Source organism: Hibiscus syriacus, unplaced genomic scaffold (genome assembly GCF_006381635.1).
Source record: "Hibiscus syriacus cultivar Baekdansim isolate YM2019G1 unplaced genomic scaffold, ASM638163v2 tig00112217_pilon, whole genome shotgun sequence".
Lineage (NCBI taxonomy): Eukaryota > Viridiplantae > Streptophyta > Magnoliopsida > Malvales > Malvaceae > Hibiscus > Hibiscus syriacus.
This window is the reverse complement of record NW_024063270.1, coordinates 11,459-83,547: the sequence shown is the minus strand read 5'-3', so window position 1 is coordinate 83,547 and position 72,089 is coordinate 11,459. Positions and strand designations below refer to the sequence as shown.

Below are 72,089 nucleotides of genomic sequence, written 5' to 3'. Positions count from 1 at the left end.
CGTCCACAGTATATCCCGTAATCGCAACTCAGAACCTAAAACCTAAAATCACAACTCAGTCCCATCTCCATCTCTCACTCTCTCACCCATCTCCGACGAAATCCGTCCCCATCTCCGGCGAAATCCGTCTATCTCCATCTCTCAGAGCCACCCTCACAATCAGAAATGGAAAATCAACCAAATCAACCAACGAGGGTTAGTTTTTTTAATTATTTTCTTTTTGAAATTTTTGTATTATTATTAGGTTTTTCATATTGAAATTGATGATAAGTTTACTGGTAATTTCAATAATAGATTAACCATTTCACTTAGATTTCTTATTAAATCAACCGAGAATCGCAACGCGAAATGCAAATCGCAACGCGATTTTAGTTTCGCGTTGCGATTCTCTCGTTGCGATAGTCAAATTCGCGTTGCGATAGTCATTTTCGTGTTGCGATTTTCATTTTCAGAAACTATTCTTCTTCTGCAAATTGAAACTTGAATGAATTGCATTACTTCAACCAAAAAACAAAGACAAATACGAAATTCACAGTGTTGCAAATTTAAGTTTGAAGAATAAACTACTACTCTTTATGTTTATTATTGTTTTTGGTATATCTTCACAGTGTAGTTTTTGGTATATCTAACTTAGTATGTTTATTGTTTTTGTAGAACTTTTATTCGGCTCAATTGACCTTAAGAAATAAAGTCAGCCTGGCCAAAACAATTGCGTCGAAGCTTTCACCTGCACAAAGAAAAATGTTTGAGGATACATGCTTCGGGCCATGGCTGAAAGTACAACATCCCGGTGGAGATGCGATGTTGACACACCTGTTTCTTCAAACCATGACTAGCGATCTACCAGAGACTATACAACGTCGTGATGAAGAGATATGGTTTGATTTTCCACCGGCGTATACGTGTTTTGGGCGGGAGGAGTTTTGCTTAATCACCGGTCTACGCTTCGGACACGATGATGTAGGTCGGTACACTAGACACATTACCCGTCCATCATGGCTATCCCAGGTTTTTCTTGAGCTGGAGAGGCCGAATCTACACGTAGAAGACCTGACAAGATTGTTGAATAAGAAAGATGGTTTTACTCGGATGGATGACGTCGACGTTGTCCGAGTATGCCTTCTAATTCTTTTGCATGCCGGCTTTTTAGGCAGAGAGGCCAGACAACCTATTCCAAATGATCTAATCAAATTGGTAGAAGACCTAAATGCGTGGAACCTGTTTCCGTGGGGCTCGTATTTATGGAAAGCTACATGGAATAAGTTATCGTCTGCCTTGGATGATCGAAAAAGTTTGCATGGCGATGGTTCCAAATACACTTTGACAGGCTTTATTTGGGCCTTTAAGGTAAGAATTTTTATATAATGTTTCCAAAATTATAAGTAATTATTTAACAATTACTAATGTTTGTTATTATATTGTTTGTAGATTTGGATATTTGAGGCCTTTCCCGCCATGAAGACATATGCAATAAAAACTTCAAATGATATTCCCAGGGCTATTTCCTGGAAGAGGAAACGGACCTTGCAATGGGAAGATTTACTACGGTATACGACAATAAATAATGTAAGTTAACATAAATACTACCATATGTTTATAAATAAGTTATTACTAGTACACGTTTAACTTTGTTTGAGCTTTTATATTGTTAGGAGGCCAATACTCCTCTACAGAGGCTGACACCCACGGAAGCTGAGCTTGCCACTGATTGGTGGCAAGCTAGTAAGCGTTTTTTTTGATGGAACGGTTGATGAGCAGCCTCCACTTCGGGAGCCATCACCTCGCCCAGAGCTATCACCTCACCCAGAGCCATCATCTGATCGACCCGACTATACACCTCCACAACGACAGCCATCACCTATTCTGTCACATCATCGAGCCTCTTCTCCACCATCACCGCAAGATAGGCGACCGGCAAAGATGCCACGACGTTTATCTCCCTGTTCTCCACCTCCACCTCAACGGGATGAATTAGGGGAGTTACGTGATGAGGTCAATGCCTTACGTGAGGAGGTCGGTACTTTACGCAAAGACGATGGTGCATGGCGTGTTGAGGTGTCTACATTACGCGGTGAGTTAGCCGCTCTACGTGAGATGGTAGCATCGTTGCAGAATGAGGTTCATACTCTACGCAACGAGGTAAGTTTAAGATTTTTCATACTCGTAATTCATTCGGTTGCTGCCAATACTGCTAAACTGTTTTTGTTAGTATTTGTTTTTGGTTTTGTTTTTGTCTTTTGGTTGAAGTAATGCAATCCATTCAAGTTTCAATTTGCAGAAGAAGAATAGTTTACTTGAGCAACACGAAAATGACTATCGCAATGCGGAAATGGCTATCGCAATGCGAAATGAAAATCGCAACGACAAAATCGCAATGCGAAATGAAATCGCAACGACAAAATCGCAACGCGAAATGAAAATCGCAATGCGATTTGTGTTTCGCGTTGCGCTTTTGTCGTTGTGATTTCATTTCGCATTGCGATTTTGTCGTTGCAGTTTTCATTTCGCATTGCGATTTTGTCGTTGCGATTTTCATTTCGCATTGCGATAGCCATTTCCGCGTTGCGATAGTCATTTTCGCATTGCGATTTTAAGTTTCGTGCTGCGAAAGTAAACTATTCTTCTTCTGGAATGTTTATATATGTTGTCCTTTTAAATGTTTATATAAGTGCTTACTTCTGGAATGTTATCTGAGCATTTTGTGAACTATGATAGAATAATGACTTGGGTGAATACAATGCTAGTTTGAAACATATTTGTCTTTGTTTAATATCATGTCTGTTTATTTACTGATTTATGTATTAATTTTTTTTAGCGGCCCGATAAGGTGGATGCTTTACGTCGGGTTTTCCTTGCACGACGGAGTTCACGCATCAGACGACGTGGACGTGCTATTACGTCTCCGTTCACCCCAATGGTGCGAAGACTCCGCAAGAAGAAGCCCGACTCACCTGTCATCCCTCAAGAGTCCCCTCCAATCGTTCAAGAGGCCCCTATCCTCCCTCAAGAGTCCCCCCCCACCGTTCAAGAGGCCACTGTCATCGTTGAAGAGGTCCCTCTCACCATTCCAGAGCCCGATTCACATGGGGTAATATATCGAAGTATTGAGAAACCCCCACCGGTTCCGGACATGATGGATGAGAGTTGGCTCTCGTATGAGTTACCGGCTAGTACCCTTCCGGTATCTGAAGTGGAGAGGAGACAACTACCGGAAACAATTGTGGATAATACCCTTTGGGCTAAGACCGCAGTTGATTTTTATCTACATGAGCGGAGACAAGGGTGTTACACTGACATAAGCAAACTCAACGATGAAATGTTTTTGTTGCTTGATCGGTCTTGGTGGGGTGTGCTATTAGGGGTTGAAGACAGTGGCTATTTCGATGGGGAGGTAAGTATTATATTTGTCTTATATATGATTTTGATTAATTTTTTTAAAAATTAATGTAATTCACTAATATATGTATTTTTTTGTAAAACAGCATATCGATGCGTGGGTGTCACGTCTACTAATAATAAGGAAGCCTAGGAAAAATAAAAAAAATTCGCGATATACAATAATGCCGGCGGTTTTTCACGCAGTTCACTTGAAGAATCAACGAGATGAATCATTTTCGTTGGGCAATGGACAAGCTAAACTTTATCCTGCATGGTGGGAGGTCGATACGGTTAGTGTTTATTTTTTTAAATTTTTTAAAGGTGTTCATAAATAAGTGCGCAAATAAAAGAATTATTACTTATGATTGCAGGTGTTTATCCCTGTTTTGAAACGTCGCCATTGGCTTCTCGTCCAACTTCAGCTCCCATCCCTGAAGATAATAGTGTATACGAAATGTTTTGATACAAAGGAAGACTTGAAGATAGCTTTGTATACGAAATGTGTGGAAGATGGCTATCAACTAAAAGTTAACAAATCAAGCAAAGATCGTTTCGAAACAAGGTGTATGATTGACAAAAACTGTACGTGGCGTATGATTACAAAGAGGATAAAAGATTGCGAAATGTTTCAAGTTAGGACTTTTATTGATAAACATACATGTTCAAGAACCCAAGTTTTTCCTAACCATAGACAGGCAAACAAAAAGGTGTTGGGTGGTTTTCTGACTGAGTTAATGTTTTTGAATGGCAGGGAATATCGGGGACATGAAATTATAACTGACATGAATGCTCGGTTCAAGATTAGTATATCATATTCTCAAGCTTGGAGAGCCAAATGTTATGCCTTGGAATTGTTGAGGGGGTCGCCAGAAGCATCGTTTGCCTAACTGCCGGCTTATTGTCACAATTTAAAGCTGGAAAATCCTGGGTCGGTAACTCATATCAAAACAGATAGAGATGGACACTTTGAGTTACTGTTTATCGCCATTGGTGCTGCGGTTAGTAAATCAATATAATTCTGTTGACTCATTTCTGTTAGTTACATGCATTTCACATTTAAATGATTATATTTCTTGTGTATATTATTTTGTAGATTCGTTCATTTATTACTTGCATGCGCCCAGTTATTATAGTTGACAGAGCACATTTGAAAGGTCGATACCTTGGAGTAAACTTATTAGCAGTAGCCATGGATGCTAACAATGGGATATTGCCAATAGCTTACGGGGTTGACAAATCTGAAACCTCTGATTCATGGACATGGTTTATGGGGCATCTTAGGGATTGCATAGGTCTTATTAGCAATCTGACAATCATATCCAATAAGGCAAACTCAATTGACAACGATGTTAGAAGGTGTTTCCCAGATGCTTTTCATGGACTTTGTGGTGTTCATTTGTATAGAAATCTAAAATCAAGGTCTGCTGGTATAAAAAAACACAAATGGACATACTGGAAGGCTGTAAAAGCTTATCGGGAAGTGGATTTCAATAAGCATATAAATTGTTTAAGACGTGTTTTGCCTCAGTGTGCTCAAACACTAGAAGATGTCGGGTTTGAAAGATGGTCAAGAGTACATCAACTTGGAGCAAGATATGGTTTCATGACGTCTAATAGTGCAGAATCAATCAACGCTCTAAGTCGTCATTCCCGGAAATTACCCATTACTATGTTAATGGAGTTTTTTCGAGCCTCTATTCAACAGTGGTACTACAAGAAAAGAAACCATGCAGGTATTATTTCTTTGAATTCGTAACTTATCATATATTTTACTAAGTATTATTTATTTAAATTTACAGGAACATTGGAACATCGTGTTACACCATGGACTGAAAAAAAGATAACGAAACGTGTTGTGAAGTCAACGTCATGGAGAGTTGAACCATGTTCAAACACTTTGTTTGAAGTACTGGATAATAACTTAAATGGACTTGTCAATCTAAATGCAAGGACGTGTAGTTGTATGAAATGGCAAACATCTGGTTATCCGTGTGGCCATGTTATAAAAGTTGCTCTTCATCTAAACCAAGATGATTCAAGCACATACGCTATGGATTGCTACACTACAGAAGTATATCGACAGACTTATGCCGAGATTGTCTACTCTATTCCACATCCTTTTGAGTGGGACATACCAGATGACTTACAAACAGTTTTGCCACCAGCCATGGACAGAAGGCTACCTGGCCGACCAAAAAGTCACGATCGTATACCATCTAAGGGTGAAGAGAAGAAGAGATCGACATGTAGTCGGTGCAAGGAAAGTGGTCATACAAGGTTGACATGTGGATCACCAGTGCCATCACAATCATCTTTTCCTCTACCAAAATATGGATCATCATCAAAATCCAAAGCTCATATGGTGTCAAGAAAAAGGCAATCAAAATCTCAATCATCTTTAAAATCCCAATCACAACTGGCTTCACCTTTTGGGACTGTTAACTTAGGTGATTTTTAAATGCAAACGTTGTATTATGTAGATTTTATGTGCGAACTTTTAACATTTTCAGTTAGGCATGTATTAGTAACTTGAGTTTGAAAATTGCTATGATCTGTTCATTTGTTATCACTTAATAGGCAATCATCTTAATGTCTATCGTAACGCGGAAATTACTATCGCAATGCGAAATGAAAATCGCAACGAGAGAATCGCAATGCGAAATGAAAATCACAATGCGAAATGAAAATCGCAATGCGAAATGAAAATCGCAACGAGGGAATCGCAATGCGAAATGAAAATTGCAACGCGAATTTAATTTCGCGTTGCGATTCTCTCGTTGCGATTTTCATTTCGCATTGCGATAGTACTTTTTTGCCTTCAACATAATGCAGATTGAAATCAACAAAATCAACAATTACATTTCAATCAATTAAACAAGCACAAATAAGAATTATGTTAACATCAATTAAACAAATCAACTTTTACAAATCACCTTTTACAAATCAATTAAACAATCAAAAAATAAGCAATAATTATTAGAGAAAATAACACTTCTACTATTGAATCAACTTTTGCAGCCATACATCATTTTCACGCAGCTCACTTCTGAGATTAACCTGCATAAACCAAACATTTGCTCAAACAACACTTTCTACACATCTAAAACCTACAAACAGCAAATTATTGAATTCTATGTACTTAACCAAACATTTTCAAACCACAAGCCTATAAACATACCAATTGTTTATGGACATTTTTATAACGCGGATGCAGGTAGGCAGCGTCTCGTATATATCGATCTAGCCATATAATGTCGAAACCACAAGCCTACTGCAGCTCTATCTATATCGGTGGGAGGTAGATACTTTATACTTCCTGTGATCAAACGGTCCAACGCCAAGCATACGAGAGGACCACAATCCCCTCTGGGTCCTTTCGTTTGTTGTGGTGCGGTCTCGTCTCTGCTAACTGTAATATTGAGCTTCTTTGGCTTCTTGTTTCCAGAACGAGTCCAATAATTTATCGCATCCAAGAATTTAGCCAAATAAGAGCTCCATCCCTTAATAATATCTCTTAAATCAGTCAATGATATGTAATTTATCATGCTGTCATATACTATTGCCTTAAGGGATGGGATCTGAAGCTCGACGAGAAGCCAATGGTTACGTTCCAAAATAGGGATAAACACCTGCAATCATAAGTAATAATTCATTCATTTGTGCACTTATTTATGAATACCTTTAAACTCAATCTAAAATAAACACTAACCTTATCGACCTCCCACCATGCAGGATAAAGTTTAGCTTGTCCATTGCCCAACGCAAATGACTCATCTCGTTGATTCTTCAAGTGAACGGCGTTAAAAGACATCGGCATAATTGTATATCGTGTATTTATTTTATTTTCCTTAAGTTTCCTAATTATTAGAAGACGTGACACCCACGCATCGATATGTTGTTGTACAAAAAAAGACATATTAGTAACTTACATAAATTTACAAAAAAAATAATCAAATTAAAATATAAGAAAAATATAAGACTTACCCCTCCATCGAAATAGTCATTGTCTTCGACCCCTAATAATACGCCCCACCAAGACCGATCAAGCAACAAATAGATATCATCATTGAGCTTGCATATGTCAGTGAAACACCCCTGGCTTCGCTCATGTAGATAAAAATCAACTGCGGTCTTAGCCCAAAGGGAGTTATCCAGAATTGTGTCCGGTATGGTACTGGCCGGTAACTCATACGAGAGCCAACTTGAATTCATCATGTCTGGCACGTCAGAGGGTTTCTCAAGAATCCTACATATGACGCCATGTGAATCGGGCTCTTGAATGGTGAGAGGGACCTCTTCAACGATGACAGTGGCCTCTTAAACGGTGGGAGGGGACTCTCGAGGAATGATAGGGGCCTCTTCAACGATAGGAGTGGACTCTTGAGTGATGACAATAGCCTCTTGAACGGTGGGAGGGGACTCTCGAGGAATGATAGGGGCCTCTTCAACGATAAGAGTGGACTCTTGAGGGATGACAGGCGAGTCGGGCTTCTTCTTACGGTGTCTTCGCACTATTGGGGTATACGGAGACTTAATAGCACGTGCACGCCGTCTGATGCGTGAACTCTGTCGTGCAAGAAAAACCCGACGTAAAGCATCCACCTTATCGGTCCACTAAATAATTAAATACAAATATCAGTAAATAAACAGACATGATATTTAAACAGTGAAAACAAAGACAAATATATTTCAAACTTTCAACCAAAAGACAAAACAAAGACAAATACTAACTTCACAGTGTTAAAGAATACACAGTTTAGCAGAATTGGCAGCAACCGAATAAATTTACTTCAACCAAAAGACAAAACAAAAAGACAAATACTAACTTCACAGTGTTAATAAACAGTTTAGCAGTATTGGCAGCAACCGAATAAATTTACTAAGCAATCTAAGTGAAATGGTTAATTTAAGTGAAATTACGAGTAAATTTATCATCAAGTTAAATATGGAAAATCTTAAACTTACCTCGTTGCGTAGAGTATGAACCTCATTCTGTAACGATACTACCATCTCACGTAGAGCGGCAACCTCACCACGTAAAGTAGACACCTCCACACGCCATGCACCATCGTTATCGCGTAGAGTACCGATCTCCTCACGCAAGGCATTGACCTCATCACGTAACTCCCTTGACTCATCCCGTGGAGGTGGAGGTGGAGAACAGGGAGATAGAAGTCGTGGCATCTTTGTCGGTCGCCTATCATGAGGTGATGGTGGAGAAGAGGCTCGATGATATGACCGGATAGGTGATGGCTCTCGTTGTAGAGGTGTATAGTCGAGTCGATCAGGTGATGGCTCTGGGTGAGGTGATGGCTCTCGAAGTGGAGGAAGTGGAGGCTGCTCATCATTCGTGCCATCAAGAAAATGCTGACTAGCTTGCCACCAATAAGTGGCAAGCTCAGCCTCCGTGGGTGTCAGTCTCATTAATGGAGTGTTGGCCTCCTAAAAATATAAAAACTCAAACAAAGTTAAACGTCTACTATTAATAACTTGTTTATATATGATAGTATTTGTGTTAACTTACATTATTTATTGTCCCATATGGTATTAAGTCTTCCCAATCCAACAGACGTTTCCTCTTCCAGGAAATAGCCCTGGGAATATCATTTGAAGTTTTTATTGCATATGTCTTCATGGCGGGAAAGGCCTCGAATATCCAAATCTACAAACAATATAATAACAAACATTAGTAATTGTTAAATAATTAATTATAATTTTGAAAACATTATATAGAAATTCTTACCTTAAAGGCCCAAACAAAGCCTGACAAAGTGTATTTCGACCCATCGCCCCGCAAACTTTTGCGGTCATCAAAGGCAGACGACAACTTAGTCCAGGTAGCTTTCCATATATACGAACCCCACGGAAACATATTCTATGCATTTAGGTCCTCTACCAATAATATTAGCTCCTGAGGAATAGGTTATATGGCCTCTCTGCCTAAAAAGCCGGCATACAAAAGTAGTAGAAGGCATACTCGGACAACATCGACGTCATTCATCCGAGTAAAACCATCTTTCTTACTAAACAATTTCTTCATGTCGTTGACGTGTAAGTTCGGCTTCTCTATTGACTCATCAGGAAAAACCCTGGATAACCATGATGGGCGGGTGATATGACGAGTGTACCGGCCTACATCATCGTGTCCGAATCGTAGACCAGTGATTAAGCAGAACTCCTTCCGCCCAAAACAAGTATACGCCGGTGGAAAATGAAACCATATCTCTTCCTCACCACGTTGTATACTGTCAGGTAGATCTCTAGTCATGGTCTGAAGCCACAAATGGGTCAAATTAGCATCTCCACCCGGATGCTGTACTCTTAGCCATCGCCCGAAGCAGGTTTCCTCAAACAATTTTCTTTGTGCAGGTGAAAGCTTCGAAGCAATTGTAGTGGCTAGGCTAACTTTATTCCTTAATGTCAATGAATCCGAAAAAAATTTCTACAAAAACAATAAACATACCAAGTTAGATATACCAAAAACTACACTGTCAAGATATACCAAAAACAATAAACATAAATAATAGTTTATTCTTGAAACTAAAATTTGCAACATTGTTTTGTCTTTTGGTTGAAATGAAAATCGCAACGAGATAATGAGAATCGCAACGCGGAAATGACTATCGCAACGAGAGAATCGCAACGCGAAATGAAAATCGCAATGCGATTTTGGTTTCGCGTTGCGATTTTTATTTCGAGTTGCGATTCTCTCGTTGCGATTTTCATTCTCGAAACTATTCTTCTTCTGCATTACTTCAACCAAAAGACAAAACAAAGACAAATACTAACTTCACAGGCTAAACAGTTTAGCAGTATTGGCAGTAATCGAATGAATTTCATAAGAAATCTAAGTGAAATGGTTAATCTATTATTGAAATTACCAGTAAACTTATCATCAATCTCAATATGAAAAACCTAAAATAATGCAAAAATTTCAAAATAAAAATAAAACAAAACTAACCCTCGGAGGTTGATTTTCCATTTCTGAATGATTGTGAGGGATCTTTTACTGTGAATGGTTGTGAGGGATTTCGCCGGCGATGGGGACGGAAATCTTCGGAGATGGGGACGGATTTCGCCGTAGAGAGTGAGAGATGGAGATGGGACTGAGTGTTGTGATTTTGGGTTTGAGGTTATGAGTTGCGATTACTGTAGACGGTTCAGTTTCCGATTTATTAAGAAAAAATTCGTGTTTGGAATTTGAAAAAAAATACGCGTTAATACGAATGGCGCTATGTAAATCGCGTTGCGAAAGTCAGAATCGCGTTGCGAAAGTCAGTATCTCGTTGTGATTTTGTATTATCGCATTGCGATAGTAAGTATCGCATTGCGATAGTCAGTATCGCATTGCGATTTTCCCAATTCGCGTTGCGATTTACTTATTCGCATTGCGAATTGGGAAAATCGCAACGACACTGTAGACCATCGCAATGCGATTTCCAACTATCGCAACGCGAAATGCAACGCGAATTTGCGATAATGGAGATCGCGTTGCGAATTAGCGATCGCATTGCGATTTTGTTGGTCATTTTGGCAAATCCGGAAAAAGTTGGTTAAAATCGTATATTATAAGGCATTTTTGGTCACTGAGACGATTTTCTCTTAGTTTTATTATTGATCACTGATCTAATTATGACCAACAACAAAGACCACATCAATCACAAAAAACCCTTAGATCAGCTGACTTCATTATCAAGATAATTTATTATAGGTAAAGTATACAAATGGTCCCCATACTATAAGATATTATCTTACTGAGTCCCCTTACTATTAAAAGTTAAAAAATGATCTCTGACTATAAGATATTACTTTGTCGAGTCTAGTGACGGATGCAAAGTATATCCAGGATGGACACATACCTACCCTGGAATCCAATTTTTTTTTAATATTTGTGTCCACCCCATACGAAAATTTCAATAATTAATATGTGTGTGTAGCCCATGCTCAAAAATATTTTTGGATTTATCACTGGTTGAGTCTCTCTACTATTAAAAGTTACAAAATAGTTACCTGACTATTCTATGTTTCAACTCAATCTTTTAAGTTAAAAAATTGACGAGAGTCTAAGATAAACTTTAATATGCTAACTATAATATGATAAAATCTAATCCCATAATCTCAAACCACTATTATATCCCAGTCAGCGGGTTAACGCCAAACTCAGATGACCATCAATTTTTAACATAAAATGACGGTTTTGAAACATAATGAATAGTTGGGTTACCATTTTGTAACTTTTATTAGTCAATGGACTCATCTTATAGTCGAGATCTTTTTTTAACTTTTAATAGTTAGAGACTTAAAAAATAATATCCTATAATTGAGGAATCATTTGTATACTTTACCCTTTTATTATTGACGTTGTTGTTGTGATCAGATTATTGGAAAATTTCCAGGGAAGTTTGGAATACCATAATGGGATTGGCAGGTCACAAAATTCTAAGCCAATTAATGTTACAACAAAATACATGGAAGTCATAAGTCCAACTGGGATCTGTTAGAACATTGGGTCCCACAAGCCTGTATGTCTGCCACGTGTAAAAGGCTATCCCCATTAAGCCATGCAATACTTACAGTTCCACACAGCAGATTCTTTAGCCTTTTGTCCACAAACCCTAACTGAGCCACCAAGGTACAGCTCTCTACATTAAATTCAAACACCCCCAAGAATCATCATTTCCAAGTCTTTTACCTTATAGGGCTTAGGTCTCAACAATTCTTCATTTTATGTAATATTCTGAGAGAAAAAGTGAGATGGGACACCATTCTTGTTGCAGCAAGAAGAAGGTGAAGAGAGGACTATGGTCACCGGAAGAAGATAAGAAACTCATTAAATACATTACAACCTATGGCGGCCATGGCTGCTGGAGCTCACTTCCTAAACTTGCAGGTCTTTTTAATTCATATAACCATCTTTTTTTCCCTTCAATGATCTTGGTTGAACTAGTGTTTTTTAATGGATTTGTGTTGATGATGAAGACATGCAAAGATGTGGAAAGAGTTGCAGATTAAGATGGATAAATTACCTCAGAGCTGGTTTAAAACTTGGGAATTTCTCTCTACAAGAGGCAGCTCTCATATTTGAGCTCCATAGTATTCTAGGCAACAGGTTTACTTCAACTATTATATGCTCCATTTAAACTTATAATTTTGACTCTTCCACTATTATGGAAACCGGGTAATTATTACTGTTTCTTTTGGTTTCTTATGATCATATTCGTTTGAACATGAAAACAGATGGGCACAGATAGCGAAGCAGTTACCAGGGAGAACAGATAATGAGGTGAAGAACTTTTGGAATTCAAGTTTCAAGAAGAAGCTTTTCTCTCGTGATGTTCCATCTTTGGGATCTACAACACCAGATGAAGCTTCTTTCATCTCTGTAAAGGGAAACCCTAATTTCATCCTTGCTGCTCAACAAGACCCGCTTTATCTTTCCTCTCATCATGCGGATTTCAAGCCACACCCGAACAATTACGACTTGAGTTTGGTTCAACATCATTTTCCATTAACCTCAATGCCCTTTGTACCTCAGCTTGGTGTTGCTCATCACCATCAAATTTGCAGCAATATTGAAGTGGTTCCAAGTTTTGTTATTGGCGAGCTTGACAACTTAACCCCTGCTCTAACGAATTATGACCATGATCTGATCATGGCTTCACCAGCAGAGCCCAAACTCTGTGAAATCCTTGAAGGAAAAATGGTCAACAGCGTGCCACAAGCATCTGTTTCAATATAAAGCATCGACTCACGAGTCTCAAGGACCTCATCGTGTTTCCCGGTATCTGCTGGTTCTGTTGGGAAATAAACAAGTAATTTCCCTATAACCAGATTAGTGAGAATGCGAAATAAAAAGGGAAATATAATACCCGAAATTGATAACAGAGTTCAGCCAATTATGCCTACGTCTCCGGACTGCTGCAGATCTTTTACTAAAGGGAGAAAATTTACAGGTGTTTACAAAAACACTTGAGAGAGAGATAGAATGATTTGGGGGATGATTTTGAAGCTAAATGTGCTAGGGTATTTATAGTTGAAGCTTAAGGACTAATCTTTGAAAATACCCTAAAGTGCAGGGACTAATTGCAATTCTCCCATGCACAAAATTAAACTAAAATGGCTAACTAATTTTAAACAATTTAGCAGCCCATGTTTTCCACATTTAGCCACCCCATTTGCAATTTCAACAATGCCAGTCAATGTTGAATATTCAACAATGCCGGCCATTGTTGAATATTCAACAATCTCCCACTTAAAGACTGATTTTAATATGTCTTCACACCTCGATCAATGTAACAACATTTCTGGTCTTATTACTCTAGCAAGCCAACTAAAGTTGAACATAACTTCAGTTTTTCCGTAGTCACCGTCTTTGTTAACAGCTCCCACTGCTTGAGCAATATCTGGTCTAGTACAAACCATGTCATACTCAAAATTATGTCAGCCCTTCTTATTACATGAAGTCTGACACTCCTCGCATTGAACCTTTATCATTGGAGTTCTTTGTGCCACCATGCATCGGTACTTTCTCACGGCAAAGTCCGATGCCCCTTCTTGCCTCATTCCTTCTAACACGAAGGTTGGAGCTCACTTCCCATCTTGCAAATGGGTAGTTTCTCCATGGTTGCCTTGTCCCTTAACGTCTTGGCCCCCTTCGACTCTTGTTTACTAGTATTTGAAGGATTGTTCCTCACTTGAACATCCTCTGCAAGCCCTTGCTTTGACCCTTCTCTTATGATGGTCTCTGAAGCCATGTTCTCTACACGAACATGCTCGGCAAACTCTTTGGACATGGCTAAGTCCTCCTGCACTTGGCTTCTACTTGCCTTGGCAAAAATTAACCGTATTGAGCCAACTCTCAACGCCCCCTCGATCCTGGGTTCGTCCTCTTCTCTAGACAACTCGATCCTGGGCTCATCCATCACCTTGGATGACTCGGCTCCCCTCAGGTAATCTTGCAACACTTCTGGCATCTTAAGTCTATACCCTCTCGTTTACTCGACTCTTACCCTCGGCTTAGCATCTTTGACACTTGAACTTGTGTCAAGACTGCACACATATTCTCCAGATCCACCATATGGTTCATCATTGAGTGGACTTTCTCTGTCACTCGAGGAACAACATTCCTCATCCTCTGACTTGCCTTCTTTAAGGAATCTCTTGTCGCTACCCTCGACTTTCTTCTTTGCATTGGAAGTCTTGTTCTTCTTGACTCCAAATTCTTTGATGGACTCGGCGGTTGTCAAGGCTTTAGACAGCTCGTTGACTTCCCTTCGTTCCAACACTTTATTCGCCCATGGCTTCAATCCGAACATGAAGGTGAAGAACCCATCTTCTTCAGTCAAACTTGATACTTTGAGCATGAGTCTTCTGAATAGGCTCACATACTCCTTAAGTGTCCCTTTATGCCTGAGACGTCTCAACTTGGACCACACCTCCATCCTGGCATATTGTGAACGAAGTTGTTCACTTTGTACCCTCGGCTTGACGGTTTTGTCTCTCACTATCGCATCGGGTCCCTTCTTGTGCTCGACTGCTTTGATACCCGCAGTCTCGTCACGTCTCAATCTTGGATTGACTACTTGAGAACTTGTAGTCGCACCATGTCTTGTTCCTTGCTTGACCACATTGATCCCCTCAATCAGACCAAGTCTTTTCCCTGGCTTGGCAGCTTTAACACTTGCAACAGCGCCAATTCCCGCTAATTCTCCTTCTCTCATCCTCTTCATGATGGTTGTAAGGCGACGCTTCTCGGGACATCATCTAATCAAATGAGGATCATCACAGAAGTAGCACTTTAATTTTTCTTTGCTCCCCTTCTTCTTCACACTGCACTTAGCCTTTCCATTCTTTCCCGATGGCTTTCATTGGCTACGAATAGTCGATGGCTCACATTGGCCATTCGAAGAGCTTCCTCTATCATCTCCCCGTTACACCTTTTCCCGATCTCCCCCATTATTGCCACTATCTCTTGGCATGGGCCTAGACGACACATCACTACTTGGCTTGACACTTGCAAGCTCAGTCAGCTTTTCGGCTACAACTATGGCTTCCGAAAGTCTCTGGACATTACCTTGCTCTCCCCGAGCATTGCCCCTGGTCTAAGTCCTTCCAAGAAGGTCTTGAGCGCACCATTCAACTTCTCAATTTTCACATTCCCTTCGTCTGCAGCCATCGCTCCCGTTTGGATCATTTCTGACAATTTCTGCGAACCACCGTGTATTAGAACACATTCTTCGACAAGCTCGTATCGCCGACCAAATTTCACTATTCACAAAATTCACTATTCATGTGAATAGTAACCTCGCAGAAAAATTGACAAAATTCACAACCAAAAGCTCATGATACTAGTCGTTGGAAAATAAACGAGTAATTTCCCTATAACCATATTAGTGAGAATGCGAAATAAAAATAGAAAAATAATACCCGAAATTGATAACAGAGTTCAGCCAATTATGTCTACGTCTCCGGACTGCTGCAGATCTTTTACTAAAGGGAGAAAATTTACAGGTGTTTACAAAAACACTTGAGAGAGAGATAAAATGATTTGGGATGATTTTGAAGCTAAATGGACTAGGGTATTTATAGTTGAAGCTTAATGACTAATCTTTGAAAATACACGAAAGTGCAGGGACTAATTGCAATTCTCCCATGCACAAAATTCAACTAAAATGACTGCCTAATTTTGAACAATTTAGAAGCTCATGTTTTTCACATTTAGCCACCCCATTTGCAATTTCAAAAATGCTGGCCATTGTTGAATATTCAACAGGCTCATCCTATGCACATGACATGAAGGTGAAGGAGTACATTGATACCATCATAGAAACAATGCCATGATCATCTCACCCGCTGGATAGTGCTGATTTGTGAGAATCGATGGAGTCATCTTCATCATCATCCTCCATAGGTATTTGTGTACGGGTTTACCTCTTATGCTTGAAAGCAAATATGTTCTTGAATATTATATACATGTATAGGTTGATATATTAAGTGCAGGGTCATTATGAGAGAAAATCAAAACGTAATTGTTATTTATGTCTTATATATTCATCAAGGATAATGATGTCTTATGATGTTAATAAAGGTCGTTGGTCTTACATTCAGGAATTGGAAATTTAAAATTTATTATATATTTTAGTTTTTTTTTATGTATTTTCTATTGAAAATTTGTTTTCGTCTTTAAAATTTTAGAAGTCTGTCTCCCTAGCATAAACTTCTATGTCAATCCCTACCTACATTTTTATGTGGTGATGAAAAGAGGTTTGACGAACGTCATGGTCTTAAGATTTATTAAATTCAAAGTTTCGAAGCTAGATATTTTTCAGTATTTGATCTAAGTGAAGATCAATGATAAACCGTGTAAAATAATGAGGAGAAAAAGCAAGAACGAGTAGTAAACTGGAAATTAGGCAACTGATGAAGGCGAGAAGATTGTATTAAAAAGCAATTGCAGTTGCGAATGTAATATCACGCTTGTGGATGTTACAAACGTTACAATGTTATTTGTTTCTTAACTTACGTTTTTATATCGCGGATGTAATATGCGATGTCACGATAATCTTAAAAAATATTATAATACGACCCTTACACTATGTTGCGGCCGCAATTTAATTGTATGAGATATGGCCTTTGAGGCTTTCCTTGTTTGCTTCCCCAAATCGCAATGGATCCAAATGACTCCATTGTACATGTTTGCAATCACTTATGTAAACTCGCCCCAGTCAGATTCCACAGATCTGGAAGTGAAAACCGACTCCCTTCATCTGCTCCAAGTTTGCTCCTTTTCCATCCCTCTTCTTCTTATCTTTGTTGGCTTTTCATTTGGGTGTGTGTTTTATTGATTTCAAATTGAATCTATGTTTAGATGGATTTGGTGTTTATTGGATTTATTATAATGTATGAGATCTGGATTTGATCTGCTTCTTGTTTATGCTTTTTGTGTTTTTGGGTTTTGAGATTTATCAATTCACGTCCTTAATTACTGATTTTTTCCCTTTGTTTAAAGCTTTTTTTAGTTTAAGATTTGAGTGATTAATCAGTTTGAAGCTTAGTTAAACTAGGTCTGTTTTCGAATCTAAACTTCTAAAACCGAGCCTCCGTTCCCTTTTTTCTTACGTTGTCAACGATAGATTCTCTGTCACTATCTCTGTATCGACTTTTTCACAAAGAGGTGGTAAATCTGAGCTCTGGTAAAATCAATTCAACTTCTTCTGTTTATAATTTTGGATTTATTTCATTATCGTTTCCGTTGCTGGGTTTTTTTAAAAGTTAATTTTGGTTTATAATTGAATTGCTCTACGGGTTTTGTTTCTAATCTCAGTGTAAAAGATTTCTTTTCTTGCATGTGTTGGGTTTTATTTATTTATAATCTGTGGAAAAATTCAATCGTTTTTTTTATTTTATATAAATTTGGGTTGTTTTTATATCATCTCTGGATCCGCCAGGGTTTCAAGTTTTCTGATTCTTCTGTTTTTAGACTTTGAATAATAGAATAATAAGAAAGTAAAAAAAATGAAGATTGGGATTTGAGTTAGCTGGTGGGTTCTTTGCAAAATAACTAAAGTTTCAACATTGGATTGAAAACTGCAATTCGATCGTTGAAAAAATTTGGGGGTTTTCTTGACTTTTACATATTTAAGTAAGATAGTGTAAATTTGTTTTAAAATCCTATTAAGTAACTAACTAGGCTTCTTAGTACCCCCTCAATTCTCTAGCATTTTCATAGTTCCTCATAGCTTCGGCTATAGATGATCACGTGAGGTCATGTCCTTCTTTTAGATCCCATAGGGCGTATAGGGGGAGGGCTCGACAGAGTGGTGCCAAGGAGACTAGACTTAGAGTTTGTTCGTTGAATGTAGGCACATTAAATGCTAGGCTGTTGGAGCTGACCGACGTACTTAGTAATAGGAAAATTGATTTTGCATGTATTCAGGAGACTAGGTGGAAAGGGGCTCGCGCCAGAGAGTGTAATGGGTACAAGTTGTGGTATTCAGGCGTAGATAACGCTAGAAATGGGGTGGGTATCTTGGTATCCTCTAGGCTCAAGGAAAATGTAGTTGAAGTTTGTAGATACCGGGATAGGATCATGATGATTAAGGTTATTATAGAAGCGGAAGTGGTGAATGTCCTTTCAGTGTACGCCCCACATGTTGGCCTAGGGAATGGGGAAAAACGTTGCTTCTGAAATTAGTTAGAAGATGTACTTAGGAGCATTCCAGAGGACCAAAGAGTTTTCATAGGGGGAGACTTCAATGGCCATATAGGTAGTGCAACCGACGGGTACGACGGTGTTCATGGGGGTTTCGGTTTTGGTAGTAGGAACGATGAGGGGCGTACGTTGCTTGAATTTGCTACTGCACATGATATGGTGGTCACTAACTCCTTCTTTAAAAAGAGAGATGTGAACTTGATTACGTTCTATAGCAGGGGATATTGTACCCAAATCGACTATATTCTGGTTCGAAATCGGGATCGATGGTCTTGCATTGACTATAAGGTGTTCCCTAAAGAGGCATGTGCATCACAACACAGATTGTTGGTTTTGGTATTCCACGTACGCCGCGGACGGAGCACTCATAGGAGGGATAAACTTGATAAACCTAGGATCCTTTGGAAGCACTTACATGGAGCGACAGCTGATGACTTTAGGAGTAAGGTTTTGTCTAATACAAGTTTTGGAACTACAAAATTAAATAATGCAGATATGTTATGGAAAAATATGGCAAATTCCATTAGAGATGTGGGCAAAAACACTCTTGGGTTGTCGACAGGGAAGGTCAAGGAACATAAAGAATCGTGGTGGTGGAACGAAGAAGTCCAAACTAAGGTGAAGAGAAAACAAACTTGCTTCAAGGAGTTTCTACAATGCAATGAAGACGAAGAAAGATCGAGAGCTAAACAAAGATACAAGGACGCAAATCGGGAAGCCAAGAAAACAGTGGCTAAAGCAAAGGATAAAGCATACGAGGAAATGTACAAGAGATTAGACACTAAGGAAGGACAAAATGGCATCTTCAGGCTTGCAAAATCCAGGGAAAATAGGAAAAATGATCTAGGTAGCATTAGGTTTATTAAGGACAACAATGGTGTTCTTTTAGTTAAAGATCATGATATTAAGAGGGTTTGGGGTAGTTACTTCTTTGGCTTATTTAATAATGGTGCCTCTCCCTGTAGAGATAATATCGTTGATGGGTCAGTCGACCATCATACTACGGCCGATGACTGCCCTACAAGTAGGATTGAGTTTGAGGAAGTCAAAATGGCTCTTAGAAAGATGGGGAGGGACAAAGTTGTCGGTCCAGATCAAATTCCTATCACTGTGTGGTTGACCCTAGGAGAAGAGGGAGTTAAGTGGTTGACCAACATCTTTAATATTATTTTAGAGACTGCCAAGATGCCAGAGGAGTGGAGAGAGTCTACGGTGATACCAATCTATAAGAATAAAGGAGATCCCCAACGTTGTGGCAACTACAGAGGTATTAAACTACTCAGCCATACCATGAAGCTATGGGAAAAGGTAATAGAGGCTAGGTTGAGACAGGTTACTAGGGTTTCAGAAAACCAATTTGGCTTTATGCCAAGCAGGTCTACTACGGAGGCGATTCATCTACTTCGATGACTTATGGAGAAATATAGGGAAAAAATAGTGATCTTCACATGGCGTTCATCGACCTTGAGAAGGCGTATGATAGCGTTCCCCACGATACGATCTGGAAGACCTTGGAAACGAGACGGATCCCAACTGCTTATATCCGAGTGATTCGTCATATATACTGTAGCTCTACTACTACCGTCAGGACTACAGTTAGCGACACCAAGGCATTCCCGGTAGAAATCGGACTCCACCAAGGGTCGGCTCTTAGCCCTTACATCTTCGCCTTGATTATGGACGACATCTATTGTGCGACACCAGACGGTGTTCCATGGTGTATGCTTTTCGCTGACGACATTGTCCTAATTGCTGAAACAAAAACTGAGCTGAATAGTAGACTTGCTACCTGGAAGACTGCTTTGGAAGAAAAAGGTCTAAGGATCAATATTGAAAAGACAAATTATGTATGTTCAAACTTCAGTGGAAACCAAAACGATGAAGATGTAGAAGTATACATAGAAGGACACATTATCCCCTCAAATGATTGTTTCAAGTACCTAGGGTCTATGATACATAAAGATGGGGGTATAGATGAAGACGTTACACACCGTATAAAGGCGAGATGGCTAAAGTGGAGGGCTGCTACTGGAGTTTTGTGTGACAAGAAGGTGCCTCTAAAATTAAAGGGAAAATTTTATAGAATGGCAATAAGATCAGCGCTGCTGTATGGATCAGAATGTTGGGCAATCAAGAAGGATCACGTAAGGAGGATGGAGGCCGCAGAAATGAGAATGCTTCGATGGACATGTGGGAGTACTCTGTGGGACATGACACCTAACTCTGTTATTAGGATGTACTTGGGGGTGGTGCATGTATCCGAAAAATTGAGGGAGGGAAGACTACGGTGGTTTGGGCATGTCCTTAGGCGACAACCGTCGGATGCGGTCAGGAGGGTAGAGTCGATTACAGTCAACGGTGTCAAAAAGAGAGGACGACCAAGACGGAAGTGGGAAGACTGCTTGAGATCTGCTTTGAAGGAATTAGCCCTTACCGATGACATGACCTCTGATAGGAAAGTATGGAGACTTAAGACCAGGGTAGTTGAGTAGTGCGGTTCACAGCCATAGGGTGTAACATCTCTGTCTTCTTTTTAATGTCTTTGTAGTACTTTCCATGACTTCTACTTTATACATGTTTCTGTCATTGAAATGTATGAAGGCTTAGAACTTGGGTATCGGAGTAGTGTTGCCCTAGTTTAAGAATTAACTCATTTGAATTTATTCCTTCTCGTAGCTTGCTATTATTGACTTCTGTGTATCATTTCTATTCATGTTTCCTCTTTTTAAATTTAGCTGGGTCTTACATCTTCAGTCTATATGCAGAGATTTCTATGTAGGGAATTATTTGTAGGGAATTATTTACAGGGATTACTCCACATTACAGACGCACATATCAAGACTGCATATGAAGACTGTTCATCTATGTATTTGTTTATTTATTTATACACGCATTTGCATCTTATCTTTATTTTTAATTTTCTGAATGTCGGAGGTCTTCCACGGAAGCTGCCCTCAACCTGACGTTGGGGTCAGCCTACTACCCTACCTCCCCCTTATCCCATTACATATGGGAATCAGGGTTTTGTTGTTGTTGTTATTGTAATTAAACAAAAGTATTATAAGATAAGCCGTAAATAGAGTAGAAGACGATCCAAATCCATTTCCACATTCCCTGTTTTGATATATATTTATACAAAAAATTTTAAGTGGAATAATTAAGAAAATCTTAATTGCCAGTCGGGTTGCTGAATAATCAGGGTTCGTTTATATATATATTTAAGGTGAAGTTTAAAATGTCATAAATTATTTTTAAAATGATTTTTAGAGATTAAACCTTTAAAAATTATAAAATTAATATTAAATATTAAATTTTATTATAAAATGGACATCACATTACTAGTTATCGTTAACCGTAGTTAAAAAATGACATGACAAATTAAATTAATACGTAATATTTAGGGATATAAGTAGGTTGGGTCGGGTCGGATTTTCAGTCCACTCAACCGACTCGAAAATTTTAAATCCTCTGCCCGACCCGAATCTAACCTAAAAATATATCATTTCCACCCGAATCAGAACCCGACTCAATTTTTGAGACAAACTCTGAACCCGACCCAATTCAACCCGAAAATAATACATTTATTAAAAATATTATAATTTTTTAATAAAAATAGGGATTTAATTGAAAGAAAATAATATATAGATGAGTATTATTACAATTATCCCTAAATATATAAGGTAAAATAATAATTTTTTGGACCGAATCGACTATTTTTCATCCTAAACCAAACCAGATCTGACTCGAACATAACTTTAAAAAACTCGTCCTAACCTAAACTATTTTTTTTAAAACAAATCAAACTCAATCGAGTCGGATCGAGTCAAAACCCATCAAATTCATGTCACATACCATCTTAGTAATTTCTCGTTTCTATTTGAGAATGTTTAAAATTACTTCCGGGAAGTTAAAAATTTTTATTTTTAACTTTTTTTAAACACTTTGAAATAATTTTTTTGTTTATCTTCATTTATATCATTAAATTTTTATATTTTTTAAAAAAACATCTAAAATAAATATTTTATCTACCTAAAATATTCTATTACATTAATCTCAAACACCTAATGATGATAATTAAAGACAAATGAATAAACTTACTCAAAAGTAGAAAAGTTAAAAAAAATTAAAAATTAAAAATTTCTAAAAGTACTTCTAAAATTTAAACAATCAAAAACACTTTTCAAAATCAATTTTGGAAAACACTTTGATTAAGTTTGTCGACAGAGTCTTTAGTCAAGTGCATAGATGAACAGAGGGGATATTGAGATAAAATCAAAATTATAGAATTATAGAAATTTAAATGTTATTTTAATATAGTGACTAAATGAAAATTAAAAAGTTATATTTAAGTGTAATTGTAACTAGGGATAGGCACATGACTTAAAGCCGACGTGTTTCGATCTGACCTGATTGATCGGGTCGGATTTTTTTCAAAAAAATAGGAGTCCAAATTAGGTTGGGTCGGGTTTTTTTTAGAAGTTTGTTTGGGTTGGATTAGATTCGAATTTAAGGTAAAAAAATACTCGATTTGACCCGACTCAAAAAATATAATTTTATTTTATATTTAGATATAATTATAATAATATCATTATAAATATTATTTTTTTAATTAAATTCCTACTTTTATTGAGTAAAAATAATATATTCTTAATAAATATATTATCTCGGATTATGTCAAATTCAAATTTTATCTCAAAAAATAAATCGATTTCAGGTCAATTGGAAGTGTATAATTTTTTAGATCGGATAAGATAAAAGATATATAATTTTTAGTTCCTGAAATTCGACACAAACCCGATCCTTGCCCATCCTAATTGTAAGGAAATGTTTGGCATAATTCATGGATTCCACATAGCCCAAAGAACAGCGAAGCAAGCCATGGTGGGGGCCATGCCACTATCAGCGCTAGATTATTAGAGCGTGTGCGCACTCGCTGTTAAAGCAGCCGATCTCACCGCCTACTTTCGGACAAAAAGATAAATGGGCTGCCACTGGGTCCCGCTTTAGTCGGTGATCCTGGTTGAACCAGACTCAACCATACCAATAACCCTTTCCGACAACCAAATACCGGTTTTTATTTTTAGTTTATACCCCCATAAAAAAAAAGAGAAAATAATCTCATTGACTAAAAATACCTTATAATATATGATTTTAATCAACCTTTTTTGGATTTTCTAAAATGACTAACTAAATCGCAATGCGATCGATAATTTGCAACGCGATCTCCGGTATCGCAAATCAGTTTCCAGATTCGCAACGCGATTTTGACTATCGCATTGCGATTTTCCAAATTCGCGTTGCGATTTTCCGACTATCGCAATGCGAATATGTAAATCACAATGCGAGTATGGCTATCGCAACGCGAATATGTAAATCGCAATGTGATTATTACTATCGCAATGCGATTCTTACTATAGCAACGCGATTCTGACTGTCGCAATGCTGAATTTCAAATTCGCAACAGGTTTTAGTTTCGCAACACAAATGTTTTGGGTATATAACTACGCAGCAGAAGCAACTCATAACCTAAATCATCTAATGTTGATCATGTTTGGATATATTTGTGTTTTGGAGGGTCATGGGAGAATGTTCATGGTGTTTTACAATATATGTCTTTACCCATGAATCTTCAACTAAAACTGTCATTAAAAAAGTTAACTTATGAAACTCTAATGTTACGTGTTGCAAATAAATTAAATTTAGAGCCCTTAAGTGGATTTAGGCTATCTTATCAGAGAAAATGTAAAGTTTATTTGTTAACCGACAATGAAGATATTGAATGATTCATTGCTTACATTAGTGTTTCGCAAGATGATGTTACATTGTATGTTGTTGAACCTAGAAGTAGTGAAGTTGGGTCAGTAGCGAGTAGTAATCAACTAAGTTTTTCAACCCCAGTTTATGGTGCTCAAAATTTAATGCTTCCACCACAATTTCATCACCAAGCAAATTTTGTTTCACCATATTTCCAATACCAAACACAATCTCAAAACCCACAACCTTTCCCTAATCCAAATCCCAATCAACTTTCAGCACCAAATTTCGGTTTTCGTATTAACCAGTTAGACGATGATGAGCCAACATAAAAAATTGTGAGTACTAGTCGGTATTCAAAATTTGATCTTGGTCAATACCCAGACTTTGATCTTGGTCAATACTCGGATTTTGATGATGTTTCAGAAGAAGAAACAAACCCTGCGTGAAATGATTTTGATATTGATCAATACCCGAATTTTGATGATGAAACAGCCGCTGCCGAGGAAGATGTTGTTGATGATAATGAGGAGGAAGTTACGACTGTGAATGAACATGTTGAACATCCATTCTGTAATTCATATAACCCTGAAGAAGAAAAAGAAGAAGAAGAAATCCCCGAAGAAAAGTCCCCGAAGAAAATGCCATGGGAGTATAACTGGAATATGCCAGAATTACTTCAAATGCCGGAAGAAGAGTTGGTAAAAATAGCAGTTGATTGTTACACAAAAATTATTCGTATCAAGAAAGATGATTGTTTTGATACAAAGGAAGACTTGAAGATAGCTTTGTATACGAAATGTGTGGAAGATGGTTATCAACTAAAAGTTAACAAATCAAGCAAAGATCGTTTCGAAACAAGGTGTATGATTGACAAAAACTGTACGTGGCGTATGATTGCAAAGAGGATAAAAGATTGTGAAATGTTTCAAGTTATGACTTTTATTGATAAACATACATGTTCAAGAACCCAAGTTTTTCCTCACCGTAGACAGGCAAACAAAAAGGTGTTGGGTGGTTTTCTGGCTGAGTTAATGTTTTTGAATGGCAGGGTATATCGGGGACATGAAATTATGACTGACATGAATGCTCGGTTCAAGATTAGTATCTCATATTCTCAATCTTGGAGAGCCAAATGTTATGCCTTGGAATTGTTGAGGGGGTCGCCAGAAGCATCGTTTGCCCAACTGCCGGCTTATTGTCACAATTTAAAGCTAAAAAATCATGGGTCGGTTACTCATATCAAAATAGATAGAGATGGATGCTTTGAGTTGCTGTTTATCGCCATTGGTGCTGCGGTTAGTAAATCAATATAATCTTGTTGACTCATTTTTGTTAGTTACTTGCATTTCACATTTAAATGATTATATTTCTTGTGTATATGATTTTGTAGGTTCGTTCGTTTATTACTTGCATGCGCCCAGTTATTATAGTTGACGGATCACATTTAAAAGGTCGATACCTTAGAGTAAACTTATTAGCAGTAGCCATGGATGATAACAATGGGATACTTCTAATAGCTTACGGGGTTGGCAAATCTGAAACCTCTGATTCATGGACATGGTTTATGGGGCATCTTAGGGATTGCATAAGTCCTATTAGCAATCTGACAATCATATCCGATAGGGCAAACTCAATTGACAACGCTGTTAGAAGGTGTTTCCCAGATGCTTTTCATGGACTTTGTGGTATTCATTTGTATAGAAATCTAAAATCAAGGTCTGCTGGGATAAAAAATCACAAATGGACATACTAGAAGGCTGTAAAAGCTTATCGGGAAGTGGATTTTAATAAGCATATAAATTGTTTAAAACGTGTTTTGCCTCAGTGTGCTCAAACACTAGAAGATGTCGGGTTTGAAAGATGGTCAAGAGTACATCAACTTGGAGCAAGATATAGTTTCATGACGTCTAATAGTGCAGAATCAATCAACGCTCTAAGTCGTCATTCCCGGAAATTACCCATTACTATGTCAATGGAGTTTTTTCGAGCCTCTATTCAACAGTGGTACTACAAGAAAAGAAACCATGCATGTATTATTTCTTTAAATTCGTAACGTATCATATATTTTACTAAGTATTATTTATTTAAATTTACAGGAACATTGGAACATCCTGTTACACCATGGACTGAAAAAAAGATAACGAAACATGTTGTGAAGTCAACGTCATGGAGAGTTGAACCATGTTCAAACACTTTGTTTGAAGTACTGGATAATAACTTAAATGGGCTTGTCGATCTAAATGAAAAGACGTGTAGTTGTATGAAATGGCAAACATCTGATTATCCGTGTGGCCATGTTATAAAAGTTGCTCTTCATCTAAACCAAGATGATTCAAGCGCATATGCTATGGATTGCTACACTACAGAAGTATATCGACAGACTTATGCCGAGATTATCTACCCTATTCCACATCCTTCTGAGTGGGACATACCAGATGACTTACAAACAGTTTTGGCACCAACCATGGACAGAAGGCTACCTGGCCGACCAAAAAGTCACGATCGTATACCGTCTAAGGGTGAAGAGAAGAAGAGATCGACATGTAGTCGGTGCAAGGAAAGTGGTCATACAAGGTTGACATGTGGATCACCAGTGCCATAACAATCATCTTTTCCTCTACCAAAATATGGATCATCATCAAAATCCAAAGCTCATATGGTGTCAAGCAAAAGGCAATCAAAATCGCAATCAAAATCAAAATCCCAATCACAACCGACTTCACCTTTTGGGACTATTAACTTAGGTGATTTTTAAATGCAAACGTTGTATTATGTGTATTTTATGTGTAAACTTTTAACATTTTCAGTTAGGCCCATGTATATTAGTAACTTGAGTTTGAACATTGCTATGATTTGTTCAGTTGTTATCACTTATTACATATTTATTTGACTATCGCAATGCGAATATGACTATTGCAACGTGAATTTGAATATCGCAACGGGATAATCGCAATGCGAAAATGACTATCGCAACGCGAATTTGACTATCACAACGAGATAATCGCAATGCGAAAATGACTATCGCAACGCGAATTTGACTATCGCAACGGGATAATCGCAATGCGAAAATGACTATCGCAATGTGAAAATGACTATTGCAACGTGAATTTAACCTGCATAATCGCGAATTTGACTATTGCAATGAGATAATCGCAATGCGAAATGACTATCGCAACGCGAATTTGATTATCGCAACGGGAATTTGACTATCGCAACGAGAAAATCGCAAAGTGTATTTACTATCGCAACGCGAATATGATGCAGATTGAAATAAACAAATCAACTTTTACATTTCAATCAATTGAACAAGCACAAATAAGAATTATTTACACATCAATAATCAACTTTTAATCAATTAAACAAGCAAAAATAAGAATTATTTACACATCAATTAAACAAATAAGAATTATTTGCACATCAATTAAACAAATCAACTCTTATTATATTATTTTTCTCATCAATTAAACAAGTCATACTTTTAATAATCAATTACAATAAAAAAAAGTGTACCCCATAAAGTTGTTTATGCACATCAATTTCACGCAGCTCACTTCAGGATTAACCTGCAGAAACCAAACATTTGCTCAAATAACACTTTCTACACATCTAAAACCAACGAACATCAAATTATTATTGAATTCTAGGTACTTAACAACACTTGCATTTGACTTACAAATTGTTTATGGACACTTTCATAACGCGGATGCAGGTAAGCAGCGTCTTGAATATATCGCTCTAGCCATAAAATGCCGAAACCACAAGCCTACTGCACCTCTATCTCTATCGGTGGGAGGTAGAAACTGTGTACTTCCTGTCGTCAAATGCTCCAAGCATATGCATACGAGAGGACCACAATCCCCTCTGGCTTCCGGCGTTTGTTGTGGCGCGGTCTCGTCTCTGATAACTGTAACATTGAACTTCTTTGGCTTCTTGTTTCCAGAATAAGTCTAATAATTAATCGCATCCAAGAATTTAGCCAAATGAGAGCTCCATCCCTTAATAATATCTCTCAAATCAGACAATGATATGTAATTTATCATGCTGTCATATACTATTGTCTTCAGGGATGGGAGTTGAAGCTCGACGAGAAGCCAATGAGTACGTTCCAAAACAGGGATAAACACTTGCAATCATAAGTAATAATTCAAATTGCGCACTTATTTATGAACACCTTTAAAATATTTAAAAAAAATAAATACTAACCTTATCGACCTCCCACCATGCAGGATAAAGTTTAGCTTGTCCATTAGCCAACACATATGATTCCTGTCGTTGATTCTTCAAGTGAACTACGTGAAAAGACGTCGGCATAATTGTATATCACGTATTTTTTATTATTATTTTTCTTCAAAGCCCTTACTATTAGAAGACGTGACACCCATGCATCAATATGCTGTTTTACAAAAAAAGACATATATTAGTGAATTACATAAATTTTAAAAAAAATAATCAAAATGAAATATAAGAAGAAATATAAGACTTACCCCCCATCGAAATAGCCATTGTCTTCAACCCCTAATAACACACCCCACCAAGATCGTTCAATCAACAAATGCATATCATCGTTGAGTTTGTATATGTCAGCGTAACACCCTTGGCTCCGCTCATGTAGATAAAAATCAACTGCGGTCTTAGCCCAAAGGGTATTATCCAGAATTGTTTCCGGTAGTTGTTTCCTCTCCACTTCATCTGCCGGAATGGTACTGGCCGATAACTTATACGAAAGCCAACAGTCATCCATCATGTCCGGCACGTGAGGGGGTTTCTCAATAATTCGATATATTATGCCGTGTGAATCGGGCTCTAGAATGTTGGGAGGGACCTCTTCAACGATGACAGTGGCCTCTTGAACGGTGGGAGGGGATTCTTGAGGGATGATAGGGGCCTCTTGAACGATGACAGGTGAGTCGGGATTTTTCTTACGAATTCTTCGCACTATTGGGGTGAACGGAGACTTAATGGCACGTGCACGCCGTCTGATGCGTGAACTCCATCTTGCAAGAAAAACCCGACGTAGAGCATCCACCTTAGCGAGCCGCTAAAAATAAATTAATACATAAATCGGTAAATAAAGAAACATGATATTAAACAGTGAAAACAAAGACAAATATATTTCAAACTTGCACGGTATTCACCCAAGTCATTATTATATCATTGTTCACAAAATGAATCAGATAACATTCCAGAAATAATCACTTATATAAACATTTAAAAGGACAACATATAGGTTTAGTGCAGGTTCAATGACAATATAAAGAGTAGTAGTTTATTCTTGAAACTTAAATTTTCAACACTGTGAAGTTAGTATTTGTCTTTGTCTTTTGGTTGAAGTAATGCAATTCATTCAAGTTTCAATTTGCAGAAGAAGAATAGAATCTGAAACTTAAAATCGCAACACGAATGACTATCGCAACGCGAAAATGACTATCGCAACGCGAAAATGACTATCGCAACGAAAGAATCGCAATGCGAAATAAAAATCGCATTGCGATTCTCTCATTGCGATAGTCAAATTCGCGTTGTGATAGTCATTTTCACGTTGCGATAGTCATTTTCGCGTTGTGAAAGTAAACTATTCTTCTTCTGCAAATTGAAACTTGAATGGATTGCATTACTTCAACCAAAAGACAATCAAAAACAAATACTAACTTCACAGGGTTAAAGAATAAATAGTTTAGTAGTATTGGCAGCAACCAAATGAATTTACTAAGCAATCTAAGTGAAATGGTTAATCTAAGTGAAATGGTTAATCTAAGTGAAATTACGAGTAAATTTATCATCAAGTTAAATATGAAAAATATTAAACTTACCTCGTTGCGTAGAGTATGAACCTCATTCTACAACGATGCTACCATCTCACGTAGAGCGGCTACCTCACCACGTAAAGTAGACACCTCAACACGCCATGCACCATTGTCATCACGTAAAGTACCGACCTCCTCACGCAAGGCATTGACCTCATCACGTAACTCCCCTAACTCATCCTGTGGAGGTGGAGGTGGAGAACAGGGAGATAAACGTCGTGGCATCTTTGCCGGTCGCCTATCATGAGGTGATGGTGGAGAAGAGGCTCGATGATGTGACAGAATAGGTGATGGCTCTCGTTGTGGAGGTGTATAGTCGGGTCGATCAGGTGATGGCTCTGGGTGAGGTGATGGCTCTCGAAGTGGAGGCTGCTCATCATCCGCGCCATCAAAAAAACGCTTACTAGCTTGCCACCAATCAGTGGCAAGCTCAGCTTCCGTGGGTGTCAGCCTCTGTAACGGAGTGTTGGACTCCTAACAATATAAAAGCTCAAACAAAGTTAAACGTGTACTAGTAATAACTTGTTTATAAACATATAGTAGTATTTGTGTTAACTTACATTATTTATTGTCGTATACGGTAGTAAATCTTCCCATTGCTGCAAGGTCCGTTTCCTCTTCCAAGAAATAACCCTAGGAATATCATTAGCAGTTTTTAATGCATAAGTCTGCATGGCGGGAAAGACCTCAAATATCTAAATCTACAAACAATATAATAACAAACATTAGTAATTGTTAAATAATAATTAATTATAATTTTGGAAACATTATATAAAAATTCTTACCTTAAAGGCCCAAATAAAGCCTGACAAAGTGTATTTGGAACCATCGCCACGCAAACTTTTTCGATCATCAAAGGCAGACGACAACTTATTCCATGTAGCTTTCCATAGATACGAACCCCACGGAAACATGTTCCATGCATTTAGGTCCTCTACCAATTTAATTAGATCATTAGGAATAGGTTGTCTGGCCTCTCAGCCTAAAAAGCTGGCATGCAAAAGTATTAGAAGGCATACTCGGACAACATCGACGTCATCCATCCGAGTAAAACCATCTTTCTTATTCAATAATCTCGTCAAGTCTTCCACGTGTAAATTCGGCTTCTCCATTGACAACTCAGGAAAAACCCGGGATAACCATGATAGGCAGGTAATATGTCTAGTGTACCGACCTACATCATCGTGTCTGAAGCGTAGACCGGTGATTAAGCAAAACTCCTCCCACCCAAAACACGTATACGCCGGTGAAAAATCAAACAATATCTCTTCATCACGACGTTGTATAGTCTCTGGTAGATCGCTAGTCATGGTTTGAAGAAACAGATGGGTCAACATAGCATCTCCACTCGGATGTTGTACTTTCAGCCATTGCCCGAAGCAAGTATCCTCAAATATTTTTCTTTGTGTAGGTGAAAGCTTCGACGCAATTGTTTTGGCCAGGCTTAATTTATTTCTTAAGGTCAATTGAGCCGAATAAAAGTTCTACAAAAACAATAAACATACCAAGTTAGATATACCAAAAACTACACTGTGAAGATATACCAAGAACAACAATAAACATAAAGAGTAGTAGTTTATTCTTCAAACTTAAATTTGCAACACTGTGAATTTAGTATTTGTCTTTATTTTTTTGTTGAAGTAATGCAATTCATTCAAGTTTCAATTTGCAGAAGAAGAATAGTTTCTGAAACTTAAAATCGCAACACGAAAATGAAAATCGCAACGCGAATTTGACTATCGCAACGCGAAATGACAATCGCAACGCGAAACCAAAATCGTATTACGATTCTGTCATTGCGATTTTCATTTCGCGTTGCGATTCTCGGTTTCAAATACTAAAATTGAAACTTGAATGGATTGCATTACTTCAACCAAAAGACAAAATAAAGACAAATACTAAATTCACAGGGTTTAAAGACTAAACAGTTTAGCAGTATTGGCAGCAATCGAATGAATTTAATAAGCAATCTAAATGAAATGGTTAATCTATTATTGAAATTTCCAGTAAACTTATCATCAATTTCAATATGAAAAACCTAAAATAATGCAAAAATTTCAAAATAAAAATAATTAAAAAAAACTAACCCTCGGTGGTTGATTTGGTTGATTTTCCATTTCTGACCGTGAATGATTGTGAGGGTGGCTCTGAGAGACGGAGATAGACGGATTTCGCCGAAGATGGGGACTGATTTCGTCGGAGATGGGGACGGATGTCGCCTTAGAGAGTGAGAGATGGAGATGAGACTGAGTTGTGATTTAGGGTTTTAGGTTATGAGTTACGATTACGAGATATATTGTGGACGGTTCAATGTTCCGATATATTAATATTCGTGTTTGGAATTTGAAAAAAATACGCGTTGCGATAATAATGGTGCTTTGAAAATCGCATTGCGACAGTCAGAATCGCGTTGCGATAGTAATAATCGCATTGCGATTTACATATTCGCGTTGCGATAGCCATACTCGCATTGCGATTTACATATTCGCATTGCGATAGTCGGAAAATCGCAACGCGAATTTGGAAAATCGCAATGCGATAGTCAGAATCGCGTTGCGAATCTGGAAACTGATTTGTGATATCGGAGATCGCGTTGCAAATTATCGATCGCATTACGATTTAGTTGGTCATTTTGACAAATCCAAAAAAAGTTGATTAAAATCGTATATTATAAGGCATTTTTAGTCACTGAAATTATTTTCTCTAAAAAGAATTGTTGGGCAACCAATCAGTTGCTTCCACGTCAGTTCCTCCAATGGAGGTGCATGAAAAGTTATTGGGGATGCATGTTATTTTTAAAATTTAAAATTTGGCATATTTTATTTTTTTAAAATATATTAAAATTAATTATACATGAGGTACTCAAATTGTGACTCTTATTTAATATTAATTTAAAAATTTAAAAATACTATATACAAATCTAAAAACTATTATTTTATTCTAAAATGGTTCATAAATTTTAAAATATTTTATATCAATCCTCAAATTATCAATTTCATTTTATTTTGATCATTTGGTATCATTAACTCTATTAATTTTGAAAAGTTTAAGGATTGAACTCGTGATCTTCTGAAATTTCTTTAATATGTATTTAACAGTACTGAGAAATTTTTAAATAGTCATAGGTTCAATTGTCAGGACCTCTAAAAATATGTTAAAATTTTTTAATTAGTAAAATTAAAGAATAGATAATGAAATGAAAAAAAAAGAAATGCTACTAATAATTATAAAATATTTTAAAATTTATAAATCAATTTAAAATGAAATTATAATTTAAAAATTAATATAAAATATTTTAAAATTTAGAAATTAATTTTAAAAGGTTCTTTTAAAATTTGAATTTATAAATTTTGAGAAATTAATTAAATAAAGATTGGAAGTAGTAATAATTAATTAATTAATCCACTATCTTGGCGGTCATTGAAACGAAATGAATACCCTGTCCGGTCTAGCCCACTTTTAGAGAAAGAAGAAACCAAAGTAAACAAAGAAAAAGACGAGCTTCAAATTCTCTCTATATTTCCTCCTCTTTCTCCGTCTTCCATTGACATCGATCTCCTCAGTTTCCGAGCTATTACAATTCAAGCAAGATTCAATGGGTACTCTCTCTCATCCTCTCATCTTAATATCTCTTTCCCCTATATTTATAGCTATTTTCAGCGATCCGTTTGTTTTCTTTTTTCGCTTTCTTATTTAATTTTTGTGATGTTACTGGAACGGGAGCGTTTCAGCATGCAACGCCGCCGTAATTGTTATCTTCCTTTATTGTTACTTAATGATCCGTTATCTGGAACTTTAAGTTTTTGAGAGTTTCTTTGAGTATGGTAAATCTGACTTTTTTGTTTTTGATTTTTGGATCGGGGTGCATACTACATGTTTGGTTGGTGAGAAAGAAAAGGAAAACTAAAAAAATAGTGAAAAATTCAATTTTTGAATTTAAGCTACTCTAGATATTGAAGTTGCTAAATTGATCTGTCAAAACTAATGAATATACTATTTCTTTTTAGTTGAGGTATTCTTAGTATTTTCCTTGATCAATTGATATTGAAAATTTGATTTTAACATCAATGAGGAATATGAGCCAATTAGAGTTAGTTGAGCTGTCTGATGGAGGCTTTTCTTGTCTTTTCTTACGCATGATATGAACATTTCGTTTGACAGCCACGACTGAGGAATGCTGTTCAACTCAACTTATTGATGGAGATGGTACCTTCAATGATATTGGAACTGAACGCTTTATCAAGGAAATAAAGCTTGCTGAATGCGGGTTGTCGTATGCCATGGTTTCTATCATGGGACCTCAGAGCAGCGGTATGCTTTGATATTTTCTTCACATCTTGCTTTATACTTGTTCTTTCTTGCTCCATAGGTGCCTATTTGTTGTTCACACTAATCTGCTTCATTTATTCGTTCCATTTTCCGGAATGATACTGAGTTAGAAATACGTGACTTATGTGAGTTACATGTGAGAGTATGATAAGCTTGGAATTTGGCACTTCAGCTTTCAACGAAGACATTTTTCATATCTCACTTTTTTGATGTGGACTCATTTCTATATGATATTGTCTGAAACTTCTGTAGTTAGCTCTCTCTCTCTCTATATATATATATATTTATATATATATATTTCTTTCCTGCATCTTCCTTTTAATTCTAATGCACGCCATGAATGATTTTTTTGTCATTTAATATTGTTAGCCATGAAATTTCTGCTTATTCCATTAAAAGTTTCTTGTTGTCTTCCATGATCTTAACAGGTAAGAGCACACTGTTAAATCATTTGTTTTACACCAATTTCAGGGAAATGGATGCATTTAAGGGAAGGTAACTTATGTTTCTCTCATAACACATTACATTTGTCTCAATTGGCTCAAACAACTAATGGAATGCATTTTCTGTCAGGTCTCAAACCACTAAAGGTATTTGGATGGCAAAGTGTGCTGGTATACAGCCTTGCACTCTAATAATGGATTTGGAGGGCACTGATGGAAGAGAACGTGGAGAGGTGCTGTTGCTAGCTTGCATTCTATCAATCATATGGTGTCCAAAATTGAAACAATATTTTTCTATATACCAACTACTTTTTCTTGCTTTGTTTTTTCCTTACTTCTCCCATGTTAGCTTGATTTTTTTTTTTTTTTTTTTTTGCAAAAGATAGGATGCTGGATATCCCTCCTTCCATGTCCCCAAAGGAAAGAAAAACAAAACATTTATGGATACACATTTTGATTTATTGATCAAGTAGTTATTTCCTCTAGGACCCTGCTTGGGATCTCCTTCATTGCTTTTCTATATGCTTGTCATCACCATTTACTTGTGTTAGACCCACCTATGAAATGAGAAATTAATACATATTAAGGGTGATTATAGTTGTATGGAGGAAACCTTACCCATATAGGAAATTGTTGTACTATTGTATTAATTTTTGTTTTACAAGTGTAAAATCAAATTAAAGGTCAGCCTTAAGTGATTTTTTAGTCTAACCTTTAATTCTGGATTTTATATTTTTCTGTGATAAAAATTCTACCATAGGGGAAATTGAAAAAATATCATAATGATTATGATCCAAGAATAAGAATTGATAACTTACACTGTGCTTCAAGACTGATGGATTAAGCTGGATCAAATCAAGGGAATTTAGATTGTAAAAGTAGAATATGCAGTGAATTATCTGCAGGTGTATTTACTTGGTTTAATTTTATCCAACCATCCTATCTTTTATGAAAAAAGGGGAAGTAGTGGGATAATTCTTTTGGACATATTTTTCATTAATTTATTTGCCTCATTCCAGGATGACACAGCATTTGAGAAACAAAGTGCACTTTTTGCATTGGCAGTTTCAGATATAGTACTCATAAACATGTAAGGTTTGGCACCTCTGTGGTGCATGACAATATTTTGACTTAACCGCTATCAGTAGTGCATGCAAGTGATATTCTTGAGCAATTTTTCATTTAGGTGGTGTCACGATATTGGTCGTGAGCAAGCTGCCAACAAGCCTCTTTTGAAGACTGTATTCCAGGTATTTGCGATCTCGCTGCCTTTCCAAGCAGTGCCCTGAATTTTAAGTGGTTCTTTTCTTGATCTACATGTATTTGGCTACAGGTCATGATGCGGTTGTTTAGTCCCCGCAAAACAACTTTGATGTTTGTCATCCGTGATAAAACAAGGGTTGGTACCTTTCCTTTATGTAGCATGTTATGCTTGGAGAGCTAATTTGTTGACCACTTTTTTCTTCAAGTTCTTTTAGTATCTAAGGTTTGCATTGTTAATATGTCTAAGGGTTTTATGATTATAGTTGAGTTTATGGTCCTTAAATCATTCCTTTTTTTACAGACACCTCTAGAAAATTTAGAACCTGTTCTGAGAGAGGATATTCAGAAGGTACGGATATGTTGTGCTTCATTTCTGATAAACTTCACTATATTTTTTCTGACTCATTTTCTTGGAATTGCAGATATGGGATTCAGTTCCTAAGCCGCTGGCTCATAAGGAAACTCCATTAAGTGATTTTTTCAATGTAGGATGTTGGTTTATGTTTTATGCGTTATAATTTAACTAATTATTATCTCTCTTTAACTTTTATAATGAGTATTGTCTCTGATGGTTATTGTGATTGCTGATAATGGCCAGGTTGAGGTTGTTGCACTTTCTAGTTATGAAGAAAAGGAAGAGCTGTTTAAAGAGCAGGTATCACATTTAGGTCATCTCTTAAGGACTTTTCGCATTCGTAGCATGCAAACAAACTATACACTATTGGCATTTTAGAAGTTTTTGTGAGAAATTGAGAGAAGAAAAACAGAAGAAATTGAGAGAGAAATTTTGGAATCAAAATTCTCATTGAAAAAAAAAATAGAAAACACAACTTGTTTTTATAGGCTATATATTACAAGTTAGATTCCTACTAGGTTTCTTTTATTCCTAACTTTTTTCTCTTAAACTTTAACTTATATCCTAAGGAAATTGATCCTAATCGTACAAATATAAATTAAACTTCTAAGTGAATTAAAATTCCTAATTGTCAACAGTTTCTATTGTTTTTTTCTTTTCTTAAACGGCAAGAATACCAAGTTGAATATATACTCCTAGGCTTGTGATGACACCATAGTGATTCTTTGGCGAGTTCCTCCTCCCCCTCCCCTCCAATTTATGTAATTACATTTGCTTTGCTCTCTTGTCCTGATTGTACTGTCTAAAATAGAAGATCTACCTTCTGTGTAATTTTCTCTGAATGTTGGATGTTGCTTTTGAGATATTGGACTGACTTTCAAAAAGCAGTTTTTCTGATTCTATTATTATTATGAAGGTTGCTAATTTGAGACAAAGATTCTTCCACTCTATTGCACCAGGAGGGCTTGCTGGGGATCGGAGGGGAGTGGTACCTGCTTCCGGGTTCTTGTTTAGTGCACAGCAGATCTGGAAAGTCATTAAAGAGAATAAGGACCTTGACCTTCCAGCCCATAAGGTAACCTTTTGTGCACTAAATGAAATTTGCAGATCTACTTGGTTTTTCTGTGATATATGTTTCATTTGCCCATAGGTCATGGTGGCTACGGTACGCTGTGAAGAAATTGCCAATGAGAAGTATTCTGGTTTCACTGCAAATGAGGTACATGGACATAAATTTATAAATATATGCATGCAGACACACTAAAATTAGAGCTGGTGACTTTTATAAAAACTAAAACCAACCTATTAACTTCATGACAGAGGTGGTGTCTATTAGAAGAGGCTGTGCAGTCTGGTCCAGTTGCTGGCTTTGGGAAGAAGCTGAATTCAATTCTCTACAGTTGTCTATCGGAGTAAGTCTACTTTAATAAGAACATAAGATAAGTTTTCCAGTTTATAAATTTCAACTAGGCTACTACCTGTATTAAAAATTGAAAGAGCCGAGATGACTTAGGTAAAGACTGTTTGAGTTAATAAGAAATTATAGAAGCGATTCATTTTTGAAAGTGACTGTACAGAGTTTTGAGGGTAAAAGACAAATTGGAATGACGTCATTACTGATTGGCAATCTGATGAGTTGTGAGTCATGATGGTGATAATTAATGACACATTGCTTCATTAAATTGGTGGATGGAAATTATCTTGATGCATACTTTGGCTAAAAAAGAGTCATTTTTGTGAATCAATTCAAGATTGTTTTCTCCCCCATATCTGTGGCACTGACTTTGTTCATTTTGTTCTGAATTAGGTATGATGCAGAAGTCGCATATTTTGATGAAGGTGTTAGATCTTCAAAGCGAAAGATGCTAGAAGAAAAATTGCTTCAAGTAATAATACACTCCATATTCTTGTCCAGTATTTATTGTTATTTAAATTTTCTCAACTCGATTTTTGTCTTTTGATTTAGCTTGTCCAACCAGCCTACAATTCCATGCTAGGACATTTAAGGTCTGGAACTCTTGAGAAATTTAAGGAAGCATTTGAAAAGGCTTTGAATGATGGAGAGGGATTTTCTGTGTCCGCTCGCAACTGCACTGAATCTTGCATGGCTTTGTTTGATGAAGGATATGAGGGTATGGTTGAACTTGAACTATTCTCTTGGCATTAAAACAAAGAAACAAAACTGCAAAACACAAGTTCAACAGCTATGAAGTGAAAAAATAGAAAAGAAATCATTAAAGTGGTCTGTGTAGTAACGAAGTATTCAAATTAGATGAAATTATTTTTTAACACATTGCTGTGGATTCAAACTTTAAAAAATGAGACTGCGTATATTGCTTGCATTTAATTGGTTTGTTATTATAGTTGTTTGTCAACCTACGGTTTCTTTGCTCAATAAGATAGTGACTGAGAAGCTTGACTTCATTTTTCAGATGCTGTTGTTGAACTATCAAATTGGGATTCCTCTAAAGTCAGGGATAAGCTCCATCGTGATATTGATGCGCATGTAGGTTCTGTCCGAGTCGCCAAACTTTCAGAGCTGACCTCATCATATGAGGTATGGAAATTTCTTTCCCTTCTAATCATTTAGTCAAGTGATTGTCCTCATGATTATCGAGAATTCTATTATTTCCAGATTACTTGTTTTTTTGTAAGACATACCAATGAATCAGTATTATGAAAAGTAGCCTAACAAAATTTTAGAGAAGGAATTTGTGTATCATTTTCACTTTTTTTGCTGGGTTGCAAGGAGACAAGGTGTTTTGAAGTTGATACAGTGATGTTATGACATTTGTTTTCTTGGTCTTGCTGGTTGCTGAAATTTTCGACTTGTTGGATGTGTTACTTAAAAAATAATTTTAGCCCAATTAATTAAGATGTCATGTTCAGCTAGTTTGTCGATATTGTACTGTGTTTCTACACATTGAAATTTTTACAACGTTGGACACAATGTAAATTGCTCTAGGAATATTGAAGCCCAATTAACTTAGATGTGATTGTTACACAGTTGGGTTATTACTTATTAAAACTAAACTTTACGGGCATGCAGTCTTGGTTTGAATAAGAAAGGTCATTTTGTAGTTCATTTTTTAATGAACATGACTTTTGGCCCTTTGGTGTTATTTTTCGTCTGACACAATATGGTAAACAGTATTCATTCATATGTGATTACTCTTAATTTTCTGTTTGACTTCTATGATGGCGACAACCACAACACATGTTTATAAACGTTTAAAGCATCACTTGTAATCATACTGAAAATTATGGTGCATCTGCAGGCAAAGATGAACGAAGCATTATCAGGACCTGTTGAAGCTCTTTTAGATGGTGCTAATGATGGTACATGGCCCTCAATAAAGAAACTTCTCCAGCGCGAAACTGAATCAGCTGTTTCTGGACTCTGCAGTGCTCTTTCGGGTTTTGACATGGATGAAAAAGAAAAGGAGAAGATGTTAATGAGATTAGAGGATTATGCAAGAGGTGTGGTTGAAACAAAAACAAGGGAAGAGGCTGGAAGGGCACTGATCCATATGAAGGACCGGTAATAGCACATTTAAATGTTTGAATTAAAGCGTTTGATTTTTTAGACTTTATGTATCTCCAAAATTAACATAATATTTATGCAGGTTTTCAACATTGTTTAGTCATGATTCTGATTCAATGCCACGGGTTTGGACTGGGAAGGAAGATATCCGAGCCATCACTAAAACAGCTCGTTCTGCAGTATGTTTGTGTACTATCATTTTTTTCCGCTTAAGAATTATCCTACTTTTTATTCTCTGCTAAACTTGTTTATTTTCTGTTGCCAGTCCTTAAAATTGCTAGCTGTTATGGCTGCAATCCGGTTGGATGACAATGTTGATAATATCGAGAATACTCTAGCATCCGCCTTGTTGGATACAAAAAATAATGCTGTTGCAACTGATAGGAGCATTACAACATTTGATCCACTAGCCTCAAGCACTTGGGAGCAGGTAATGTGTTCTTGCGGAGGATGGTTATGAGATTTATATGAACTATAGAAATTGCTGGACCATTGCATGCTATTTGCCGTCATTTCTATTCCTCCCATGGATTATACAAAGAAAGGCACAGTTGTCTAGGTTTGTCTGACAATTTTTGCCATGAATGCAAAATTTGTTTGGCATTAACCTTCTAAATCTGTAATGCTGAAACAACCCCAGGGTTTTGTTGTATGTGTTTCCCTCTAATGCTGGGATTTCATCCTTTTGAACATGTATTATGTGATTTAATCTTATGTCTGTTAATTTTTGGTATAGGTTCCCCCTGCTAAGACACTGATCACACCTGTTCAGTGCAAGTCTTTGTGGCGGCAATTCAGGGCTGAGACAGAGTACACTGTCACTCAGGCCATTTCTGCACAGGCATGAACGTCAAAAATTCTAATTATATTGTTCATGAATTGTCACTGCATTATGTTAACTAATGTCGCAGAAATTCTGTCGTGTTTCCCTAACTTTTCACATGCACCACCCCTTTGTAGCATATACATTATTAATGTCGAGTTCTATTCACTGGAATTTGAAGTTTATATTTTGGTCTATGTAGTCGTGTTATTGCTTGATATATGTAATCTCATTTTTTTACTCGATTTTTCTTCTACTTTCAGGAAGCAAACAAGCGTAACAACAACTGGCTGCCACCTCCATGGGCAATTGTTGCCTTGATAGTCTTGGGTTTTAATGAATTTATGACTCTTCTAAGGTGCATGTTGCATTTGTATCATTGAATTTATTTTGGTTGGGTATTCAATGATATCATTTATCCTTGTCCGTGTTTGGTGCTTGCTTAAGGAATCGTCTCTTTGCAGGAATCCTTTATATCTGGGTGCCATCTTCGTGGGTTTCCTTATTGTTAAGGCTCTGTGGGTGCAGCTTGACATTTCGGGCGAATTCCGCAATGGTGCTGTGAGTATCAAACTAAAATTCTCTCTTGTTTATGTGAGCATTTATCCGTATCATTGATGGCAGTCCGTAGTTCACATAAACAAACCATTAAAGACTATTTCGACTATAATCGTGATTACGCAGTTTTACTTGCTTTGATCGGATGACTAATTTACAACTTTTAATGCCTGCAGCTACCCGGGCTTCTTTCCGTATCTACCAAATTCCTTCCCACCGTGATGAATCTTCTCAAAAAGTTAGCTGAGGAGGGGAAAATGCCTGCAACAAACAATTCTCAGGCAAACCAATCTGTAGCATCTAAGAGCTTCCAAAACGGAAGCACCAGAAGCAATACGTCATTGAGTGCTTCGTCCGGTATAACTGCATCAGGAAACGGGAACGAATGCTCCAGCCCCGTGAAAGAAGAATGAATAACTTATTAGAAAAGGAACAACATTATCTGTGCTATGAAGATGCACGTGTTGTGCCCGCTTTCATGGTTGGGTGTTTTGCCACTGTTTGAATGGTTCCATATACAACTCTTCCAAGAATGTGAAGAGTTAGCATAGTTTGAAAAGGCATTTATTTTTGTGCAAGTGCCCCATACAAGGGGGGTCGCTTTCTTGCGACGGAGCCCCATTGAATAGGCCTTTTCGCCCTTTGTTATTCTTCCGTCGAGGCTTAATCTTTGTATTGTTTGTTGGCCAAGTTACAGGTTCTTTGGTTTATTTTACTTTGCGTCTATGGGCTTTTTGTTACGCTTGTAACGCCATTGACGATTGTATGCAGCAATGGAGGTTTGGTTGAACTGGTATGTAAGTTCCGACATGAGTTTCGATACTTCTAGAATATAAGTTTTTGAAACCTCAATCAAGAGTTTTGACTCTTGTTGTGGTATCGATACTAGAATTTCCAAACTCTAGAGCTGCAAATCCAAATTGACCAATTCGTACATTACAAACACACACCAATAAGCCTCCATTCAGTACTAACATGCCAAAAGATTTATGTCAACATTAATTACACATCATTCCACCATTAACATCATGCCAAAAGATACATTATGTCGTATGTGATTGGGCATTAGTTTTGGCACCGGAGAGTTACCTTATTTTGAGTCTTGTGCATTGGCTTATAGGAGATAAGTTGCGTTCATCGTCTTATATCCCATTCTCCAGGTTAGTGAAGCAATAATAAAATAACAAATAATAAACATATTTCATTTTATAAAAAAAATTAGGTACATGATTCCAATTCCCAAGCATTATTACTTAATTTTAATATCTTCAACCTTATTTCATATAATTTTGTTGTCAACGTGTAATGATGATTGTAGGGTACATGTACATTGTCAATAAATTTAAAATTTTGTTAAAATATATTATTATGTAATTATCCCAGTTTTTTTTTTAAAAAAAATCTTTTATCTCTTTATTATAAAAGACAATAATTTGAAGATAGAATTTTGAAATTTGATGTGTAGAAAAGACGAGAGTGAAGCTTGGAAAAGAATTGTTTGAAATGATTCTTAACAAATGTATACATATGCTAAGCGTAAGTAAAATGAAAGCCACATAATAGATCAAAACTTTATTGTGCATTTCTGTCGTGCATTTATTATTCTGCTTTATATTATATATAAAATGATCAGAAGATGAACACAAATTTAATTATTAAGATGACATAACTAATTGTGTGGATGGGACAAACCTCCTTTCGACTAGTTCATCGTTTTCAAACTTCATCTCATGTCTTTCGCAAGGAATCCCAAGATCGGACTTAACTTCTTCATGACGATCATCGCAATATTCGATAAAAGTCTGCTTGATATTCAAAGACGACATTGCCGTAGTTGATTCTTGTATGCCCCATGAATGATCATAAGTTGTTTCTTGCTGTAACTGATGTTGGTTGTTGTTGTTGTTGTTGTTATTGATATGATCACTTAAACCGAATTGCTTCTCCTGGGGTTCTTGAACGTAATAGAAATTCGAGTTATACGAGTTCAACAAATCCAGGTTCACCAATTCACAGCCTAGAGTCGAATCACACCCAGATTCTTGCATTTGCTGCTGGTGAGCGACCTGTGCACGGCATATAGCTAGCTGGTGCAAAACCAGGTCTAGCTCGGCCTGGCTGTACTCGATCTGACGCTGGAGCTCTTGGATGATCCTGTAACAGCCGCCGACAGGATCATTGGCTCGAGCATCGGATTGAAACACGATGGTGTGCATGGCGATGTCTTTCTCGGGGGGATTGAGGTGCCTGATGATCTTGGTAATGTTGCTGACACCGAACAATTTATGGGCGTTTTGGAACTGTCTTTGACGATCGTGAGGAAAATAAGGGGCGAGAATGCAGTCAGGAGCGCACTTCCTGCGTTGGTATCTGCATGCAGCGCAAGCTTGGGTTGTGCTGTTACTACCACTTCTTGAAATGCTCATATTTGGTTTTTCCCCTGTGAGATATCGGATGCGTTGCCGCCGGGGATGGTGCAGTTTTGTTTTTAAATGTTTGTTTCCTTTGTTTTCTCACGAGGGAGGGGAAAATGGGAGATGCAGAGAAATGAATGATATATGAGAATATCAAAGAGAAATCGTCAAGACGAGACTTAACCAATTTCTGTTAGTGAATGGGTATTTTTGGGGGTGTTTTAATTGGTCTTTTTTACAAGCCGGCTTGCACCCACCTTCAACCTAAAATAGATTCATTCCTTTACCTATTTTCTTGGCCTTTTTTTAACTCAATGAAGGAATCTCTTCTTTTTATTATTTAAATACTTTCAATGACAAATTCAAATTTATGCTCCAACATATTTTTGTTAATTTAACGATGCATACATATTCCGGAGATACAATTATTCGAGCTTAAACTTTTTGAAAAGAGTAATATAATTTCTAATCACTAAAACTACTGAACGAGTTTCGGTACATATATTCAAATTGACCTATGTGGGTTTTCTTCCTTTAATTTCTTGTAAAGGCTCACACAATACTTTTTCTTATGATGGGCTAATCATACATTTCTTTGATATCATAAACAGCTATATATCCAATGACAAAAAGAAAGGGAGACAGATTTTTCTTAAAATAAATTAATAATTTATGCACAAACATGCTTTCCCTTTAGCACTACTATACACCTTTCTGGATTAAAAACAAACTACTATACACCTTTTGAGCAATTATTATGGAACCTTTTTGGGTGTTGTTGGTATAATCTATAGCGGAGACTTTTTCAGGGATGTCTCAAATACGGTAATCTTAATATACGATTAAGAAAATGTGTTACTGGAAATATTATTATTATTTTAACATTTTCGGTAAAGCGTTGTTTAAAATATTATTTTTTATCGAAAGTGTTATTATTGGGCTTAAACTAAAATATTTAACATTTCCGGTAAAGCACTACCTAAAACGTTATTTTTTCTACCAGAAATGTTAATATTGAGTTCTACCGGAAATTAGTTAGCGAAAATAACATTTTCGGTAGAAAAATAATGTTTTAGGTAGCGCTTTATCGAAAATGTTAAAAAAATAATAATGTTTCCGATAGCGTCTTTCTTTAACTGTATATTAAGGTTGTCGTACAATAAAACTATCAGATTTTTTCAGTTTGAATTTACAAATCCAATAGAAAGGGAGGGAGAGGTAAAGAACCAAAGAAATAGAGTGGAGCAACTAGAGGAAATGTATATATATACTAATATTAAGTATTTAATTAAATTTAGTGTTATAAGTTGAATAACACCCATTCAATTATTAGATCTATTAAAAATATTTTACTCACTAAAAATATTTTAATCAAATAAAAATATGCTAACAATAGTTGTAGTTTAAGTTATTATATATTAAAAAGGGTGAAGGGATCTTATATCATATTCTTAAAAAATTAAAGGGCTAAATCCTTAAATTGGATACCATGTTTTAAAGTTAGTTAAAATAAGTCCTTTTTTATACATTAGTTTGGGATGATTACAAGGTAGTATATATTCAAAAATTTTCTTAGTCTATTGACAACGGAACACATCCTGCAGATGCAGCTGCTCGATAGAAGATAAATTTTACATCTTCTGAAAAGAATAACATTTCCTTTTACCACTTAAACCGCTCAAACAAAAGGGTTATAAAGTATTTATCATGCACACATAAGATTAATTATGTCTGGTGCCCTTGAATTATAGCTTAGATTCTAAATTAGTCCTAAACTGTTTGACATTTTAAGTAATGCAAAATAGTATTATTTGAATAATTAAAATATATAAATTATTCTTAAAAATTTAAATAGAACCATAATAAATAAAAATTAAAAATTCTATAATGTTTAAAAATAAATATAATGATTAATCGATATCATTTTAATTAAAGTGAATGTACATAGTCAGGGATAGACCGAGGGGCTGTTGGGGTGTGATCATATCCCCTATAAACTTTAAATTCAATTATATTTTAGATTTTTCTTTGTATTTTCTATTAATTATCTTATTTCACACTAATTTTTTTTTATAATTTTGCACTCCCTAAAATTTTAATATAGCTTCTTAAATTCTCATATTTTGAAGAATTGCACCCCTAACAGAAGTTCATGCGTCTGTAACATAATTCTAACTCTCATATATTATGATCAAAACTTAAACGTATAAATTATATTTATCTTACTTTGAGAGAGTGTTTAGATAATTGCTTAAATATAAACTTAAACATTCGCATAAACTAAGCAAGTATATTTAGTTGGGTGATCAATGTGCTCATTTTGGTTCTGTCATATTTTCTTTTGTCATGAGTTCTAGGCTCACTAAGAGCACTCCCCTTTCTTTCCATAGAGTCCCCTATTTCACTCTTCTTTAGGTAGGATTAAAATTAGATTTAAAACTCATAAAAATCACCTAAATCATATTTTATCACCTTTATTGAATTAGGATTAGGATTAGATTTAAATTTTATAATATATATATAAAAGAATTGATTTTGGTAATTTATTTAAATAAGAAATAAATTTAAATAGTTTAAAATAAAAAATCATATAAATAGTATGTCAAAAATAAAATAATAACAAATTAATATGTTAAATTTAGAGTAGTTATTTGATGGATTGATATTTGAGAATTTTCACTTTATAAATAAAATTAAAAAGTCAATATATAGTCTTAATTGATATTAAAAAACTTGAAAATAAATTAAAAAATTATGCACAATGCACAATGAGAATTCTTTTATTACCATATTTGAAAATTTTAATATTATTGTAACTGTGATCTAAAAAGTTGTGAAAAATGTTTTCTTTTCTAAACTTTATATAAAAATGTATTTTAATATGTAGAGAGACAAATAAAAGGGATCCTTCCTCGGGATTGAATCCCACTTGCACCCACACACCAGCAACCAACACAACCGTTTATCTTTTCATTTTCAGTAATATATATATATATATATTATCTTGTATTTATCCTATATTTGTTATTCTCCGGATAAAACCAGATAAAAAAAGAAACGTAACCGTTTTTTGTTTAAGAGATTTATTATTCTTCGTAGAGGTGAGATCCTGAGTGTGAGTACTCATAGAGGTACTGGTGTTAATTGTCAATTGATTGAGAATCTTTAAACATATACTATCTTGTATTTATCCTATATTTATATAAAAAAAATATTATTATCACATGGTATATTACATTTCTGTTACATATTAATTAAATTATTGAAATTTTAAAATTAAATTATTAGCCACATTATCAATTTTAAAGAATTATTTTATATCATCATGTTAATTAAAAAATTAAATTAACTTTTTTTGAAATAAAATATAATTATATATAAAAAATTAAAAACATAATTAATTTAATGTTTAAAGAAATTAAAGACTTGACAAACCATTAAGCTCAAGGGTGGATACACTTGACCCCGTACAAGATCAAATATATACCTATTATTTTGAATAAACTATTAATTATAGTTTAATATATTAAAAAATAAAAAATAAAAAATAAAAAGAAATGTTGTAGTTTCATTTTATTAAAAGAAAGAGTACTAAAGTTTTTGGACACCATCTTCTAATGTTTAAGTTTTAGGGTCGTTAGGTAATACTTTTTAAAAGTACTTTTAATTTAAAAAAAAGTTTGTTTTAATCACAAAATTAATGTCAAACGGGTAAAAATGAAAAAAACAATTACGATGGAAACGATGGTTTCAAACTAACTGCAAAAGCTATGATTTATAGTTTTTATTTTATTTTTAACTTTACATTTAGAAACAAATTATAAATTTGCCTTTACTAATTCATGAGCTCCACTCGATTATGCATTTATATTTCATTTTAATAATTATACTAACATCTTTGAAAAATAATTCATTAATTTTAATAATTTATTTTAATTATTTAAAAACAAATGAAATTCGTGATTTATTTATTAAAATATTAATAACGAGTTACATAAAATATATTTTTATGATTATATTTTTCATTTGTATTTTAGATTGATATAATTCGTGCATAATAATAATTTTTTAAATTTACTATAGTTTAAATTGATATGATTCATATATATATATATAAGAGTGTAACTATAATTTAAATGTTATACTTTAATTTACAACGTAATATTTATAATAGTCATTCTATTTTTTTAAACTCACTTTTTAATAATAATTCCAAATAATTAAATTTTAAATTAAATTTTTTAAATTTCATTTTTACAATACTTTTAAAAGTAACTTTTTAAAACTACACCAAACTTGTTCTTAATCAAATCAATGAAATTCAAAATAATTTTCACTTCGTGCATTTGATAATTGTGGAGATAAGGACAATATAGATAATTGTTAATCAAAATAAAATTAAAAAGGAAATAATAGTGTATTTCACTTCTTCATTGCTTTTCAGCTTAATTTTCAAATTTTAATCATTGGTAGTGATATTTATAATTTATAAGTAAATTATATATCCGTTTCACTAAAATTGTTTTATTTTTTTATAGTTATTTGATAGTAATCATTTTAAATAATTAAAATTTATAAAATATATTTAAAATTACTTGATTAAAGGTTTTCAAAATATATTTTATATATTTCATTATTAATAAAAAATTTAAATAATAAAAAGTAAAATTATTTTTTTGAAAAATTAACAATAGATAATTTTAGTGGGAGGGCCTATAATTTATACAAAGCCTAGCATTGAAAAATCACCTAACCAAAATGCAAACCTAACTAAATCCATAGTTTGGATGTCATATTCATCTTGAAGTTGCTTTCGTTTATTCTTATTATAACATTCAACCAATGTTTATGCTATTCAACTTTGAATTCATTTGCATGCCAGGCTTTATATAAAGGAAAAAGTATATATATATATATGAAGATTATACGACGTTAAATTTGAAAGAAAAGGGAAAAATATAACATATGTAATTAAGGAAGTTGATTTTCATAGGTCTTTCCCTTTGGGAAGAATGTAGCAAAAGTAGAAGGGAGAACTTGAACTAAGAAAGAAACAGTATTTGCTATATTACCTAACCTTGCGGTGGTTTCTGGGTTTGGTTGCGTTGTTGTTCATGGGAAGTGTTGATGCAGTTATTAAGACCAGCAATGTTGAGAATACCGTCGTGAGAGAGAGCTCTAAGACCCAAGAAATCTCTTGTCAAGCCTTCGCCTTGAGAATTACTTGTACCGCCAGTAGTTTCATGATCATTTCTAGCTGATCTTGTTGTTGCTGTTGGTGTAGTTGTTTTCGAGAATGGTTCATCGATGAAACCGCCACCAGGCTTTGCGTTGAAGATCCTGGAAAATGATATATCATCGAACGGAACCGAATCGAATCCAGCGGCAGACGGCAAAGAATTCCTCATGTGTTGAAGTGGAGCAAAGTTGAGGCCAAAACCAGCAACTGCTGGTGTAGCAGTGGTAGCTGGTGCCGATGATGAGCTAGTTTTGGTGCTCATGGTTGCGCCCATCTGAGCTGCTTTCTGAAGTAATGCAGTAGCCGACATGTGCGGTGAAGGCACTGTTGTTGTTGGATGGAAAGGAGGAAGGGTGGGGTTAGGGTTATGGTTTTCATTGACTGATAAATCATGGTACTGTGATTGTGTGAATTCTTGATGATAATCTAATGTTGCGGACAAGATTGACGATGATGAAGGGGAAAGGTCAATCGTCTTGGGTGGACCAAGATTAGTCCCAAGCACTGGTTGGGTGACGAACCATGGAGGAATCTCTGGCCTTACAGATGTGTAAATTTGTTGCTCTTTTTTAAGTGAAAATGCTCGGATATCTTGGGGATTGAGCTGAGCAGCTGCATCAGGTGGTTCAAGTGGGTTAGCCCTGGCACTCTCCTCTGTTAAGGCATCACAGAAGGCTCTGTGAGTGATGAAACTATCCCTCCTGGAGAAGATAGTCCCACAGTCGCATCTGTATTCTCTAGTGCCACAGGTCTTGGAGTGAGCTTTCCAATCCGATTGAACCGCATACTTTTTGGAACACTTTTCACATTTCCACTTCTTCTCACCATGTTTCCTGAAGAAATGCTTCTTGATTCCAGTCAAGTCACCAAGCGCCCTTGATGGGTCATGGTGCACGCAGCTGGGTTCAGGACACACATACACTTTCTTCCTCACCTCTTTACTCGTTCTTTGCTTTAGCTTCCATGGCAAATTATGACTTCTTCTATGAAGCTGAAGGTTCTGGTCTCTTTGAAACCCTTTGCCGCAGATCTCACACATGAATCTGTTTGTGGCCATCAGTGTTTTAGGGGACAAAGCTATTACTTCTGCATCTGGGTCTGGTTCAAGTCAAACATGGACAATTTTTAAAGAATGAAAACAAAAGTGAAAAAGGGCTTGAAGACTGAAGCAAAACCAACCTGGGTTGCCTGGGAGGTTTCTCTTTCTCTTAGCCAGCTGAGTTTGAGTTGGTGGAGTAGCGAAGTATCCAATTTCACTTCTATTCCCTGAAGAAACACTTGCCTCACCAGATGCAGATGTCAAATTAGACATATTCTCTTCCAAAACTTGCAGCTTTTGTTGTTGTTGGTGGAATAACAAGCCTGTCATCATCTTTACTTCTCAAGTGATAAAAAAGATTGATACTTTGATAACTGATATATACTCAAGTAGCTAAGCTTAACTCATATGAACAATACCATGATATTCATCATACATGTATGTATGTATGTATTGAAATTGAGTAAGAAGAAGAAGAACTAAGAAAAAAAGAAGACTCAGTTCATGATAAAACTTAGATAAAGAGACAGAGAGAGAGAGTTGGATGAAAGGAGATTCCTCTGTAATCTTGAAGCAGACCAAAAACAACTAGCCAGAACCACAAAACTAATTGGGGGGGGGGGGGGAACCCTACGGGGATAACTATGACGTTGCACTTTCTGTCTTTTCCTTTGTTCTCTTCCCGTCCTCAGCCATAAAAAACGTTTCTTTCTTTCTTTCTTTATTGTCCATTTGCCTTTAACAAAGCTTCCTTTTTAAATTTCTTTTGGGCGAACTACACATTTCATATCTAAACTATCAGTTTTACTCCGTTTTCATATTTAAACTTTTAATTTTTTTTAAAACTTAATGTTAAATTTTGAACGGTATATTAAAATGAAACAAAAATTAAATTTTAGGTATGATTTTTAAAAAAAATTAAAAGTTTAAATATTAAAATAAACTAAAATTAATAGTTTACATATTAAATACGTAATTTATCCATTTCTTTTTTACCACTAATATATACCTTGGTTCAATCTGCCACTTTTCCCCAACTCTCAAGTCTCAACAAGCAAAAGAGAAATAAATAAAGCTATACTACTTCTATTTTCTACCATCTTTTTATTTTTGAGGAAATTACATAAATAGTCATTAAATTATATTGAAATAATTTTTGACCATTAAAGTTTCATAAGATACAAAATGATCATTCGAATTATCGAACTGTTTCAAAATAGTCATTGCACGTTATACAATAGAGATAAATTCCGATAAGTTTAAGGATCATTTTGTAATATTTTGATAAGGTTTAATGATCATCTTATAATAACCTAATAAATTCAATGATCGTTTCATAATTTTTAAAATTTTAGTAGTCAAAATGATTATTTCGACATAGTTTATCGACTATTTATATGCTTTGCCCTTTATTTTTTACCCATAGATCTTGGGGTGGTAAACCTTTCTTTTAACTTTCTACATTTGAGAGTGACATGATTGACCCATTGATTAAATTTATAATAGGCGTAGCTAAAAGTTATGTCCACTTACATTTCTTTTCTACTTTTTATGCTTCATTTCACTGCAACTTTACACATTGTTTTACTTTACATGCATGTATGCAAGTATGAAGAGTTAGTTGAAACCTCGGACACTTGAATTTTGTTACTCAAATTTTCCTTGTAAAACGAATCATCATTAAACTAAACATAATTAATGCGTTAGTGCAAGAAGAAGACCTAATTCCAGCTATGCTCATAATTGTGGAGGTTAATTGATAATCATAGACCATATTATAATGATATGTCTAACACACCATGGTTGTCAATTTCGGAAACTAATGCAAAGCAAATACCAATTATTAGGCCTTTAAACGAATTATTTGACCTGCTTAATAATAATTACACCACCGGTCTAGACTTTAAAGGTTGATTAAATGTATCTGACCAGATCATGAACTTGATTAGTTGAGTAACAACCAAATTTAGCATCAATGTCCAACTTATCATCTTTCATATTTTTTTTTTGGAGGAAAAGCATAAATGGGTCAACTAATAAAAATTAGGGTAAAATAGACAAATGGTCCTCCGACTATAGGGTACTACTTTATTAAGTTCATCAACTTTTGAAACTAATAAAATGATCCTCCGACTATAGAATGTTGTTTTGTTGAGTCCCCGACTATTAAAAGTTGCAAAATGGTCACCTGACTATTCATTATGTTCCGAACTCGTAATTTTTATTAAAAATATTGGTAGTTGTTTAAGTTGGACGTAAACATGATGATTGAGACATGATATTCGTTTGAGATTATTGGATCAAATTTTATTATATTATAGTTAACAGGTTAACGTCCAAATCAGAATACCGTCCATTTTTTAATGGAAAATGATGAGTTTGGAACATAATGGATAGTCCGGTGACCATTTTGTAACTTTTAATAGTTGAGGGACTTAATAAAGCAACAATCTATATTCGGAGGACTATTTTATAACTTTAAATAGTTGAGAGACTTAATAAAGCGATATCTTATAGTCGGTGACCATTTGTTTACTTTACCTTAAAAATTGAGTTAAACTTTTGAAAATTGTTTTGCCCTTATCCCAATTTAACAAAATAATTCCTCAAACAAACTTAGAATACACACACGTTTCTTAAAAGAAATAGTTTGAGGACATAATCGGTATTGAGTTAGTATTATTCTATTGACGGTGTGTAGATCAGTAGTCCTTTTAATTAAATGGATAAATTACTTCAGACACCATTAAACTTTAGGTTTAATATCAATTTTATCATTGATTTAAAAATCAATATAAATGTAATACTAAATTTAGTTTTAACTTCAGCTATAGCAATGAATCATTAAAAAATCATTTATTCTCTCTGCATCCTCACCAATCTTTTCTCTAAACAGAAAATTTGTAGTATAGTCTAAAATTGAAGAACTTCATGAGAAGGAAATGATGTATTAAACAATATTAAAAGGCTCATTAACAGTCAGCAGTCCACAATTTTAAAAATACAGTCAGCACTTAATATTTAACTCAGAAAGTTCATCAATAACTCGAAAAAAATAACATATTAAATTTTTTATTTTTTAAAATTAAATTGTTATGAATATTAATATTTATATGTTATATTATAAAAACAATACGAGGTTTTTGATATGCGCTCGCTAGGGATGGGCATGGGTCGGATCCACCCGACCCGACTCGAGAACAAATGATCCTCCACCCTAGACCCGACTCGACCCGACCAAAATAAAATTTCACCCGACCCGACATATAACTTAGAAACCCGACCCGACCCGACCCGAATAATAATAAAATATTATTATTTTTAATAAAAATAATGACTTAATTGAAAAAAATTATATATAGAGGGATATTATTGTAATTATTCCTAAATATATAAGATAAAATTATATATTTTTTCGGGTCGAATATTTTCACCCTAAACCCGAACTCGACCCGAACGTCACACTTAAAAAAATCCGACCCGACCTGATCCAAACCCGATATTTTTTAAAAATTAAACCCGATCGAATCAGGTCAGAACCCATCGAATTCGGGGGTCTTATGCCCATCCCTAGCGCTCGCCCTTCAAATATGAAATCGGGACGTCTGTACTCTCAATTGAATTAAGATGAGGCGAGCAAAAAGAATTTCGAATTAGAATTTAATTTGAAGTGGCACAAAAGGATAGAATTTAATTGAAGGATTTGATAAATATGAAAGTTTGACAAAAGTAGCCCACACCTTATGATTGGGAAATGAGTGGGCCCTGACAAATCTCTGACCACCAGATCATGCGGTATAATCCGTTTAGCTAATCAAAATCTTACACGTGGAAGATAAGATAAATAATATTCCTTGACAATATCCAAAGATGGTTGGAAGGAATATGAGCGCAGCGGCAGCATTTCTCGGTTTCAGAAATAGTTAGTTACCCGTGAAATGCTCGTACGGTGGACCCTCATTACTACACGCGGCTGCTCATGATTGGATGGCATTTTGCAAACGCCTCAAGAGGCGGCAAAATTTCCTTCACTTTCTTCACAATTCACATCCATCTCCCATCGATTCCATATTAGGGTAAAGTACATTAATGATCCCTAAACTAGGATAAATTACTGTTTCAGCCTCTCAATTATTTTCTATTTTGAAATCACATCTAATATTACTTTTCATTTATATTTTACTACTCACGGTTAAAAAATTAATAGTAATGCTAATGTGATATTAATATTATTATTTAATTTCCATATCATTGTATCTTTCATGGTCAGTAATCCAATGATATTTTAAGGCTTAATTTAAAGATAATGACACAAATTATACTCAAAATTAACTTTTAGTGCCTAATTTTTTTTGTTAATCTAACATTTTTTTGTTACACTTTTAGGTGTCTAACGTTAAAAAATCATTAAGTGACATGTGCCACGTTTAGATTTAAAAAATATTTTTAAGCAATATTTTGTTTTAAAAATCAAAAAATATAAAAGTGACACGTGACATTTAATGATTTTTTAACGGTAAACACCTAAAAGTGTAACGGAAAAAATATTATGCACCTATTTTTAATGAAAAAAAATTTTATGTACCAAAAGTTAACTTTAGATATAGTTTCGACTCTTACTTTTGCATTAAGCCTATTTTTAATGATTTTATTCAATCAATAAGAGAATGACATGTGTAAGAAAAAATGAATTAAAAATTCCACTAAATTATCGGTGATGAAAGAGAAAACAACATGCAACAAAAATTATAATAAATGTTATATCAACATCGCCATTAATTTTTTAACGAAAAATAATTATAATATAAATATAAAATTATATATAATTAAAAAATAGTTAAGTGACAAAAACATAAATACAAAAACAGATGTGAGACTAAATAAATAGTTTACCCTTAATCTTTATTATAAAGTTGCTTTTTATATTTATATATAACCTTTAAATAAAAAAACTAAAATCCATTACTTAAATTTAAGTGCGAAATCAATAAGTCCTATACAAATCTTTTACCACTTGAACTATAATTCTTAATTAATTTTCAAAAATAATTTTTTATATAAAATATTATATTCGTTAGTATTATAAGTGTAGAAAAATCTAATCCATTTAAAAAAAATTAAACCAAAACATTTTGGGTTTGGAAGTTTGAAATATAGTAAAGGAACTTCCTAAAATTTAGGCAGAACAATAATCATTTCAGTGTGTCAACCAACAATAGAATCTTCTCTAAAATTTTGTTGGATATTTTCGAGCCTAATATTAGTTAATTCTTTTCTAATAATTTAGAGTGATAATAAAATAATATATATTAAAAAAAATAACTTATTAATAACGTATGCATACCTTATAAATAAAATTATTGAAATTTGAAACTTTTAGAGAGAACAACATTCCTCTTTATCATTGAGGTTGACGGTCGCTAAATATGTTCAATTATCTCCTTACTTTTAATTCAATATTAAAATCATATATTTAATTATCAAAATAAACATAAACCATTTACCCCAAGGAAATAATGCTATTGGTACACGCAAAATCCACCATAGCTTAAAAATATTTTTATAACTTAGAATGTAACATCTATAACCGGTATATGTCTCGAAGTACGAGTTATAGAAGTACATTAACATTTCAGACATTCCTTGATCATAAATGTTTAAAATTTTGTTTCGTTTTAAAACGTTACTTTTTACAATTTAAAATTTGTTTTATTTAGCACGTATTTTCATAAAATAATAATTTGTCATTCCAAAACAAGGATGATTTTATGCAGCAACTGGGCAGTTCAGTATTGTTTCATAACTATATAAAGTTGCGTAAATACTACTTAATTTAAAAATCATTTAAAACATAATGTTTATACTATTTATTCATAAATACGATTATAACTAAAATTAGCCAAAACTAAAAAAAAATCCTAGTTTACTATTATAGACCCTTTTAAAATAAATTCAATAAAACATACTACCAGGTGTAATGTACATGCCACTAATAAGTCAAAGATAGAATGTGTTACTGATTCTGTAGGTAGGTTTGACTTCCAAAAGATGCTCAGAAAGCTTCTCACTTCACATCTTTTTTTTTATATTTGAACTTGAGCATGAAAATCATCACGCGCTAAGTAAAATTTAGTGAGGCAATAACATAACTAAAATGATATAAAACATAAATTTTGTAAAGTATTATAACATAAAATTGTAATTTAAATAAAACATTAAAACTTTCAAACCGAGCTATTCAAACTGATTTCTCCTTGAAAACCTGAAAATCATCATCTCATGATTTTATCAGAAATCATGAAAATCAACATAAAATATCATAAACAATTCATATTCCTTTCATTTGTGCATATTTCAGAACTTTCGTTTCATTTTCATTTTCTTTTCTTTCATAATCATCTCATAACTTTTATATTTATTTGTATAGTTCAATGTATATGCAAGAGAATACAAGGTACGTGAATAGAACATAAGGTGCGCACTAGACACATCACGGTGTCAATCATAACTGAAACATATAATGCACTCTAAGTGCAATCATAACATGAGCACCAACACTGCGGATCATAATGTACTCGAATGTATCATAACTAAACTGGAAAGTACTCAACTTAACAACATTCCAAATATACCTACGACTCTCAATGCAACATACAATGAGCTTATATATCACAATAGACTAATTTATTAATCAACGTCTGATAATCGTAAACGTTTAAAATTTATCATAATAAAAATCATACTTGGATAGTTCATACCCTAAATCATTCATAAATCTTGATGACAAATATTATGGAAATATTCCATAATTAAAAATTTTAAATTATACATGAAAATAAAATGATGTTAACTTATCGCAAGTCGTCATCGATCATAATAATTAAATAAATAAATTGCACTTACTTTAACACTTTACTTATAAATCAAAATATAAATCTCACTAAACTTTAGGTTTAATCTTTTGCTTTCGATTATTTCGACTACAAATTCTATCGAAAGTTCATACTCTTTCAGTTTGCACTACCTTCAAAGAAGTATTATTCTATATTATTCTACATACTTAAAAAATTATTCCTTTATATCAATGGAAACTAGACTCGAATATGAATCTAACCATATAAGGAACTTCTCCTAGTTCAATTGGTACAATTTATAGCGAATTGTCAAAACTAACTCATCGAAACTATTTTGTGCAGAATTTGCTGCCCTATTTTCTAACATATCATCGATTAAAAATTCATATCTTTTTATATACACCTCGAAATCAGTAGCCGTTTATGTTAAATGAAACTAGACTTACATACGAATCCAATGGCATAGAGATCATCCTCTAATCATTTATTTATAATTTATAGTGAATTTCTAAACTTAATGTTCAAATCATAATTTTTAGGCAGCTTTTGTTAATTAACAACCTCAATTTATTCCATAATTTTATTAGCTTACCAAATGAACATATAAGCTTGAATCACAATTCACATAACATTAGGATTCACTTCTTACCGTAGTAACTCTGTTACTGGCTCATTGCAAGCTAATGTTTATTTGACAACATTGAATACAAATTAAATGCACTCACCTTTGCATCGCTAATGAACCTTCTCCACGATATTCTTCTCGATCCCACACTTTTTCCTTCCCTTTCGAGCAACTTGGATCACTAGATTTACCGTGGTCTGACAACGTCATATAATAACATATAATGTTCAAACTATATGTTAGTACCGAACTAAAATAATCTAAGCGTAAATATAAAATTCGATAGAAATAAAATCGATACTTAAATCGAGATAAAACTGAATTGTACTTCCACCATAATTTCAAACTTCTTAAAACATTTCCTTAAATTCCATAAATATTTATTTCCATTATCAACCCTTCAACTTTTTCCAATTGCACAATCAAGCCATTAATTATGAATTCTTTCTATAATTCACCTTAACTTTTCCATAAATTCATAACGATCCTTCACTATTATGATCATTGCACTCTAATTTCTAAAATTTCCAGCACCTTAATAAAATTCTCATATCAATACTTTAACATTCAAAAACTTGCAATTTCATCCTAAACTTTCTTTGACTTTTCAAATTCAACTGCCCAACTTGATAAGCTTGTAATTCGATCCCAACTCCATATTTAAACAAAAAATTAGCACATAAATAAAAATTCCAGCAATGTACTATTTCACCCAAATGATACTTTCATATTTAAAAACTTAAAATCAAGTCCCTATATTTCTTGGACTTTTTGAATTCCACCCTCACATTTTACTAAATTTGGAATTTGATTCCAATCAACTTTATAACTTAAAATTCCAGCATTTCAATGTTAAAAATTAACATTAAACACCCCAAATATCACATTCTTGCGATAATATCCACAATTCTCAAAACTTGAATATGAACCCTTTTACTAACTCAAGGTTCCAAATTGATCCAAATTGATCTCCAAATCACATAGAACACTTCTTATATCAATTATAGACCGTAGGAAATTTTCAGTATTTACCCCCTAATGGACAAACCTTACATCAAATTCATGCTATTCTAATCATCACAACATCAAATTCCATTAAAATCCAAACATTCCTAAAAACCCTAATTATGCCGAATTCATTACAAGGCTGTACACATAGTTTTAACCATCACACAAGCCTTAGAATTAATCTACAACGTCTAAAACATCAAAATCTTTCATCAGTCTTTCAAAATCCCTAAATCTTACATAAACCCTAATTTCCAAATCTCATGAAATAAGCATGTTCTCCATGTAATATTTATACCAAATGATAGAGAATTTCATGTAGATTTATTCTCTATCTAATAGCTTAATCCAAAAATCAAGTGTGTAGCTTTAAAAATCAAATTAAAAATCTCACCTTGGTGGCTATGGAGCTCACGACAAACTTGAGGAAGATGGCTGAAAAGTTGCTTGATTTTTCTAGTAATTTGTGGATTAAAACACTTGATTTAATCTAATATAAATGAATTTAAAATTCATTTAATGAGAAATTCCAAAAATACAATTAATGAAACTTGATAATTACAATATGCCATTACAATATCTTCCATTAAAATATTCCATAGTAAAAAATAAACCAATTTGGATTTGACTTTCTACTTTGGTCATGCAATTTTTGAAAATTGCATTTTAGTCACTAAATTTCCACTGTTTAGCCAAATCTAAAACATTACACTGATATATGATAAATTTCTCTGATCTAAAATATAGAAATAATATTCCATTCCAAACACTTATCTAGCATCTTTCAAATTTTCATAAAATTCTGGTTCGATCCAATTATTCTATTTCGATATCGAAATTTATTAATTTATAGCTTTTAACACAAATTCTGTACCGAAAATATAGTTACCACGAAAATCCTTGTTTTAGGCCAAACTATTTATTTACGGGCTAAAATATATAACTTTTCAAAGTTACATTTTTGGTCCCTAAACTTTTACAAGTTTATACTTTAGCCACTAAACTTTCAAAACTTACATTTTAGTCACTAACCAAAATTTGGGGTATTACATAGAATATAGAAAATTTTAAATATACTTAACTAAAATTAATTGATTAAAATATTGAAAACATTAGATTTCAAAATTAAAAAGTAATTGACAAAAAATCAATTAATACAACTTAATTGAGATCTAAATATAAAGTTAATGAAAATATGTGGTAAAACTTGGGTCTAGACCTTTTCTAGCCCAAGAAAGAACTTATTAATGTCGATAGGTTTTGAGTTTACCTAATCCATTTTTTGCTCAATTTATTATATATATATACTATATTCTACTATAATTACTTTGCTCAAGTTTGATTTTACAAGTTAGATGATGTCAATTCAGTAAATGAGAAGTAAAACAAAATGAATATATCTTAAAATTAAAAATAAAATAGAAATATGTATCGACGTATTTTCTAAAAAAATCATTTTCTTTAAATTTACCCATTTCTCTAAAAATAACTATCCACCTAATATTTAAAAAAAAATCCACTTAAAAGTTAAAAATAAAACATTCTACTTATTTATTAATTTTAATATATTTTTTATTCTTATGGTAAGTGTGACAAATTTTAATGTATATATATTATAGTAAATAATATAAATCATTGTGCATGTTATAATATTAATGGGAGAAAACTCATTCATTTTCATTAGGATAACACATTTTTTTTAAACTTTCATCGTCTAATATATAAAATAAAAAAAGTTTCAAGAAAAATTGGAAACTCAACGGGTTGGTCTCTGATTATGACAAGTAGCTAATTACTCTCATCGTCATTGGTTTTGGTTCTCGAAAAATAATGGAAAATTCTGTACAATGAAATTATAAAAATTTTAAAACGAAGATTTTATCGAGATATTTTCAACAGTAAATTGTATAAATCAACATATTTTTATAAAAAAAATCAATGTCGTAGAGGAGATGTTATTAACAAAAGAATCTTTCGAGAGAAATTTTAAAACAATCATCTACACCCATTTCTCTCTTGGACCGTACTGGCAGAACACACTCATGCCATAGCTGAATCTAGCTCTCCTCTTTACTCCCGAAAGTTTCACGTTCGACAGTTTTAATAATTTTATTAAAAAAATTATTAATCCACATGTAGCCTATTGATAATATAAAAAATTTCATATAGGGTATATGTAACACCCTTAACTCATATCCGACCCGAATACAAGTCTGAGGTGTCACATTGACTTTTCAAATCTTTGACTCTTACAGAAAATCCCGGGAATTTTTAAAACTTTCATTAAAACGAAATACATTAATTTACATAAGACCATAAAATACAAAATCGATCAGAGTATTCGTAATTAACACTTATTACATACCAACACTCTATACATAATCAAGTACATACTTTGTCAATTTACTTCTGATCTGATCTCTTAGTAGTATTGCTGCCTGTGCTACTTCTATTTCCACTCTTCCTGATTTTTGGTACCTACGTGTAAATCACTTACACGCTAAGTCATAGACTTAGTGAGGCAATAAATGAATATGCAACGATAAACTTATGAATGTTCATACTTACCATTGGATCATGACATTTCAATGTGCATTTATTTATCACATGATAACATATATAACCATATAATGCACATACGAAACTTACCTTCTTGTATCACTTTCACTGTAAATCGGTATTTCAATTGCATAGCCCATGTATCTTATTGAGATTAGAGGTATGTGAGTGCATTGAGGTTGTGCACTAATGCTGTCACCATAGCTCATATCTATTCCCTCATGGGGCACCAAACCTTAGTTCAGTATTCGTCCCGTAGGACTCCTACATCCCGAAGGACTACGTCCCGAAGGACTACATCCCGAAGGACTATTATACCCTCGACTCTTGGCATGCCAATTACACCTATAATTCTCATATCGTATACTATGGGCATTATTCTTATATTTCATATGTTCATGTACTCATGTCATTTCTCTTGTGATCATGTAGCTCATGTCATTTCTCTTGTGATCATGTAGCTCATGTCACTTCATATCATGTTCTCATATCACAGGTCATATCACATATCATATCACATAGCATATCACATGAACATATATATATCTTATGCATGTATCACAATAATTATCATGTATGCATGTTCACAACTACTGTATTATAAAAATCAACATAGGGATTAGACTTATCACAAGTCCTATTCCATTATAATATACATCTAGTATGCACTTACCTTAGCTTTGCTTTGTTTCGATTCTAATCCTTTGATCGTTCCGGAATAAGCTTACTTTTAGTATCTACATAATCACACATGGATGTATATCAGTATTATAACTAATATACTCTAATGGTTCACTCTTTAAACTAAGAGAAAAGTCAATTTCATCTTTTAATGAAGGTATGCATCGATGCACTACTGATGCATCGGTGCATCCAAGGTATTCGATGTAGTATTATTGTTGGGATGCATCGATGCACTCCTAATGCATCGATGCACCGATTGCATTCGATGTTTCACTATTAATGGGATGCATCGATGCACTACTTATGCATCGATGCACGAATTGCATTCGATGTCTTTATTTTAAAATAGTGCATCGATGCACTACCAATGCATCGATGCACATTCATATAATTTCTGGGTTTTAACCTTGATGCATCGATGCACCATGAATGTGCATCGGTGCACTCTGCCCAGAATCCTCTTTTTGAACCCGAAAGTTCATTCATTTGGATTAAATCCTTCATGTTTAATCCCCTTTTTCATTCTTAACTCTAGTACACATCCTTAAACCTATTTATACTCATTTATTTCATCTTAAACCTTCAAATCCTATCATTCATATGTAATTCAAGAATTACATTAATAAATCAACATGTTTGAATTCCGTTTTTAACACTTCGTATATCTTAACTAGATTGATGACAAGTCAAATATAACTTTCAATTCTAGTTATGAACTCTATTCCAAGATTTCATTTAAGAACTTCAAATCTTAAATCTCTCCTAACTCAATCATCCTTTGATGTTAAGATAACTTAAGCTTTCCTTAAGCTTAGTTATCATCTAATAATCAAAACCCAATATTAAATTTAACAAGAAACTAAATAATCAGAAATCTTACCTTTGCTTTGGTTCACGCGTACAAGGAAGAAAGAAGAAGAAGATAAGTCTGGAAGCCTTTAGTTCTCTCCTTTTCAACCCACTTGTATTCATATATATCCTTATCCCTTGTTTAATTAATTGATCCTTGCAATGACTCTTTTGCCCTTCCATTCCTACTTCCTTTCAATTCAATCCTACACAATCATTTACATATATATCTTTATACTATTCATTCATTCTATTTTAATCACCAAAATTTGAAACTTTTCAATTTAGTCACTAACCCGGTATTGAGGATGTTACAATTCTCTCCCCCTTAAGAAAATTCGTCCTCGAATTTTCATTATGTAAAGAGGTAGGGATACTTAATCCTCATGTCCTCTTCACGTTCCCATGTTGCTTCCTCTATTTTGTGATTTCTCCACAAGACTTTAACCAATGGAATAGTCTTGTTCCTTAATTGCTTGACTTCATGAGCTAATATTTGAACAGGTTCTTCCTCATAAGTTAAATCTGGTCGAATCTCAATTTCTTCAGTAGTCACAACGTGAGATGGATCAGATCTATATTTCCTAAGCATTGAGACATGAAAAACATTGTGTATCTTTTCCATTTCAGGTGGCAAAACCAGTTGATATGCTACTGATCCTACCCTCCTAGTAATCTCATAAGGTCCAATGAACCGAGGACTCAACTTTCCTTTACGTCTAAACCTCAATATTTTCTTCCACGGAGCCACTTTCAAGAACACTTTATCTCCGACTTGAAATTCAATTTCTTTCCTTTTTAAATCGGCATACGATTTCTGTCTATCAGCTGCAGCTTTTAGATTATTCTGAATTACTTGAACTTTCTCTTCCGTATTCTGAATCAACTCAGGACCAATAACTTCTCGATCCTTAAGTTCATACCAGTTCAAGGGCGTACGACATTTTCTTCCGTAAAGAGCTTCATAGGGAGCCATTTTGATGCTTGACTGATAACTATTGTTGTATGCAAATTCAGCAAGTGGTAAATATTTTTCCCATGATCCTTTGAATTCAATGACACTCGCTCTAAGCATATCCTCCAGAATTTGGATAGTTCGCTCTGATTGACCATCAGTTTGAGGATGAAACGCTGTACTGAAGTTTAACCGAGTTCCCAATGCTCCATGTAATGACTTCCAAAACCGTGATGTGAATCTAGGATCCCGATCAGAAACTATGGAAATAGGGATACCATGCAAACGTGTAATCTCTCTTATATACAATTCAGCATACCTATTAATGGAGAAATCAGTTCGTACTGGAATAAAATGGGCTGACTTAGTCAATCTATCCACGATTACCCAGATTGAATCCTTTTTGTTCGGAGTTAAAGGCAAACCCGTCACAAAATCCATCGTTATGTTTTCCCATTTCCATTGAGGAATTGAAATTGGTTGTAACAATCCTGACGGAACTTGATGCTCAGCTTTGACTTGTTGACAAGTCAAACACTTTGATACAAATTCTGTAATGTCTTTCTTCATTCTCGGCCACCAATATCGACTCTTGAGATCCATATACATTTTGTTCCCTCCTGGATGCATTGTCAATGGGCTACAATGAGCTTCCGTCAACAAATCATTCTTTAATTCATCATCATCTGGAATTACTAATCTTTCTCGATAATACAAGTTCTCGTCAGACTTAATCTCATAATCCGTACCCTCTCCATTCTTTATCTGTTGTATCCTCTTTAAACACTTTTCATCTTTAACTTGCAATTCTTTAATTCGATTTATCCATACTGGCTTGACAGTCAGTTCTGCACAAATTGCACCATCTCCTCTTAACGATAATCTAGCATCAAGAGCTCGCAAAGCTGCAAACGTCTTTCGACTCAAGGCATCAGCTACCACATTTGCCTTTCCAGGATGGAAATCAATAACCACATCATAATCTTTGAGAAATTCCACCCACCTTCTTTGTCTTATATTCAACTCTTTCTGAGTCATCAAGTACTTTAAACTCTTGTGATCCGTATACAAGTAGCACTTTTCACCATACAAGTAGTGACGCCATATTTTTAGAGCGAACACTACTGCAGCCATCTCCAAATCGTGTGTCGGATAATTCTTTTCATGAGGTTTTAATTGCCTCGAAGCGTAGGCCACCACCTTGCCTTCTTGCATTAACACGCATCCCAAGCCATTATGAGACGCATCACTATACACTACAAAATCCTTGCCAGACTCAGGTTGAACTAACACTGGAGCTTCTGTAAGAATCTTCTTTAACTTTTCAAAACTTCTTTGACATTCTTGAGTCCAAACAAATTTTATTTCCTTTTTCAACAGTTTAGTCAGGGGTAATGCTATAATCGAAAAGTTTTTAACAAACCTTCGATAATAACCAGCTAACCCCAGAAAACTTCTAACTTCCGATATATTCTTTGGAACTTCCCACTCCAGAATAGCTTTAATCTTTTGGGGATCCACTCGAACTCCTTCTGCCGAAATTACATGTCCAAGGAATGCCACTTCATTCAACCAGAATTCACATTTAGAAAATTTAGCATAAAGCTTTTTATCTCGTAATATCTGTAAGACAATCCTCAAATGCGAACTATGCTCTTCCTCTGACTTTGAATATATTAAAAATATCATCAATGAACACCACAACAAACTGATCCAAATACGGTTGGAAAATTCTGTTCATTAAATCCATAAAAGTAGCTGGTGCATTCGTAACTCCAAACGGCATCACGATAAATTCATAGTGACCATATCTTGTTCTAAACGCCGTTTTTGAAATGTATTTTTCTTGAATCTTTAATTGATGATAACCCGAACGTAAATCAATTTTTGAGAACACTAAAGCCTCATTTAATTGATCAAATCAATCGTCGATTCGGGGAAGTGGATACTTGTTCTTGATGGTTACTTTATTGAGTTGTCTGTAATCGATACAAAGACGCATGGATCCATCTTTCTTCTTAACAAATAAAACTGGAGCTCCCCAAGGTGATACACTTGGTCTAATAAACCCTTTGTCCAATAGCTCCTTTAATTGAATCTTTAATTCTTGCAATTCTTTTGGAGCCATTCTGTATGGTGCCATTGCAATGGACGCTGTTCCCGGTATTATCTCAATCTGAAATTCTACCTCTCGGTCAGGAGGTAAACCTGGCAACTCTGCAGGAAATACATCGAGAAACTCTCTGACTATAGGAATCCCTTCAATCCCTTTCTCTTTGGTTCTAACATCCAGTACATTAGCAATAAACCCTTGACATCCCTGTAGCAGTAACTTCTTTGCAGTCATCACTGAAATCACATTTGCTAACGGATTCCATCTTTCACTAAATACAATAATTTCTACTCCTTCGGAACTTCTCAACGTCACTCTTTTCAATCTACAATCGACATTAGCGTAATAACGATATAACCAATCCATACCCAATATTACTTCGAATTCATCAAAAGGTAATTCCATCAGATTAGCAGGGAATTCAATTCCCTGAATCCGTATGGGACACCCTCGGCTCACCATATTTACTCGGGCACTGTGCCCTAATGGATTCGTCACTATCACCTCCTTGCTAGTAATTTCTAACGGAATGTTCAATTCTTTCACTAACTTACTAGTAATGTATGAATATGTAGACCCGGGATCAATCAATACAATAACACCTTTGTCAAACAATAGAAAGGTACCTGTTATAATATCTGGGTCATCACAATCATCATTAGTCTTGAGGTTGTACACCCGAGCAGTGGAGTGTATCTCTTGTTGAGCAGAGGACTCTGACTGACTTCTTCCTCTGCCTCTACCTCTTCCCCTCTGGGTTACCAAAACAGACCTCTCAGGCTGTACATGTTCACTAGTTGACATTGGACAGTCTCGAACGAAGTGTCCGGCGTCTCCACATCTAAAGCAGACTCCAGAAATCATCCGGTATACCCCTAAATGATTCTTTCCACAATGCAGACATTGTCTGGCTTGACTCTGATTAGTTCTCCCAGCTCCCGATCCTGCTGATTGAGTTTGTTTGCCTCTCATCGGATTTGATCCTCTAGCTGAGGATACCACTGACTCTAATTTAGCTTGAGGTCGAGAACCATCATCTCTACCTCTTTTTGATGGTGCGGAACTCGAAGAAGCATCTGTTCTCTTGACTGTTTGAGTCCTTGAATTTTCAAATCTCTCATTCTGAGCTCTTTCCAAAGCTTTGGCACGATTGACTACCTATTGAAATGATGATAGATTCAATACAATCAACATCTCCTTCTACCGAGGACGTAATCCCTCTATGAACCACTCACAAGCATCTTTCTCAGTAGGAACAAGCTCGGCAGCAAAACGACTCAACTTATTGAATTCACACTCGTACTCATATACAGTGTGATTCCATTGTTTCAGATTCATGAACTCTTGCTTCATTTGACGAACAAATTGATCTCCGATGTACTTATGTTTGAATTCTTCTAAAAACAATGACCAATTTACTTGGGCGTTAGTCATCCTCAATGTAACATTAGTCCACCAGATCCTTGCTTATCCTCTCAACAAGGAAATTACTCCATCTAGCTTATCAGCATCGGAACAATGAAGTCCCGTAAGCATGACCTTCACGTCATTAAGCCAAAGGTCCGCAGTAACAGGACCTTCATTAGCTTCCCCTTTAAACTCTGGAGCTCCCAATCCCTTCAACTCTTTCGCAACATTTATTTTTGGAGTTGAAATAACAGGAGGTTGGAAACGCGTCAATACCGCGTCTAACGTTCTAAAGAATATATCTTGATCATTGACAGGCATTCCAGAGGATGTCTGTTCTTCACTCTGCCTGGCCGGGGCAGGTGAATTACTGCTTTCAGCGGGTCTATCGTCTCCCGCTTCATTTCTAGATCTACCCTGTCCGGACATCTATAAAAATACAACCATATAGTTCTATTAGCAAAACAACATACTTACTATTCCATCAGATCAGAAGTTTCCACTATTTGTTGGCATGTATACCTTATAAGACACTCTAGACTTCAGTTTATGCCGAGAATCGACTAAACCGTGGCTCTGATACCATTAAATGTAACACCCTTAACTCATATCCGACCCGAATACAAGTCCGAGGTGTCACATTGACTTTTCAAATCTTTGACTCTTACAGAAAATCCCGGGAATTTTTAAAACTTTCATTAAAACGAAATACATTAATTTACATAAGACCATAAAATACAAAATCGATCAGAGTATTCGTAATTAACACTTATTATATACCAACACTCTATACATAATCAAGTACATACTTTGTCAATTTACTTCTGATCTGATCTCTTAGTAGTATTGCTGCCTGTGCTACTTCTATTTCCACTCTTCCTGATTCTTGGTACCTGCGTGTAAATCACTTACACGCTAAGTCATAGACTTAGTGAGGCAATAAATGAATATGCAACGATAAACTTATGAATGTTCATACTTACCATTGGATCATGACATTTCAATGTGCATTTATTTATCACATGATAACATATATAACCATATAATGCACATACGAAACTTACCTTCTTGTATCACTTTCACTGTAAATCGGTATTTCAATTGCATAGCCCATGTATCTTATTAAGATTAGAGGTATGTGAGTGCATTGAGGTTGTGCACTAATGCTGTCACCACAGCTCATATCTATTCCCTCATGGGGCACCGAACCTTAGTTCAGTATTCGTCCCGTAGGACTCCTACATCCCGAAGGACTACGTCCTGAAGGACTACATCCCGAAGGACTACATCCCGAAGGACTATTATACCCTCGACTCTTGGCATGCCAAGTACACCTATAATTCTCATATCGTATACTATGGGCATTATTCTTATATTTCATATGTTCATGTACTCATGTCATTTCTCTTGTGATCATGTAGCTCATGTTATTTCTCTTGTGATCATGTAGCTCATGTCACTTCATATCATGTTCTCATATCACAAGTCATATCACATATCATATCACATAGCATATCACATGAACATATATATATCTTATGCATGTATCACAATAATTATCATGTATGCATGTTCACAACTACTGTATTATAAAAATCAACATAGGGATTAGACTTATCACAAGTCTTATTCCATTATAATATACATCTAGTATGCACTTACCTTAGCTTTGCTTTGTTTCGATTCTAATCCTTTGATTGTTGCGGAATAAGCTTACTTTTAGTATCTACATAATCACACATGGATGTATATCAGTATTATAACTAATATACTCTAATGGTTCACTCTTTAAACTAAGAGAAAAGTCAATTTCATCTTTTAATGAAGGTATGCATCGATGCACTACTGATGCATCGGTGCATCCAAGGTATTCGATGTAGTATCATTGTTGGGATGCATCGATGCACTCCTAATGCATCGATGCACCGATTGCATTCGATGTTTCACTATTAATGGGATGCATCGATGCACTACTTATGCATCGATGCACGAATTGCATTCGATGTCTTTATTTTAAAATAGTGCATCGATGCACTACCAATGCATCGATGCACATTCATATAATTTTTGGGTTTTAACCTTGATGCATCGATGCACCATGAATGTGCATCGGTGCACTCTGCCCAGAATCCTCTTTTTGAACCCGAAAGTTCATTCATTTGGATTAAATCCTTCATGTTTAATCCCCTTTTTCATTCTTAACTCTAGTACACATCCTTAAACCTATTTATACTCATTTATTTCATCTTAAACCTTCAAATCCTATCATTCATATGTAATTCAAGAATTACATTAATAAATCAACATGTTTGAATTCCGTTTTTAACACTTCGTATATCTTAACTAGATTGATGACAAGTCAAATATAACTTTCAATTCTAGTTATGAACTCTATTCCAAGATTTCATTTAAGAACTTCAAATCTTAAATCTCTCCTAACTCAATCATCCTTTGATGTTAAGATAACTTAAGCTTTCCTTAAGTTTAGTTATCATCTAATAATCAAAACCCAATATTAAATTTAACAAGAAACTCAATAATCAGAAATCTTACCTTTGCTTTGGTTCACGCGTACAAGAAAGAAAGAAGAAGAAGATAAGTCTGGAAGCCTTTAGTTCTCTCCTTTTCAACCCACTTGTATTCATATATATCCTTATCCCTTGTTTAATTAATTGATCCTTGCAATGACTCTTTTGCCCTTCCATTCCTACTTCCTTTCAATTCAATCCTACACAATCATTTACATATATATCTTTATACTATTCATTCATTCTATTTTAATCACCAAAATTTGAAACTTTTCAATTTAGTCACTAACCCGGTATTGAGGATGTTACAATTCTCTCCCCTTAAGAAAATTCGTCCTCGAATTTTCATTATGTAAAGAGGTAGGGATACTTAATCCTCATGTCCTCTTCACGTTCCCATGTTGCTTCCTCTATTTTGTGATTTCTCCACAAGACTTTAACCAATGGAATAGTCTTGTTCCTTAATTGCTTGACTTCATGAGCTAATATTTGAACAGGTTCTTCCTCATAAGTTAAATCTGGTCGAATCTCAATTTCTTCAGTAGTCACAACGTGAGATGGATCAGATCTATATTTCCTAAGCATTGAGACATGAAAAACATTGTGTATCTTTTCCATTTCAGGTGGCAAAACCAGTTGATATGCTACTGATCCTACCCTCCTAGTAATCTCATAAGGTCCAATGAACCGAGGACTCAACTTTCCTTTACGTCTAAACCTCAATATTTTCTTCCACGGAGCCACTTTCAAGAACACTTTATCTCCGACTTGAAATTCAATTTCTTTCCTTTTTAAATCGGCATACGATTTCTGTCTATCAGCTGCAGCTTTTAGATTATTCTGAATTACTTGAACTTTCTCTTCCGTATTCTGAATCAACTCAGGACCAATAACTTCTCGATCCTTAAGTTCATACCAGTTCAAGGGCGTACGACATTTTCTTCCGTAAAGAGCTTCATAGGGAGCCATTTTGATGCTTGACTGATAACTATTGTTGTATGCAAATTCAGCAAGTGGTAAATATTTTTCCCATGATCCTTTGAATTCAATGACACTCGCTCTAAGCATATCCTCCAGAATTTGGATAGTTCACTCTGATTGACCATCAGTTTGAGGATGAAACGCTGTACTGAAGTTTAACCGAGTTCCCAATGCTCCATGTAATGACTTCCAAAACCGTGATGTGAATCTAGGATCCCGATCAGAAACTATGGAAATAGGTATACCATGAAAACGTATAATCTCTCTTATATACAATTCAGCATACCTATCCATGGAGAAATCAGTTCGTACTGGAATAAAATGGGCTGACTTAGTCAATCTATCCACGATTACCCAGATTGAATCCTTTTTGTTCGGAGTTAAAGGCAAACCCGTCACAAAATCCATCGTTATGTTTTCCCATTTCCATTGAGGAATTGAAATTGGTTGTAACAATCCTGACGGAACTTGATGCTCAGCTTTGACTTGTTGACAAGTCAAACACTTTGATACAAATTCCGTAATGTCTTTCTTCATTCTCGGCCACCAATATCGACTCTTGAGATCCATATACATTTTGTTCCCTCCTGGATGCATTGTCAATGGGCTACAATGAGCTTCCGTCAACAAATCATTCTTTAATTCATCATCATCTGGAATTACTAATCTTTCTCGATAATACAAGTTCTCGTCAGACTTAATCTCATAATCCGTACCCTCTCCATTCTTTACCTGTTGTATCCTCTTTAAACACTTTTCATCTTTAACTTGCAATTCTTTAATTCGATTTATTCATACTGGCTTGACAGTCAGTTCTGCACAAATTGCACCATCTCCTCTTAACGATAATCTAGCATCAAGAGCTCGCAAAGCTGCAAACGTCTTTCGACTCAAGGCATCAGCTACCACATTTGCCTTTCCAGGATGGAAATCAATCACCACATCATAATCTTTGAGAAATTCCACCCACCTTCTTTGTCTTAGATTCAACTCTTTCTGAGTCATCAAGTACTTTAAACTCTTGTGATCCGTATACAAGTAGCACTTTTCACCATACAAGTAGTGACGCCATATTTTTAGAGCGAACACTACTGCAGCCATCTCCAAATCGTGTGTCGGATAATTCTTTTCATGAGGTTTTAATTGCCTCGAAGCGTAGGCCACCACCTTGCCTTCTTGCATTAACACGCATCCCAAGCCATTATGAGACGCATCACTATACACTACAAAATCCTTGCCAGACTCAGGTTGAACTAACACTGGAGCTTCTGTAAGAATCTTCTTTAACTTTTCAAAACTTCTTTGACATTCTTGAGTCCAAACAAATTTTATTTCCTTTTTCAACAGTTTAGTCAGGGGTAATGCTATA

General features: G+C 35.0%; 3 protein-coding genes and 1 pseudogene across 3 annotated transcripts; 2 read left to right on the top strand and 2 right to left on the bottom strand.

Moving 5' to 3' along the window:
• The first annotated feature begins 12,132 nt into the window (after window positions 1-12,132).
• Window positions 12,133-16,218, top strand: LOC120175950 (annotated as a pseudogene).
• A 17,407-nt stretch (window positions 16,219-33,625) lies between these two features.
• On the top strand, window positions 33,626-41,908 carry LOC120175947 (protein ROOT HAIR DEFECTIVE 3-like). Its single transcript, XM_039182491.1, has 23 exons — window positions 33,626-33,749; window positions 34,312-34,461; window positions 34,908-34,974; window positions 35,053-35,155; window positions 35,942-36,012; window positions 36,109-36,172; window positions 36,256-36,321; window positions 36,487-36,534; window positions 36,608-36,670; window positions 36,784-36,840; window positions 37,457-37,615; window positions 37,691-37,759; window positions 37,861-37,952; window positions 38,348-38,426; window positions 38,507-38,672; window positions 38,973-39,097; window positions 39,819-40,081; window positions 40,167-40,263; window positions 40,350-40,514; window positions 40,821-40,925; window positions 41,171-41,265; window positions 41,372-41,468; window positions 41,642-41,908. Exons 1-23 carry the CDS (start codon window positions 33,746-33,748, stop codon window positions 41,876-41,878), a joined length of 2,442 nt encoding a protein of 813 aa, XP_039038422.1. The 5' UTR covers window positions 33,626-33,745; the 3' UTR covers window positions 41,879-41,908.
• A 1,100-nt stretch (window positions 41,909-43,008) lies between these two features.
• LOC120175949 (LOB domain-containing protein 22-like) lies at window positions 43,009-43,939 on the bottom strand. The gene has a single exon (XM_039182493.1). It carries the CDS (start codon window positions 43,889-43,891, stop codon window positions 43,121-43,123), a length of 771 nt encoding a protein of 256 aa, XP_039038424.1. The 5' UTR covers window positions 43,892-43,939; the 3' UTR covers window positions 43,009-43,120.
• A 4,854-nt stretch (window positions 43,940-48,793) lies between these two features.
• Window positions 48,794-60,896, bottom strand: LOC120175948 (protein indeterminate-domain 7-like). Its single transcript, XM_039182492.1, has 3 exons — window positions 60,892-60,896; window positions 50,298-50,498; window positions 48,794-50,216 (listed from the first exon to the last, which is right to left on the bottom strand). The coding sequence occupies exons 2-3, from the start codon at window positions 50,488-50,490 to the stop codon at window positions 48,952-48,954; spliced, it is 1,458 nt and encodes a 485-aa protein (XP_039038423.1). The 5' UTR covers window positions 50,491-50,498; window positions 60,892-60,896; the 3' UTR covers window positions 48,794-48,951.
• Between the last annotated feature and the right edge of the window lie 11,193 nt (window positions 60,897-72,089).

Coding starts and splice junctions, on each gene's coding strand:
- LOC120175947 (XM_039182491.1), top strand. Junction 36,535..36,607: donor TGAGAGAGGATATTCAGAAG/GTACGGATATGT, acceptor TTGGAATTGCAG/ATATGGGATTCAGTTCCTAA. Junction 40,926..41,170: donor CTCAGGCCATTTCTGCACAG/GCATGAACGTCA, acceptor TTCTACTTTCAG/GAAGCAAACAAGCGTAACAA.
- LOC120175949 (XM_039182493.1), bottom strand. CDS start 43,891: ATGAGCATTTCAAGAAGTGGTAGTAACAGCACAACCCAAGCTTGCGCT.
- LOC120175948 (XM_039182492.1), bottom strand. CDS start 50,490: ATGATGACAGGCTTGTTATTCCACCAACAACAACAAAAGCTGCAAGTT. Junction 50,217..50,297: donor AAACCTCCCAGGCAACCCAG/GTTGGTTTTGCT, acceptor GACTTGAACCAG/ACCCAGATGCAGAAGTAATA.